The sequence below is a fragment of the Papaver somniferum genome, chromosome 2 (genome assembly GCF_003573695.1).
Source record: "Papaver somniferum cultivar HN1 chromosome 2, ASM357369v1, whole genome shotgun sequence".
Classification (NCBI taxonomy): domain Eukaryota; kingdom Viridiplantae; phylum Streptophyta; class Magnoliopsida; order Ranunculales; family Papaveraceae; genus Papaver; species Papaver somniferum.
This window is the reverse complement of record NC_039359.1, coordinates 65,691,645-65,745,294: the sequence shown is the minus strand read 5'-3', so window position 1 is coordinate 65,745,294 and position 53,650 is coordinate 65,691,645. Positions and strand designations below refer to the sequence as shown.

Sequence of the window (53,650 nt, the reverse complement as noted above, 5' to 3'; positions counted from 1 at the left end):
CTACTTAGCTGGGAGTACAGTAACAAGAGATGTGTCAATTTCTGAACACATCGAGACTGCAGCGATGGAGACCACGAAGTTATGGCATATGCGACTTGCACATCCAGGTGATAAGTCGTTACACTCTTTACTTCGTCAAGATTTATTGAAAGGTGCTATTTCCTACAAATTAGAGTTTTGTGAACATTGTGTGAAAGGCAAGAAAACAAGAACAAGCTTTGGCACAGCAATCCACAACACTAGTGGAGTTCCTGATTATGTTCACTCAGATGTTTGGGGTCCCTCCAAGAATGCATCATTGGGAGGGAAACATTGGTTCGTGTCTTTCATTGATGACTATTCTAGGCGAGTATGGGTTTACACCATGAGGCATAAGGATGAAGTCCTAGAAGTCTTTGTGAGATGAAAAAAGGCAATTGAGACTCAAACTGGCAGAAAGATCAAGGTACTACGTTCAGACAATGGCGGAGAGTACAAAAGTGATCCATTCTTGCAAGTACGTCAGGATGAGGGAATACAGAGGCATTTCACAGTTAAGAAGACACCGCAACAAAATGGGGTAGCTGAACGCATGAATCGTATTTTGATGGAGAAGGTACGATGTATGTTATCTAATGCTGGATTAGGTAAAGCGTTTTGGGCTGAGGCAGTTACATATGCGTGCTTCCTCATTAATAGGTTGCCATCAGCTGCATTAGAAGGTAAAACTCAGATGGAGAAGTGGTATGGTAAACCAGCTTATGACTATGACTCAATTAATATCTTTGGTTGCCCTGCTTGGTATCATGTTAGTGAAAACAAGCTTGATATCCGTGCTGTTAAAGGCATCTTTATGGGTGTGAAGAAAGGAGTGAAAGGGTTCAAAATTTGGAATCCAATAGAAAAGAATATAGTCATGAGTAGAGATGTTACATTTGATGAAGCGTCTATGGTAAAGTCTTGGGGTTCTCAGCAGGTGGAGAACAGAAGCACCAATACTAGTGAGCCTTTGCAGCAGGTGGAGATTGATGCAACTCCACTAATTCCAGCTAAGTATGTATTTGTTATGACTACTTCGGAAGGCGTGACGTCTACAAGGGAGGTAACTACTGAAGTTCCAAATGATAGTGACGATGTTTATGAAGAGGAACATGAAGCAGTGGAAGATAAAGAAGCTACGGTCACTGAGACCATAGCAACCAGCAAACCGAGAAGATCGGTCAGGAAACCTGGTTGGATGAATGATTTTATAGCTTATGCATTACCAGTTGTTGAAGAAGGTATTCCTAATACATATTTTGAAGCTATACACAGTGTAGAGCATCAAGAATGGGAAGATGCTATGCAGGATGAGATGGAGTCTCTTTACAAGAATGACACATGGATTCTTACGAAGCTTCCGAACGGTAAGAAGCACATTGGGTGCAAATGGGTATATGCTAAGAAAGAAGGATCTCAGATGAATCAAGTACGCTACAAGGCAAGGTTAGTTGCAAAAGGTTATGGCAAAAAGGAAGGGATTGACTACAATGAGGTGTTCTCTCCAGTTGTGAAACACTCATCAATCCGAATTTTGTTGGCCTTGGCAGCACAGTATGATTTAGACCTAGTTCAGCTAGATGTGAAGACGGCGTTCTTACATGGTGATCTAGAAGAGGAGATTTATATGACTAAGCCGAGTGGGTTTAAAGTTGCTGGAAGAGAAGATTGTGTATGCAAGTTGAAGAAATCGTTGTATGGGCTGAAACAGTCTCCAAGACAGTGGTATAAGCGATTTGATCAGTTTATGATTGACCAGACATACACAAGAAGTCACTATGACCATTGTGTATACTTCAAGAATCTACATGATGGGTATTTCATATATTTTCTGTTGTATGTAGATGATATGCTGATAGCATCGAATAACAAGAAAGAGATTGATAACTTGAAGAAAAAATTGTCAACTGAGTTCGAGATGAAAGATCTAGGAGAAGCTAAGAAGATTCTTGGCATGGAGATTCAACGTGACAGAAAGAAGGGTAAAGTTTGTTTGTCTCAAAATGCATACTTAAAGAAAGTGTTACAGAAATTTGGTATCTGCGAAGGAACTAAATCTGTAAGTACTCCCCTTGGTCCTCATTTTAAGTTGAGTTCTGATATGTCTCCCACTACTGAAGAAGAGCGTGAGTATATGGCCCAAGTCCCATATGATAGTGTTGTTGGTAGCTTGATGTATGCGATGGTATGTACAAGGCCGGATATTTCACATGGAGTAAGTATGATCAGCCGTTATATGCATAATCCTGGTAAAGGACATTGGAAAGCTGTGAAATGGATTTTGAGGTATCTTTATGGTACTGTTGATGTTGGCTTGGAGTTTGTGATGGAAGATGGGAACAATCAGCTGTGTGTTGGTTATGTGGATTCTGACTATGCTGGTGATTTGGACAAGAGGCGTTCAAATACAGGGTATGTATTTACCTTGGCTGGAGCACCGGTTAGTTGGAGATCGATTTTGCAGTCTACTGTGGATCTCTCAACTACTGAAGCGGAGTATATGGCAGTGACTGAAGCATTTAAGGAGGCTATATGGTTACAGGGTTTGCTAGATGACTTGGGTGTTGTGCAGGAACAACTGCCTGTGCATTGTGATAGTCGTAGTGCAATTTACTTGGCTAAGAATCAAGTGCATCATGCCAGAACCAAACATATAGATGTTCGATTTCACTTTGTTAAAGAAATTCTGGAAGAAGAAGACATTCTACTTGTGAAAATCGATACCAAAGACAATCCAGCTGGTATGTTAACGAAAGTAGTATCTGGGGTCAAGTTTCGTCATTGCTCGAAATTGATCCACATTCTTCCGGTTTGGTGATACCCTTTGGTGTAGAGGTTCTTAGGAACCTGGTGGAGGCCTTCTAGCAAGGCCATTGAGTGAACTACGGTCGGTTTGATTCCTTGCAGAGGATACGTAGGCAACCTATGGCGCAATCGACGTTGGAAGACGAAGGTAATTTTGTTATTGATCGTCTCATGCATGAATGCATGATCCGAGGTGGAGAATTGTTGAATAGGTCGGTGTATAAGAGTTTGGAGAAACTAAAACTCTCCAAGTCGGTGAGACTAATTTGGGATAAATCAAATTTTAGTCGGTCACCAAGTTAGATTAGGATTAAGAGTTAAGATCACTCTTAATTAGCTTTCTTGATCCTAAAGACTAGGAACTTATTAACTAAGTTATGGAACCCTAATCCCTACCTATGTGTATATAAATAGCCTAGTAGAGAACCTAGAAAGACACACCAAAAAATTCTTCTTTCTCTCTTAGGGTTTATATGTTTTCTCCCAAACGATAATATATAAATCTCTTGTTTTTCCCGAGGATTCAACCTCGTTAAATTCTTGTCTCTTTTATCTTCTTTAGTTTGTGTTCTTTGCAATATTTGGAGTACCATTGTGTAGCTGTGCAAATCGCTTCCGCAGGGTTTTAACGCAACAGAAGTATCCAAAACACAAAATTGGTCAATTAACCCAATAACGACAATTCCTGGGTGAAAAAGATATGTAAAAATTTGATATTGTTTAAATAGCTGAGAATGTAAAAATAGCCAGGATGTAAACAGTTTCATCCTACCCATTTTCAAATATTTTTTCTTATCCAGTTCCACCCTCGCTATTTTTTAGGTTTAAGCTAGGATGAATCCAAATTCATTCTTGCTATTTTTTTGTGTCCATTTCACCTATACTAATTTTTACTCGTCCATTAGAACCATGTATTAAAAATATTTGGGCAATTGACCCAATTTCTATATCCAAAATCATTTCTGTAACAATAATACTCAGTTAAGAGAGATTCTCTGAGAACAAATGATGCGCCAAACTTTCATATTTACCTAAACCAAGCTATTTTTAGAAGAAAACTAAATGGAAAATCGTTTCCCTTAAGGGTATTGTATCTTTTTATAATATAACATTCTCTGCATAACCGAAATGCAAAACCAAAAATGCTATACGATCCAAAAAACAAACAGCGATAACGACACAATAAATGAACCCCTATCAGTTTTTGGAGGCGAGACATCAATTTCCTAAATCTTTGAGACTCGTTTTTTCTCGGTATGTAAAGAATTGTTAGAATAAAATCTTTATGCAAATAAAATGACAACTAAAAATAAGATATTTATTTTTTTTTCTAAGAATCCGACCGTATAATTCATCTCTCTACAATCTAAATCATGTATCTAGGTGTTGGTGAAACCCATCTGAATCTAAACCTAAATGTTGATGTTGGGTTTAAATTATAGGAGGGGAGAATTGATAAATAGGGAGGTGAACACTTTCATTTCAAAAATAGTTAGTTTCTAAGTTTAGATCTAAATCCCAAAACGGGACCCACATTCATGCCTAATCAACGATTTTTAGAAAGAAAATTTTCCAAGTGTCTCTCTATGGCAGGAGGAGGCCCTACGTTTAAGTACCACCACCGGACTTCTCAATCTGTTTTTAGATATCAAGCCAAACATCTTCAAAGATAGGTGGTATGATCTGCGGCAATTGGTCAATCTTTTGGTGCTTAATATCAAAAGTAAGAATAAAGAATCCTAGTATACTGCTGATTCTCTGAACTAGGAACTCTTTGTCAGTCAAGATTCAAAAAATATATCATCAATTATTTAATTCCCAAAAATACAATTGCCAGTACACAAATTTTGTAATCTTTCGTGCAACATATCTCTATAAATTGCGGCATCTAATGAAGCAGAAGAAGCAATTAATCCCCAACCTCAATAATCTCCTCTTCATTCATCTTCTTTTGATCTTTGCACTGTTTTTGTAAAATGGAGGAGACTTTTTGGTTGGTAACTTGTGGAGTGGTAGTAGCATTTGCATTAGCAAAACTACTATTTGGCAAGAAATCATCTCTGTCCACAATGGAATGGCCAGCAGGTCCAAAGACGTTGCCCATAATTGGCAACCTTCATCAATTAGGAGGTGAAGCATTTCATGTTTGTTTGGCAAACTTGGCCAAAGTATATGGAGGTGTTTTTACCATATGGGTTGGAAGTTGGCGTCCGTTTATAGTCATAAGCGATGTCGATAAAGCTTGGGAAGTTCTTGTTAACAAATCTTCGGATTATTCAGCTAGAGACATGCCTGATATTACTAAAATCATATCGGCAAACTGGAAGAATATTTCTCATGGTGATTCTGGTCCGTTTTGGCATAATTTAAGAAAAGGTCTTCAAGGTGTTGCTTTAACCCCTTTTAATGTTGCGTCTCAATATCACCTGCAAGAAAGGGACATGCAGAATTTGATCAAATCCATGACAAAAAAGGCGTCCCAGAAAAATGGGATTTTGAAACCACTTGATTATGTCAAAGAAGAGACTGTTCGGTTACTAAGTCGACTTATCTTCGGTCAAGATTTCGTCGATGAGGATTTCGTTGTTGGTATGCATCAAGCACTGGACGAGTTAGTAAGTATAAGTGGGTATGCAAGTTTAGCTGATGCTTTTAAATTCTGTGAGAATCTACCAAGCCATAAGAAAACTGTCCGAGCAGTTCACGCTATCAAAATTCGGTTCGATAATTTGATTCGTCCGCATATCGTCTCAAATCCTCCGACAAACACTTACTTACATTTTCTTTTATCTCAAGATTTTAGTGAAGATGTTATAATCTCTGCCATTCTTGAAGTTTATGACTTAGGGGTTGACAGCACTGCATCCACAACAGTTTGGGCTCTTACGTTCCTTGTCCGCGAACAAAAGATTCAGGAAAAACTGTACCGCGAGATCAATAACGTAACCGGAGGGAAAAAACCGGTGAAAGTTGAAGATTTGAACAAATTGCCATATTTGCAAGCAGTGATGAAAGAAACAATGAGGATGAAACCAATAGCACCAATGGCGATTCCTCACAAGGCTTCAAAAGATACTTCCTTAATGGGTAAAAAGATCAACAAAGGTGCGGTGGTAATGGTAAATCTTTATGCTATTCATCATAACCCTGCCGTTTTCCCGGAACCGTATAAGTTCATGCCCGAGAGATTCCTAAAGGATGCTAATAGTGATGGAAGTTTGGGTGATATAAAGAAAATGGAAAGTTCATTGTTAGCATTCAGTGCCGGTATGCGAATCTGTGCTGGAATGGAGCTTGGTAAGCTACAACTAGCTTTCGGTCTTGCAAGTTTGGTGAATGAGTTCAAATGGGATTGCTTTGCTGAAGGGAAGTTGCCTGATCTTAGTGAAGAACACTGTTTCATTCTGTTGATGAAGAACCCACTTGAAGCCAAAATTACTCCTCGTATCCATTAATAATATATTTCCCATCCGACGTTGCTTCAAAATTTGGATTGCTGGCGTCAACTTTTAACACATGTGGGAGGTTGTAGCCCTTCCAAAGGTGTGATGGCTGGGGTTTATGCATGCATGATAAGTCGTAATCTCTTTTGAGTGAGTTGGTTTGAATAAACAAGGATATCAACTACTTTTTGTGCTTTCTTTTTTTATGTTTATCGTTTAGGACTTTTGTTTGTGCATGTATTTTGTACCCATCTACTTGCAACTACGGTCATTTTGTTCCATGACCCAAATCAATGCTGTGACTTTAAGTTTTGTTGGGTCTTTCATCTGAAATTCTATAGAGAATGATGTTGCTCCAGATTGAAGACAACCAAAATTTTCATTACCGAAGCCCTAACATACACTAAAGGGTTTAAACAGAAGCAAACAGCAAACTTATGAGAAATCGAAATGAAACATAGTAGAGTACCAAATTTATAACACACCGATACCTTACTAATTAATAACTGATGCCAGAAACTGGAGAAATATAGCAATAACAAGAACCAATAACATTTTCATTTTTGCATGTTTTTCTCCCTTCTAAAGCTTATTATACTTCTTCAGGATTCTCTTCTTAATTCCTCTATTCGACCATCTCTCCCAACATAAGTACCAGACTTAAGCGATACTAAGCTTTCAACATATCGCCCTTGAACCTAATGTTATGGATATTTAGTTCTATCCATAATCGTACATAAACAGACAATTATAACTCGTGAATAGGAGCTTACCATTCTCAAAAGACCATATCAACCTTAAAAATTATCGGTCCATCTTGATTCTCTCATGGGTAATGATATAGCGTCTAGTCCAAGATTCTTCAACTCCATAATCCAACATCTCCCAGACTGCAACATCATTGTAGAACTTCCCAAGTACACAAAGGCACCCATTTGACACTCCCAAACTCTCAATCGAACGTTTATTATAGATGATGCTACATTCTTCTGGTAATTGCACTTCTTTGAATCTTTCGTTACTGATCTCCTAAGCAACTATAACTTTAACATAGTTTTGGTCTACGGCTAACCAGTGAAGGTACCCGTCGAAAAGCACCCCAGATTCTCCAGTATAATATTTAAAAGGAAAAATATAGGGTACGGTTGGAACACATTTCCATGAATCTGATGCTGATGAATATACTTGAACTTTTGAATATCCATGACAGTCATCCCCAACTATCAACTTGTAATCGTCAGCGTGCTGATCATAACCTAAAGAACGTAGGCACTTACTATTTAATTTTTCGAGTATAAGTGTCACCCTGTATTCTCTGGTTGCGGGATTCAAAAGACAAAACATTGTCCTAGAACCAGTACCAAAAGGATATGTTATGCACACTAGACCATTACATGAACACCACAACCCAATAACATTATCAGCCAAGTTTAATAGATCATCTTCAATTACACTCACGGACGATGTTAATGAACTTATAGAGCGGATTATATTTTTTCCGCCGTAGTTTGTAAGCAAGAAATTGGGATTGTTTGTTTGAATAGCAAGATCAAGGTGCGATTTAACAAAATCAGGATTGAAATTATGGCAAGCCAACTCTTGCAAACACACTTACAAACTAAAACGGATTTGACTGGTACCTTCAAAAGGATATCAAGGTAGAGATCTTCTGGGATGCTTGCCATCTTTGTTGCTATTCCTCCTTATTTCTGATTAAGCTTATTTTTTTAGAGCGACAAGCAAAAATTTGGGGTTTCATCTGTTGCCCGTAATAATCTTTTATAGCAAAACCCATGTATGAAATGAAACGCCAACATGCATGCCGTTAATGAGGATGCGTTTCCAATGCTTCGTGTCTTCCCAATTTTCTTCTTTTGGAATTCGGATGGTTAGTCAACATTGAAAAGTGTCTCTTAAAAGTATCTGACATTCGTTCAATGCATGTTGGTTTGAGCGTCTGCTGACTCGTTTATAGACGCCTAGATAGGAGCGCACTCTCTCACAACATTATCCAAACTTTTCGTCTTCCGGGCCTTCCGGCTAAGGAATACGTCTCGAAAGTGAGTTTCTGGATCGGAGAACACATTGGCATTGAAATCCTGGGTAACACTATCCAATGTCTGTGCTGGTACGAATTATTTAATTTGGCTCAAATCAGCTGAGGTTATATATAAGAGTACACTCTGTACAGTACTGATAATTTGGCATAACCCTTCTACTAACCTCTTCATATAGTTCATTCAATTTACCCCTTTGATGGTAATTTCTTTTTGGCTTTTGTTAACTTGGCATAACCCTTCTACTAACCTCTTCATATAGTTCATTCAATTTACCCCTTTTATGATAATTTCTTTTTGACTTTTATTAACTTGTATGCCGGGATATATATTAGGAAAGAATAAAATAATATTTATTTGTTTTCGGTTGTGTAACCGTGTTTTGGTATTTGAAACTTCTTGAAAATCTAATTCTACTTTTTCCAAACCGGTTAATTCCATTGATACCCTTAAAAGTTTATACTCTTTTATGAGACAAGTTATTTTTGTGGACCCTATTTGAAATCTAGACGGACGTGATTTGATCTTTTCCTCTTCTTCCTCTTGTGTTTGTTCAAGAAGACTAATCGCAACACCGTTCATATCTAACCATGAAAAACTTAAACCAGTTTCAAATTCGATCAAATTAATAACATGATGCTTCCTGTGAAGCGTTAGAAGCAATATGTATTAAGCTTTATACATCTCTCTCTTTAACCTTGAGATTTATGAATACAAATTTTAGTTTACCACAAATCATATGAGGAGCCAATCCAAAAACATCCACAGATCATACGAGGGTCTCTCAACACCCATGTTAATTATAATCTCAATTTAAATTTTAAATCCATGTCGTTTTAGTATTTGGGTAAAAAAACAGAGCACCTCTTCATCTTAATATGAGAAATAGAACATGCACAAAAATATTTTGTTTTCTTAATTGGGGCAATGAATGATTTGTTGCTACTCTGATGTTTTAAGATTGGTAAAAATTTAATCTTTTTCAAAATAATTCAAAAAAGGAAAAGAAAAACCATTTGTGTATCTGTGGGGTTTTTGAGCTTCTTACTTATCTATCAATGGTAGAAGAGAAGATTTATAAAAATATTTAAATTATTCTGGAAAGATATGATTAGGGTCTTACGGTAACAAAAACGGAGAATAAGAAGATATAACAGAATGACAGAAAGCGAATAAGATGGAGAAAGAAAATTGTGTATGTAATTTTCTTAAGGGTATGAGTGGAACCTAATCTCGAATACGGAGAAGATTAAGTAATTACTGTTGTTACTGTTATTTAGCAACTGATTTCAATTTTCGATGTAACTAGAAGATGATTATACCCCTGTTAACTTATATGCGGATATACAAGTTAACATGACCTTTTCTTTTTAGTTTCGTACTGTCCCAAAGACCCAACCAATTAATTCAGACCTTATTTTCAACCTTAGTAAAGAAGCTTAATGTCTAGTTCAGTCGATATTGAAGAATGTGGAATATCCTTTGCGTCAACCTCTTGGTTAACACTGCTGCATCTCTACCAAGAAGCACTGTAAATAGAAAATTCAACGATTGGTTGTAAATGTGGTGGTATTGTGGAATTACCGACACAAGATTAATTTCAACACATGAAAGTCATCTATAGAGTAGTTTTATAGGAAGCCTATTATTGGGGCGTCACATTCCAATAGAGGGGCTTCACATGGATTCATAGTGATTAAAGAGTTGGCTAGGGGTTCCCTAAAGCAATAAAAAATGTCTTAAATACCTTCCATCAAATAAAAACATAATAATCGAACAAAACCTAACCTAATTCTATTTCAAAACAAATTAACTTCTACTTCTCTTCCTCGGATCTTCAACCTTAGAAAAAAACATGTTTACTCTTCTCCTTTCCTTCAAATGAAAATACTTCATCTTCGATTAACTTAATTATAATTTTCTATTAAAATCTATGTTAAAGATGGAGAAGAGAAAGAAGGAAGGCGCACAAAATTTGCACTGTTGAGATTTCTTTATTTCCAATAGTAATTCAACTACTGAATGTGTTACGGCTGGGTTTAAAGAACCTCCAACCGTAAATTTTAGATTTACATATTATCGGTTGGGTTTTTTTGACCGTAAGGACTCTACGGTTAGTTAAGATTGAGGAAAAACCTAACTGTAAATAATCCAGTATGTCCAAAATCTAAAAGATTTCTTACGATTAGGTTTAATATTGGAGAAACCAACCGTAGTTATTATACGGTTGGCTTCGACTAAGTTAAAAATTATTTGTTTTCAATTATGAACGAGCTATCTATTTTTAGAGATTTTTTTTGGTTGCCGGTTCTGTGGGTTTGATGTTTTTTGGGTTTTCAATTATGAAAGTTCTGTGGGTTTGAGTTTTGTTTTGTATTTCTTTTCATGTAAGTTGATGATCGGTCATGGAGAAGCTAGAGCTACAACCCGGATGCTTTATGATCGTCGTATACCGAAAACTCCTGCAGAATTTCAATCATGAAACACCCACCAAGTATCATGAGCTTCATGAACCCATCGTGATCTTGACGCCACTTATCATCTAGGAAGTCATAAGGATCCATGAGATGTTGTAGTTCAGGTAATACCTCCTTCTGAATATGAATTGGTAATTCTTCTAGATCGTTGGCGTTGTCAATATGATCTACGTACCTGTTGCCATCTGTAGTTGGTGGTGGCGAGCGAGTCGACAAGTTTTTGGAGGGTTACGTTGTACCTTGTGTTTTTCCATATCCCTTTATATATGTATAGTTATATCTATCTAATTTTTCTTTCTTAACTAATTTACAAGGTTCTTACCTGGAAGTTTTTAGTTTTCCTGATCATGAACTATGTATGTCTAGTGACAAGGAAAACTTTTACATCTGGTGACAATGTTGAAGGTTAAACCAAGATACTATGTGAAGCAAACAGACAAAGTTTATTTGTTTAGGAATGTCCGACAGTTTAATAAAGGAAACCGCCGATTAAGGAAGGTCCAGCCGTTTTGTAAAACAAACGACTGGGTAATGGGTAATTGGCTTAGAAAGGTCCATCCATTTTATAAAACAAACAGCTGGGTAACTTAATGTTTAAGAGTTTGAGTTTTTAGAATTGTCTTTGTTTAGAGTTTGATTTGTTAGGAAAGTTTTTTTCTTGAGAGTCAAGTTTGTTAAACTATAAATAGGTTGTTAAGCCATGAGATTATTTACATCAATAAAGCGAGTTTTTGTTTTGAGTAGTTGTGTGTTTCATTAAGTCTTTGATATCAGATTTTCTACATCTGGTATCAGAGAACTGGTATCAGATTCTCGGGCTGTGGGTATGAGTTGTTGAGATTAAGAAGATGACGAGTTTAAATTGAATCAAGGTACCGGTGTTTGAAGGTAAAAACTTTGAATACTGGAGGTTACAGATGGAGAATATTTTCATATATCAAGATGTGTGGGATATTCTGAAAGATGGTTATGATGAACCAGCAGTAGGAGCTGTTTTAACAGCATAACAACAAACTTCTTTAACAACAAACAGGAAGAATAACTCTAAAGAAACCTATATTCTTCATCAGGTATTCATGAGTCTCTCATGGATAGAGTTATCTATATTAAAGAAGCTAAAGAAGCATGGGATGGTTTGGTAAATTATTACAAAGGCTCTGACAAAGTTAAGAAGGTGAGATTACAAACTCTGAAGCGTAAATATGAACTTTTACAGATGGAATCATCAGAGACAATATCAGACTTCTTCTCAAAGACATTAAATCTTTTCAATGAGATGAAAGTTAATGGTGACACTATTGAAGATTCAACAATTGTTGAGAAGATTTTAAGAAGCTTACCTGAGATATTTGAAGCAAAAGAAACTATTATAGAAGAGTGTAACACTGCTGCAATTATGACTCTTAACGAGTTATTAGGTTCATTACAAGCTTATGAACAGATATTACTTGAAAAAACAGCTGTTGTAAAACCAATAGAAGAAGCTCTACAAAGTCAAGTCAAATGGACTAACAATGAAGGAAAGTCTAACTCTGGAGGAAGACCTAATAATGAAAATTATCAGGGAAGATATAATTTTGGAGGAAGGTCAAATAATGGAGATTATCATGGAATAAAACCAGTAGATAAAGCAAAACTTCAGTGTTACAATTGTGGATATTTTGGGCATTTTTATTTTGATTGTCCAAAGCCTAGACAGACAACAGAAAATAACTACAAAGCAAACTTCAAAGCTAACATAGCAGAAAGTCAAGAAGAAGAAGAAGGACAAAAAGCTGAAAACATGCTACTTGCTTGTCATACACCAGAAGAACAACCTCAACTTAAGTGGTACTTAGATACAGGTTGTAGTAATCATATGTGTGGTAGAAGAGACTTATTTGATAAGCTTGATGAGTCTGTGAGATCAACTGTGAAGTTTGGTAATAGCTCTACAATTCCTGTTATGGGAAAAGGAAGAATAGAAATTGTTCTTAAGAATGGTTCAAAGGCATACATTATGGATGTATTCTATGTACCTGGCTTACATCAGAATCTACTGAGTATGGGGCAGTTGTCAGAAAGAGGATACTCTATGAATATTTACAATGTTCCTGTGCAGAAGTTAAATCTAAATTACTTCCAGTGAAAAATGTCACAAGTCCCTGAAAAGTCTCTGACATACGTTTAATTCATGTTGGTTTTGAGTATATCCATCGACTCGTTTATAGAAGCCTTGAGAGGTGCGCACTCTCTAAATTGTTGACGCATTTAGGAAGACAACCTTTAGTAAAGAAGCCCAACCACAAATCCTGCTGCAACTCTCAACTTGCAAGTCATGTTAGCTCAACTCTCAACTCGCAAGCCCCTTTAACTCGAGCAAGACAGGAAAAGAATACTCAAAGTGCCGAAAAAAACATCTCCGAAAGAATGAAGTCCTACCTTATCATCGATAAACCACTCGGCTCAGAACATCACCAGCTGATTTAAGGAGAATGTGCAAGGGATAAGGCAAGAATCTTTTAATTGGAAAGATTTATGCCAACATCTCATCAAGGTGGATGAGTCATTAAGAAGATAATTAACTAATGATGTAGGAAATTTATTTTCATTCTAATTCATTTTAGATGGGCATTGCAGATACCCTGAATTAGTATTGTAAATTCTATATACTACTAATCTTTATAATTTCTTCCCTTCTTATAAAACAAAACTGTTTGTACCATGAGTAAAATTGTCTTATATATGACCAGAATATTATCTGGGCCACTATTAAGCTGCCATCAGCCTATCCAATGAAGTAGCTGCCAGCAAGTTTAGGGCTCCATGAAATCAATGGCAGGGCAATGGTCAAAGTCAACCGTCAGTCAGCTATCGAAGTCAATTTTCCAGTGGCGCTTCTAGGAATTCGGAAGGAGGCCAGCGTCGGTGACTAATGTCGGTGGCCAGCGCCGGCGGCTAATGTCGGCGGCCTATGCCGGAGGCCAATGTCGGATGACAATTTCGGATGCCAATGTCGGAGACCAATGCTGGAGGTCTACGCCGGCGGCCAATACCGCACTGCCAGCCAGTCTCTACCCATGCTGCCAGTTGTGCTGCCATAAAACATCCATCCATACTGCCACCCGTTGTGCCATTCAAGCAAATCTGCCAACATGAGAAATCAAAACAAGGAGGCATGCAGGGAAGACTAATGTCAGGAGGCATGCATGGAAAGTCAATAGGCATGCATGGAAGTTTCATGCAGACTTAATACAGTTTCACGCAGAATTAATGCATACAGTTTATGGCTAGGAGGCATGCAAGGCATGTCCAGGAAGCATACAGGGAAACTTAGTACATTTTATGACCAGTAGGCAATTAGGGGAAGACCCTGATTCGTAATTGTATAAATAGAAGGAAATGTAATTCTGATGTGGGGGGGGGGGGGGGGGGGGAGGGGGAAGAGCCCTAGAAGGAGAGAAAAAAATCATTGTAATTCAAATATCAATAACTTCACTCCCCAAGGGGATTCGTCCGTGGATGTAGGAAAACCATGCCGAACCACGTTAAATCCTTGTGTCTGTCATTCTTGATTGTTTCCAGTTATTAACCCTGTTTTCATCTACAACACTAGTTTAATCGTGTTCTGTGCCCAGAAATATTTTTGGGTAAAAACATTGGCGCTGACTAAGGGGATTACGAGAAAAGGAATCGTGTTTTTCCATTGAGAAAAGTAGTACAAAATGCTTCAAAATCGCGTCCGTGAAAAAGCAGTTTGAATGTCTTGAAAAATCACTGATGCATTCCAGTTGATCGTAACTGCTGCAGTCCAGTTGATCGTAACTGCTGCAATCCAGTTTGATCGCAAATATTGCAGACCAGCTGATCGCAGTTGCTGCATACCATATAATCGCAGATACTGCAGTCTAGTTGATCTCAACTGCTGCAGTCCAGAATCGTAGTTCGAGATTTGCAGAAACTATCACCTTCGGAAACCACTAAAACTGCATCACTACAAATACCGATGAAACCGCTCCCAGGACGTTCGGTCCATGGTAAAAGATAGAGTAAAAATATCATCAAAGTTGTTGCAGGATATTCGATCCGCAACATGATTGGGTCCAGTTTTGATTTCAATCGCTGCAGTCCATCTTATTGCAGCTGCTGCAGTCCAGTTAATCACAGTTACTGCAATCCAGTTGATCACAACTGCTGCAGTCCAGCTTCACAGTCGGAAGCCACCAAAATTGACTCACTGCAAAGATCGCTAAAACTATTGGAAGGATGTTCGATCCACAACATGTTCAAGTCCAAGTTTTCTCGCATCTCTATGCGCTTCCAAACCCCAGGGAAAACTTCCATAAAAGTATCACAAAATTTTCCTGAAAAGGACCACAAAGACTTCTCAAATAACCGTTATAGAAAACTGCTGCAGAAAGTTCAAGGAGAAAAAACAGTAACAGTTCCCAAAACTGTTGCAAAAAGTTCAAGGAGAAAAGACAACAGTTGACTAAACTGTTACACCAACTGTTGCAAGACGATAAAATACAACAGTTCACAAAACTGTTACAAAACGTTCGAGAGGAAAGATCACAGTTCGTGGAAACCGTGGCAAAAGTTTCAAATACAAAAAAAAAAAAATCAGGAGAAAGCCGGCGGCAAAATCCGGCGACCAATCATGTTCACCCACTTCAGCATTTCCGTTCACCCACGTCAAGTTCTATTCACCCATGTTAGCAGTTCGCTCACTCACATTAACCTCCTATCACCCACGTTTTAGAGTTTCGTTCACCCACGTCATAACTCGTTTACCCACTTTAGATGTGATCCTGCGCTTCGCGACATAAGTTACTTCAGTAGTCGTGGGATTCGTGCGCCCCACTCAGTTGTACTTTAGGAGCCAACTACACTTATTCTTGGGCTTGGAGGAAAATTTGATGAATTTCGGCTCGTTGTGATCGTATTTCAATATTCTACATCATGAAGGTAAAATTTCTGTAATTGGAGGAGAATATTTTTGGAGGAACTACATCATCAACATTTTTGGAGCGAGGTTGCTCACCGAGAAAAGCCATTAAAAATGGATCACGTCATTAACATCTTAATACCACATCGTCAACCTGGTACCACGTCAGCTAACTTCTTTCCATACAAGTTTCCACATTAGCAACTTGCCGCCATGTCAGTAGAAGTTGCACCACTTCTGCCCCGACAACAATCTATTCAACCCAACTTACTCCCCATGCAATTTTGTTTGTTCGATAACTTCTTTATCGTACGTCCGAATTGAGCGATTTTCGGCTTGTTGTGATCGCACGTAAATTTCCAACAACATGAGGGCGCAATTTCAACGTTTAAAGAAAAATTATTTTTTTAGATTGGAGCGGCACATCGAAGAGGGGTGCATATGAAGATTGATGTTGTGTCGATTTAAGTCCACAACATGAAAAGTTCGTGCTTGTTGTATAGATTTTCAAATCTCAAGACACTTATGTTCGGTGATGATCATAACTGCTACGGTCCATTTGATCGAGCTGCTGTAGTCCAGTTCCTCAGCAAATACTGCAGTACAGTTGATCGAACTGCTGCAGTCCTTTTTCGTAAAATTACTACAGTCCAGTTGATCGAGCTGCTATATTCCAGTTCCTCAGAAAATACTGAAGTCCAGTAGATCGAACTACCGCAGTCCAGTAGATCGAACTGCCGCAATCTTTTTTTGTATAGTTACTACAGTCTGGTTGATCGAAATGATGTAGTCCGGTTTTACCCAAAACTGTTTCAGTACAGTTTTCCACACAACTGCTTCAGTCCAATTTTACTTATAACTGTTACAGTTCAGCTGATCGCAGCTGCTGAAATTCATTTCCATGGAAACTGTCTTCAATACAGATTTGATATAACTGGTGAAATCCAGTCTGGCAGAAAATATAGTGGCTAAGTCGATCCAAGTCGAGACGATAAACCAACTGCACCAGAAAAGGCCGCTGTTACAGAGACGAGATGCTCGAACCGTCTTCTTCAGCATGACGTCATCATGAAGCTACCCCTCATTCACAAGAATAATATCGTCATTATTTTTCCTCATAAGTTCGCCAGCAGCAAGATCATCTCGATAAAGTCAATTGATTTTACAATTCGGAAGAGTTGTTACCTGGAACGTTTTTGGTAACACATTGTTCAACAAATCATACCACTGGGAAACAACAACATAGCCAGTTGACATTCTAACTGCCACATATACACAAAGTCGCAATACCACTTCTCATAAGGTACGAATAAAAATTAAATATTTTTTCATCATTTCATATAATCATGCATACTTTTGTTCACTGGGACACCTGCAATGTGGCGAGCGTTTTCATATACCAAGGCATGTGAAGATGCACACATCTCAATTATGTGTGAATCTGGAATAGTGGGATTGGCCCCCTGCGAAATTCAAGATAGCAGAAAATCGTTCAACCTCATTTCATGCGCGAGCAAGATGCAGAAAGGATGTGCACCCTTGTGCGAGCATTGAGCAGCATGAAAATCACTATCTTATGGGGGCGAGTTGCATATCGCTTCAACATGGATGACCATCACTTGGGGGCGAGATATGTAACACCTCATGGTCTTAAGTAGCTCTTTTGTGGCGAGCTGCGTAACACTCCATAAGATTGGGGGATAGTTACGTAACACCTAAATGCGATCCGAAATTCAACTTCTCGGAATCGAAACAAAAGGTAACCAAAACTTCTTAATCCTCCAACGAGTTACAGGATTAAAAGGGGGCGAGCATACACCCTAATATTTAGACGCAACTATTGCAATCAGTAACGTTAAACTGCTATAGTTAAGTTGATCGAGTTGTTGTAGTCTAGGATGCAGTCTAGTTTTGCTTATCAATACTACACTCATTTGGACGCAACTGATGCAGTCTGGTTTTATTTAACTGTTACACTCAAGTTTATCGAACTGTTTAAGTCCAGTCCCTCAGCAGCTGCTGCAGTCCAACTGTTCAAAGCTTCTGAATTCCAGATATGCTTGTCGCTCCTGCAGTCCAGGTTATCGCAGCTGCTGCCGTGCAGTGTTGCTCACTTATCTTGCAGTCCAGCTGACCACAGCTGCTGCAGTGCAGTCTTGCTCGTCGCTGCTGCAGTGCAGTCTTGTTCGACGCTGCTGCGGTCTTACTGATCGAGGCTATTACAGTCCATTATATCTCGTCGCTCCTGCAGTCCAGTTGATCGAAGCTGTTGCAGTCCGACTCTGCTCGTCGCTCCTGCAGTCCAGCTGATCGAAGCTGCTACAGTCCAGCATAGCTCGTCGCTGCTGCAGTCTATCTGATCGAAGCTACTGCAGTCTAGCATAGCTCGTCGCTCCTGCAGTCCAGCTGATCGAAGCTGCTGCAGTCTGGCTCTGCTCGTTGCTCCTGTAGTCCAGCTGATCGAAGCTGCTGCAGTCCAACATAGCTCGTTGCTGCTGCAGTATAGCTGATCGAAGCTACTGCAGTCCAGCACAACTCGTCACTCCTGCAGTCCATCTGATCGAAGCTGTTGCAGTCCATCTTTGGTCGTCCCTCCTGCAGTCCAGCTGATCGAAGCTGCTGCAGTCCAACATAGATCTTCGCTGCTGCAGTCCAGCTGATTGAAGCTACTGCAGTCCAGCATAGCTCGTCGCTCCTGCAGTACAGAGGATCGAAACTTCTGCAGTCCGGCTTTGCTCGTCGCTCCTGCAGTCCATCTGATCGAAGTTGCTGCAGTCCAGCATAGCTCGTCACTCCTACAGTTCAGCTGATCGAAGTTGTTGCATTCAGGCTCTGCTCGTCGCTCATGCAGTCCAGATGATCGAAGCCGCTGTAGTCCAGCATAGCTCGTCGCTACTGCAGTCCAGCTGATCGAAGCTACTGCAGTCCAACATAGCTCGTCGCTCCTGTAGTCCAGATGATCGAAGTTGCTGCAGTCCGGCTTTGCTCGTCGCTCCTGTAGTCCAGCTGATCGAAGTTATCGCAGTCCAGCATAGCTCGTCGCTGCTGCAGTCTAGCTGATCGAAGCTACTGCAGTCCAGCATAGCTCGTCACTCATGCAGTCTAACTGATCGAAGCTGCTGCAGTCCGGCTCTGCTCGTCGCTTCTGCAGTCCAGCTGACCGCAGTTGTTGCAGTGCAGTCTGCTCGTCGCTACTGCGGTCCAGCATAGCTCGTCGCTCCTGCAGTCCAGCTGATCGCAGCTGCTGCAGTGAAAATTTGATAGTCGCTCCTGCAGTCCAGCTGATCACAGCTGCCGCAGTACAACTTCACTCTTATTTTCTACAGTTCAGCCGATCGCAGCTACTGGAGTGAAGCATTGCCCAAAGCTGTACAATCCAGTTTTTCCCATTACTGCTGAAGGGCATATTAATATGGTTGTCTCCTTTTTGCTAATAGTTATGAATCTCATCCTGAAATTGATAACATTTCAGTACTAACAACTGCTGCTACCTAGTCTGGTTATACGCAACAACAACCGACACAGATTCCAGCTGAGTGACTTAGCTCGTCTTTTCCAACAACTGTTACCAGCCTAGTTATACGCAACTGGCACAGTTCAGTTTTACATCAACAACTACAACTCACTTTCAACACTCCGCTCCATTATCACGCTTCCGTTACAGACCATTTCAGTCTTCAGTCCAGTTTTTGCATACAACGATGGTTCATACTCAACTATTTCCCGCCGATCTTCCAGTCAAAATATCCTCACTTGGGGGCGACTTGGTTATGGTTTCCACAATCAACGAAGGAAACTTTCTTTATGCTTCAAAAAACAATAATTTACTCTTGGGGGCGTCTTGATTTCCTCAAACGACCAAGGAAGGTTGTCATTTACTCCAGACAACAATGATCTACACTTGAAGGCGAATTTTATCATTGTTTGTCAATACAAAATGAAAAACTAACTTCTTAACCCCACAACAAGTTGGAGGTTAAGAGGGGGCGATGTTTGTACCATGAGTAAAATTGCCTCATACTGGGCCAGAATGTTGCCTGGGCCACTATTAAGCTGCCACCAGCCTACCCACTGAAGTAGCTGCCCGCAAGTCCAAGGCTCCATGAATTAAATGCCAGGGCAATGGTCAAAGTCAACCGTCAGTCAGCTATCGAAGTCAAGTTGCCAGTCGCGCTTCTAGGAATTCGGAAGAAGGCCAACGCCGGAGGCCAGCACCGGTGGTCAACGTCGGCGGCCTACACCGCCGGCCAATACCGCATTACCAGCCAGTCTCTATCCATGTTGTCAGCTGTGCTTCCATACAACATCCATCCATACTGCCACCCGTTATGTCAGTCAAGCAAATATGCCAACAGGGCAAATCAATACAAGGATGGATGCATGGAAGATTAATGTCAGGAGGCATGCAGGTCAAGTCAATAGGCATGCTGGGAAGTTTCATGCAGACTTAACACAGTTTCATGCAGAATTAATGCATATATTTATGGCCAGGAGGCATGCAGGGAAACTTAATACATTTTATGACCAGGAGGCAATTAGGGGAAGACCCTGATTCGTAATTGTATAAATAGAGGGAAATGTAATTCTGATGTATGTGTGTGTGTGGGTGTGGGGGTGGGGGGGGGGGGGGGGGGGGAATCACTGTAATTCTAATATCAATAAAACTTCACTCCTCTTGGGGATTCGTCCGTGGATGTAGGCAAACCATGCCGAACCACGTTAAATCCGCGTGTCTGTTATTCTTGATTATTTCCAGTTATTAACCTTGTTTTCATCGACAACACCAGTTTAATCGTGTTCTGTTCCCAGAAGTATTTCTGGGTACAAACAGAAAAAAAAGGTTTAGATGGCATTGCTGAAACCCTTGCAAAGCATGTTTGAAGTGGGAATCAATGAGATTGAGTGAAGTCTAACTTAAAAATTGTTCGATAACATTCCAAAATGGCTTCTTTCGAAGATTGCTTCATCTACCAGTTCCTCCATATAACCTTTGACCCCATCAACTGTATTATAACTCCAGATCATATTTACAAGGGACACAAAAATTACTCAAAAATGCAAGTTCTGCCAACTGACATGAAAAATCGTCACATAGTTATAATGAAACGATTCTGCTCTTAAGCTCCGAAGTAGCACCAAAATATAAAATTTACTTGTAGCAAAACTAACTAGAACCGGTTCACGATCAACAATTAGAATTTTTTTTCCCTGCGCAAAAGTAAAATCACTTCAATTGCTTATCTCCATATAATAGTGACTATATGAGAACCGAAAGGGAAAGGGACATATTATAGTGCTATAATTCTACAGTTCACTAAAAACTGACGACATGAACTGGAGACGAGGAATACAACAATAACAAGGACGATAACGTATTCAATTTCACAAGTTTTTCTTCCTTCTACAGCTTATACTTTCTCAAGGTTCTCTTAACTCCTCTACTCGATCATCTCCCCGAAAATAAGTACCAGACTTGAGTGAAACCAAGCTTTCAAAATAACTCGCTCCGTCCATGAAGTAAATATCATGCTTACTATTTAGTCCTCTAACACTTCCATCTTCTGGATCATACAAAGCCAGAGTACCAGAACTCAAGAATAGAAACTTGCCATTCTTAAAAGACCACATCATGCGAAAATTATTGTCCATCATAATGATCTCATGAGTAATGATGTAACGCCTAGTCCAAGATTCTTCAACTCCATAATCCAGCATCTCCCAGAATTCAAGACGAGCGTCAGGACCAAAGTAATCTTTTTTAACAAGTACACAAAGCCGCCCTTCAGGCACTCCCAAACTCTCAAGAAAAATTGCCTGGCAACCGTGTTTCCAAGATTCGTTAGGTAGCTGCACTTCTTTGAACCTTTCATCGCTCACATCGAAAGACACTATAACTTTGGAAATGCTTTGGTTTAGAGCTAACCAATGAAGGTACCCATTAAAAAACACTCCAGATTCTGGAATATAACTTCTATAAGGAAAAGTATAAGGTATGCAGGTTGGAATGCTTTTCCATGAATCTGATGCTAATGAATATACTTGAATTGCCGAAATTTTATCGTAACTTTCATCACTAACTATCAACTTGTAATCGTCACTGTTGCAATCATAAGCTAAACCACATATGCACAACTCATCTGGGTCTTGGGGTACCACTATCATCTTGTATTCTCTGGTTGCAAGATTCAAAAGGCAATAATTATCCAAGAACCAGTAGTACCAAAATTGTATTGCAGGAACACCAGGCCATTGCATGAACCCCATAATCGCACAACCTTATCTGTTAAGTTTAATGGATCATCTCCGATCTCAGTCGTTGACGATGTTAATGAATCATAATTTATAGTACGGAATACATTATAATTCATGACCAAGAAATTGGGGTTGTTTCTTTGAATAGCAAGATCAAGATGCGATTTAACAAAATCAGGATCTGAAATTATGGCAAGCCAACTCTTGCAAAAACACTTGCAAACTAATTGATATTTGACTGGTACCTTTAGAAGGATATCATGGTAGAGCACTTGTGGAATGCTTGACATCTTTGCTGCAATTCTCTGATTCAGCTTCTTCTTTTAGAGTGACAGAGGAAAAAGTTGGGGTTTCATTTGTTGCAATTATCAAACATTTATAGCGAAACTCATGTATGAATTGAAACTCTATCCTGCAGGATACATCTCCCAACCAACTTTCTTCCCAATTTTCTTCTTTTGGAATTTGGATTGTTTAGTCAATACTGAAAAAATGTGGAACTCTCAGTCAAAATTGTACAACTCGTATGTATAAACATGTAGACCTTTATTGTGCAACTTGGGGATGGCTTTGTCCGCAAATATCTCAAAAATATGTGCCGCAAGCCCAGATACTTAATAGGATGTGCAATTCACTAACAACCAACACACCGTCCAGAATTTTCTTACCAGGAATCAAGTCACCTTGCAAGTGGTTGTGATGGTGTGCAACCACCTTGCAGGTATGACATCGGGGCCTCGGGCCATGGTAACGTACAATCAACGACAGTAGCATTGTTTAGCATCCCATTTAGCATGTTGGAAAAAAATAAAAAATGAAATAACTTAACAAAATCAGAAAATGGTTGGTGCATGATGATTTTGATTAACGAGTTAGATGATAATTTCGGAAAAGAATAAAGTAAACGACCAGGTAGATTTCTTAGACAGCTTTGGAGTTAAATGGGTTTTCGAGAAAACTGTAAAATCGAATTTATGAGAATGGTCGGTTAGGAAGAACAGGAATATGGTAAAAAGAATTTGGGGAATTTCACCTTTCGCAATCTGGTGGACAATTTGGAGAGAGCGTAATAACAGGGATTTTAACAATAAAAAGAGAAATATTGAGCAGCTGATTATAGCAGTCAAGTATACGCTTCATAATTGGTCTTTGGGTTCTAATTTTCTTGAAGGGATCTCTTTGAGTACTCTTATTTGTAATTGGAAGCTGTAATTGGGAACAATTAATGTGTTGAGTCTCCTTTGTAATTTTCTTAACCTTCATCTCTTTGATGAATGTGAACTTTTAATCAAATTTGTCCTTTTTTTGTTAAAATATAAAAAAAAACGACCAGGTAGGTTATTCATAAGAATATTACAATTAAAGGTGCAAAGTTTGACACGAGCTCAAGGAGATGTAAATGGACAAATCTGATCTGATATGCATATGGCTAGTGGTTGTTGTCATCTAGGACTAGTCCTAGGTGTTGGTAGGAACCACTGGAAATAATTGATGCACTATGCTTATATTTTAGTGCGCAATTTTTTTTTTTCAAGTTTCCAATCGTTAAAATATTTTGATTATCACTATAGTCCGCATGAAACCTTCATAACTGTTGGAAACATTCAAGTCAGTCTGAGAATTGTATATGAGGCCTGCCTCTTCTTTGGGAAAAAAAAAAGAGTTTCCAATCGTTGTTGTTCAGTATAAGATCTCTCGATGTTAAGACTTGCGAAATTGTGGAACTAGATCTGAAAACAGGGTCGAGGGGTTTATTTCTAGTCCACCACCTGAAAAAGTTACTCATGTAGATGGTCGTGAGATGGCTCCACCCCCTAAAGATTAGTACGAGGGGATTTTTGTTAGTGCTAGCTCCACCCCCTAAAGATTTGTGGATATGTGGCTACACGCACTCGACCCATCCTGGGATAGTTAAAAGAAAGCGAGAAATTGTCGTCGTAAAAGCAAAACAAAACTTTAATGAGAAATACGAGATCCATGCATGGCCAAGTGCCCACAAATCTCAATCTCTAGTGTCAGTGTGGCCACAAAGCCAATGAACTGATCTTTCGTTTATACTAAGGAAATGCATGAAATCACATGATTCACGTTTACCCAAATAGTATCTTCTTCTTTCTTCTCCGTTTTTCCCTTCACTAAATATATCCCATCTTTTTTTTGTTAAAAGTAAAGAAAAAGAAAGAAAATAAAAGTCTAGAGTACATGCAATTCTAAGAATTTATCATTTTAATAATCGATGGATCAAGTCATTCAAAATATCCACATGAATGGAGGCACTACAGAAACAAATTATTCTGCTAATTCATCGTTTCAGGTCGCTCTCTCTCACACAGAAACATTTGAAAATGGTTTTCGTACTTAATATGTGTTCGATAAGCTTTACGTTCATCTTTGTTGGAAATTCTCTTTTAGGTTCATATATTTGTGGTTACCTACAAATGTAGTGAGAAATATGATTATAAGATAATTAGGCCACCGAACGAATCGAGGGAGGATTCTATATATGGTGATTTTGTGTTAATGTGAAGCATGATTTTTTCTCCAATCTGACACAAAAAAGATTGGATTTGGTGTCCAAGGTTAGTCTTTTCCACTGAACAAATTGTCCCTCCCTTTTTGTCCAATTACTATAACTCCTTATATATCCTATTTTTTATGGGTATAATTGGCAACCAAACTTTAATTAACATATATCTAAAAATATGTGTCTTGGAATTTTACAAATTTTATCTCGTTGGATTGGTGTTAAAAAAATCTATGCAATAAGTACAAACAATACTAAACATGTTATCGAACTTGTACGATAGTACTTGTAGGAGTAAAATACCGCACACCTATTAGACATGCGATATAACGACCATAAGGACTGAGCGAAGACAACCGCGTACGGTATATTCAGAATGACGTCAGCTTAGTCACGAGAAAAGTGTGAAGAACCATGCGATATTATAGAGCACGTGCGAAAAGAATCAATGTAAGCGTGCGTTAATGACGCACGCCAGATCCGAAAATAAGGGCTTTATTAGCTATCATCCACTATGTAAATCCCTATATAAGGGACCGAGCGACCTTGTATTGGGACGGACCTTTTTGGAGAGTTTAGACATAGAATTTAGGAGAGAGAAAGATTGTTTGTTCTCCAAGTTAGAGTTTTCTGGTTATTTTGTATTCAAATTAAAGATCTAATAGATATTCTTATGAATTTTATGATGATTACTTGAATTGTTATATAGAATTCCTTAAGGGTGTGGTTGTAGGATTTCCTGCGACTACATTTTGGCGCTAGAAAATAGCTCGGAATGGTTAATCATGTTGCTGAATCTAATTGAAAAGCAAATCTGAGGAGATAGGTGATTCTTTGTTAAGAAGAGATTCCATACAGAAGGAAAATCTTATTTTAAGACGAAAGAAGCATAAAATTGTTAAATCAGCAAAAATGGACGAATTAATCGAACAACAACAAACAGCAAATCAGAGAATAAATCCAACAAAAGAACAATTATAAAAACCAAAAAGGTCCTAAAATAAGAGACGCACAAGTAGAAACGATCAAAATCATCAAAGCAAGAGCTAGTAGAAGGAAATTACGGTGTAACCTAACGAAAACAATGGTCAATGATTTTCATGAAGGAATCGCAGGGAAAATACACAAGCGAGATTTTGAAGGAAAGAAAATTATGACGCTAGAAAAGGTGTCTCCCTTGAAGGATTGGGAAAAGCAGAAGATAACATTTACAGCATAGGAGATACCGGAAGAAAACTTAAGGCACACAGATCCTTTGGTAGTTACAACAACTGCAGCACGAAAAGAAAAAAGTACGGAAGCGAAGTTTTCAGATGAATGGGCGATACATAGAACCTTGGTAGATACGGGTAGTTCGGTAGATATCTTATTCTACCATGCGTTTAAAGGAATGGGATACAAGGATGCGGATATGACTTGCTCAACTTATCACATTCATGTTTTTAATAAATCAACAACAAATCCAAAAGGAGAGATAACCGTACGAATACTGTTGGAAGAAATTGACACACAGGTGACATTGTGCGTGGTTGATGTGGAATCACCATACAATATGCTCTTGGGACGACCATGGATACATGCGATAAAATCCGTAGCATCGACTCTTCACCAATGTATAAGGTTCCCAATACCAAGCGGAATAGGTGAAATTTAAGGAGATACTAAGAGTGCGAAGATCTACAATCAGATAGATGTAAGGAACTATGAAGGACGCGCAAGGAAACGAAAAGATCGCTGGAGAAGAGCAAAAGAATTAAATAAGGAAGAAGAATTCAGAGTATACATGATAAGAGCACAAGAAGGAAAAAGAATACCAAGCGAAATTCCAGAAAAAGAGGGCGAATCGATGACAAAATAAAGGAGCCAACACCAATAGGATAACCAAGAGCAAATTTTACCGCAGCGGAGCAGACAAAAGAAATAAATGTTGGAACAAAAGAAGAACCAAAGATATTAAAAATTGGAACGGAGATGGGTGAAGAAGAAGAAGAGCGGACGATCAACATCTTACGTGAATGTAACGACATCTTCGCATGGAGCATGGAAGAAATGCCAGGAATAGATCCTTCTATTACGTGTCATAAGTTGGATATCAACAAGAATGCACGACAATTTAAACAGAGGATCCAAAAGATAGCAACAACATATCATCCTCAGTTAGAAGCAGAGCTTCAGAAGATGCTTGAGGCAGGCATTATAAGACCAGCAAAATACCCAGAGTGGATAGCAAATATGGTGGTGGTGCCGAAGTAGAATAATGGAATCAGGATTATCATCGACTTCAGTGACTTAAACAAGGCATGTCCAAAGGAAAACTTTTCATTTCTAGATATACCACATAAGGTTGAAGCGGCGTCAGGAAATGACAGGTTATCACTGATGGACGGATATAAAGGTTACAATCAAATTCCTCTGGCGGAAGAAGACCAAGAACATACTTCTTTTTTCGCACCTAGAGGATTATATTGCTACATGAAAATGCCTTTTGGTTTAAAAAATGCAGGTGCGACATACCAAAGAATGGTAAAAAAAGGTATTCGCAAAATGGATACATACAACATTAGAAGTATACGTTGATGACAAGTTAGTGAAAAATAAAAAAGCTGAAGATCATGTTGACAACTTGAGAGAAATATTTGAACAGACGCGTCTGCACGACCTCAAGATCCAGAGAAGTGCATTTTTGGAGTCGCATATGGAAAATTCTTAGGATATATTGTATCAAAAGAATGAATATAAGTTGACCCAGAAAGATACAAGCGGTTCGTGACATGCCAACACCTGCGACGGTGAAAGATGTACAAAAATTGAATGGACTCCTAGCTTCATTGGGGCGGTTTCTCTCGCGTTCATCAGATAAGTGCAAACATTTCTTCAACATCCTAAAGAAAGGGACCAAGTTCAAATGGACAGATGAATGTGACGAAGCGCTGCAAAATATAAATAACCACATAATGAATTTATCTATTCCACAGAAATCGGATTCAGGAGAAGAATTACTGATATATTTGGCGTCAACACCATGTGCATTAAGTGTTGTACTGCTAAGTTTGGACCAAGGAGTGGAAAAGCCGATATACTACATAAATAAAACATATAATGTCGCGGAGAAAAACTATTCGAAGATTGAAAAGCTGATCCTCGCATTGGTTTATGCAACACAAAAGATTCGTATCTATTTTCAAGCTTATAAGGTTAGAGTGTTAACAAAAGTACCAATTCAGTCAGTAATGAAAAATTCAAAAAGATCAGGAAGAATCGAAATATGGAATGCACAAGTAGGGCACTTTGAGATCAAATATGAAATATTATTTTCGCAAAAGTCGGAATTTATAGCAGATTTCTTGGCAGAATTCCCACTAGAAGAAGATGAAGGTGTGGGATGGATGTAGATGAAGAGCATGGGAATCCTAAAGACCTGTTGACAGATCATAGTAGATGGGAGATATTAGTAGATGGATCATCTAATTTAGAAGGAAATGGAATTGGAAAAAAATTTATCTCACCAACGGGAGCGAGAATGGCATACTCATTTAGGTTGGAGTTCGCGTCCACCAATAATGAAACCGAATATGAAGCGGTGGTGCACGCGCTGCAGTTGGCAATTGAAATGAAGTTAGAAGATGCGCGTCTAACTAGTGACTCACAATTAGTTATCCGCCAAATAGAAGGGACATATAGCACCAATGATCCATCCCTACATAAGTACATGAAACTTGTAGATGAGCTATCAACACAAATTCCAAAAATAAGTTGGAGACGCATATCAAGGAAAGATAATAGATTAGCAGATGCATTTGATTTTATTTCATCCATGATGGTAGATCCAACCGCAAGGTGTATAAAGATACATACACTCTTGTCACCTTATATCAAGAAGGAAGAAGAAGATGCAGATGTAATGATCGTAGAAACTGTAGAAGAAGAGCAAGCGAACAAAGCTACAGACTGGAGAACCCAATTACATTTATATTTGGAAAAGGGAGAAGTTCCAAGAAATAGATTGGAATCACATAAGTTAAAGAGTCGAGCGACAAACTACGAACTAAGAGATAGTGTATTATATCGAAGATCATTCAATGGACCATCGCTTAGATGCTTAACGCGTAAAGAATGGATGGAAATTTTGAAGGCATTACACTATGGGGATGCTGGGAACCATAGTGGAGGAAGATTTTTGGCATACAAAACAAAGATACAAGGATATTACTGGCCCTACATGCATGAAGACGCGAAACAAGTATCAAAGCGATGTGAAGAATGTCAACGTCATGGAAAGAAAATACATGTACCAGAAGCGGCGATGATCTCATTAACAAGTGTGTGGCCATTTGTAAAATGGGGCTTAGACATAGTAGGTCCATTTGTACCAGGAACAGAGCAAAGGAGATATTTAATAGTAGCAACAGATTATTTTACAAAGTGGGCATAGGTGAAAGCGGTGCATCATATTTGAGATAATGATATATTCACATTCATATTTAAGAACATCATTTGTAGATTCGGAATACCCGCACAAGTAGTTTCCGATAATGGAAAACAGTTTGAAGGATAAAATATAGAGATGCTACTTAATGCATTCAAAATACAAAGAGGAAAATCCACTCCTTTGTATCCCCATAGTAATGGAAAAGCAGAGGCAACTAATAAGACAATCACAGATATACTGAAAAAGAAGTTGGAAGGACACAACAAAGGGTGGTGCGAACAAGTGCATAATGCAATGTGGGAATACAGAACAACCAGAAGAGAAGCTATAGGAATGTCACCCTTTTGATTGACATATGGAGTTGAGGAGGTGTTACCAACTGAGGTCATCATTCCTACAACTAATAAAGAAGCATGGGAAAAAAATTTAAGTGTGGATTTGATCTTAACAAAACTTGATGATTTAGAAGAAAGTAGAGAAATTGCTTTACAACATATGGAAAATTACCAACAAAGGATAGCTCGAGAATATAACAAGCGCGTTAAAGTAAGATACTTTCATCCAGGAGAGCTAGTGTTGCGAGAAATACCTCCCTATCAGAAAGGAAATGATGGAAAGCTAGAAAAAAGATGGGATGGACCATACGTAATAAAGAGAATAGTTGGGAACGGAGCATATGAGTTGATGGACACTGAAGGGAAGAGTACTGGTCGCAAGCTTGAACATCCATGGAACAGATTATATTTAAATAAGTACTATCCATAAGTCATGTGGTAATGGTCGCACACATACAACAAGCAATCCGATGTAACTAAGGAAAAAGTGTGCGAAGTGGATGATGCGAATTTATAAAGATTCAAGAAAGATATATTATTCAAAAATATGAATATATTTGAAGATTTCGCTCTTTTAAACATAATTCTCAAAAAGGCAAAAATAAGACCTTATAATAAGACCTTAATAGAGGGCATCAGAAGTAAAGACTCCGATAGGGAGGCTAGGTATCCAATTGTGGCGTGCACCCTAGTTTGCATACATCAAGAGGCAATAGTAATACCTAACGCGCGTCACTATTGGAAAAACTTAGTTAGTATGGCTCAAGCGAAAGCTACATCGACCCTGGAGCTTGAGTCATGGAGATTTAGGGAGAAATAAAAGCCCATCCAGTCGAAAGATTAAGGTGATAAGATCTCTCCTAAGGAGTGAAGAAACTCGATCAAGGCGCCAAGGTACACGGTTGAGTCAAGAGTGCCTGGGGCGTCTGGAGCGTAACTGGCCGCTCCTGACAAGTCTTGACTATGATGCACTCGGTCCTAAGAAACCCCACTTAGGGTGCGGTCTTGTAACCATAAGCCATATCGATGGAGGGATAAGAGGCCGCGAAAACAACTGATTGTTGCATCACTGGATGGGAGGATCTCACCCTAACCCGGTAGGGGTAAGCCTCCTTGAAGGGGAAATCAGGGGGAATATAAGGACGACACCCTCCATTAAGGAGCTGAATTGGGTCAAAAGACGCAAATATCATGAGGCTTTTTACTCACGGAGGTATTAAGGCTTGTCGTATTTGCGCGGTAATTAAACCTGCAGAGGAAATAATACAAGATGATGATAAGGCAAGATCAATGGGTCATTGCATGAAAGTGTAAAGACCGCCTGCGATCTCATGGTATAGAAGAAATGCACTGGGCAAAATAAGACCTTTAATTAGAAAGGAAAAATAAGACCTCATGAGAAAATTAAATTTCGCATTAACATTGTTTTGCAGGGAAAATTAAGAAAAAGAAGCAAGACAAACAGAATCATTCACACATTTCTTGCAAGGAATATAACAAGAGGCAAGTGTGGGAATAAACATAAATAATATATTATCTTCCTTATCAAGAAATGAACGATAAAAATGGGGATATGTTTCAAGAACACCAAAATACACTTGTAAAGACATAGAAGAAAAAGCTAAGCATCATTGGAAGGCACATCTTGATCAACCGCAGAAGCTTCAGCTTTGATCTCGCTGTTAGGATCTTTGGAAAAACCTTCATTAGATCCATCCTTTTCAAGTTGATTTTCTTGAAAGGGAACTTCAAGATCTTCCTCCTCGTCGCTCACATGCTCATAATCACTGTTAGGATCGGGAAGTTGTTCGTCATCGCTTATATCAAGAGGTGGAACGGTCACCAAAGGAAGCGATCTTTCAAGAAGAATGTTGTTCACAAGAGTTTGAGCCTTAATATGAGCGTCACGGGCGACATCCTTCTCAACATTTCTTGTACCAATTTCCATGAAGCTTTGAAGATACGAGCATCTCCCCTCTGATCGATCACGAGAAGAAGTAAGAGCAGATGAGAATTTCGCACGTTCTTTGCGAGCCTTAGTCAGATCGGATCTCAACCGAGAGATGGTAGATTGATGCAGTTTCTCAGACTCTGCAAGAGCGAAGTTTTCAGAATCATAACCATAGCGAAGTTTTCATAAATCACGGATTTAAATAATAAAAGACAAGTAAATTGAGGCAGTCATCTCCATGTGACTACCTTCCCTCTGTGAAATGAGATATTGAGCTAACGCAAAACCACTATTCTTCATATTTTCCATAGCCTTATCACAATCATCATCAACTAAACCTTTAAGGCGAGACCGAATTTTCTTCCCATCTAGAGAGAGAGAAACCTTCTCTTTCATAAGGAAATCGTGAGACTCTTTTAACTGGGCGTGTTATTCTTGAAGTTGGTTGATCTTCACGGTCAAATTTATCTCACTTTGAATGATCTTTTCATTTTGAGTAGTCCATGTCTTGTTGATTCATCAAATTAATTCCTTAACGTACGAAGAGATTGATCTTGGTTATCACAAATTTTTTGGAGAACGAGATATTGATGCGAAAACATCGCTTCTTTCTTTAAGAAAGACCTCTTCTCAATGGACAGACTTTGATTCTCATCTGACAAAGTTTGATGTCTTAGGTCAGCACTAAACTACAATTTAGATGGATGAGAAATATGGGAACCCATTGTCTCACACTGTTGAGTTAAATGGACATTCTCATTTGTTAAATTTTCAATCTGGTCAAGAGAATATGAATGCTCGTTATGTAATTGGCTTATTTGGGTCAGCAACTTCTCATTATCAGCGCGAGCATCTTCAACGGAAAATTGAAAATCATACCTCTCCAAAACGCGCTTCTGGTTTAAATCTTAATGTGCGAACGAGGAAATTAAAAAAAATATGGAACAAAAAAGATAAATTACTTCTAAAGGGGCAATAAGAGTGAAGAGAATTGCAACTCTAATCTCTTGATTTTTTCTACAAATATTTTTGCATTCTAGAGTTACAGTTTGGAGTTCCCCTTTCAGCTTATTAACTTCTTTCTCTAAAGCAAGTTGTAGTGCATAATTATTAAACTTAAAATATCCCTCAGCCAAGATCATCTGGCGGTGAGATTCCTGAAAGGAAAACAATACAAGCGTGAATATGTAGTAAAATAATTTAAATAAAAAATATATATGGGCAAGAACATTTACCAAGAGACCAAGAGCGATATGGACGCTTGGGTCAATACGAGAGAAGATATCGCTCCTTGTTTCTTTGTTTGGCGGAAAACCGCATAATAACTTACTCAGAGCGTCACAGATGCGAAGCTTAAAGGGGTCAGTAATAGACGACTAAGCGGCATTGATAATATCAGATAAAGCTTGAGAAGCAGTATCTACTCCCTCTAAGACTCCCTTATCAACAAAAATGGACTCCAACAAAAGGGAGGCAAATTTAGAAGAAGAAGGAACAGAAGTAGAGGACGTGACACCCATAGACACAGTGGCAGTAATATTTTGTACAAGAGAAACATTTTCCACAGGAATGACGTTCTCCATAGAAGAGGGAATGTTCACAAACAATAGAACATCCACAAAGGTAGAGACAGTTTGATTCACTGGTGGTGCGGTTACAGTTGGAGAAGAAGAAACTTCCTTTACCGCATGATCAATTGACACATCTTCTTTAGCAGCGAAAACTTCATTTGGAGAAGCAGGTATATCCAAAGAAGCAGAGGCAATCAAGCCTTGTGTAGGAGTATCAATATTAAAGCGAGGAGAGACCTCGACTTCCTTACGGCCAAACTCAGGAATGATGAGACTCTTGTTGAGCGTGGGGGCTTTGGAACTCTTTTAATTTTCAAATTCTTACCACCAACCGTCTCGCACTCGGAATCCTGCGAATAACAACGCATATAAGAAACAGAGGCAACAACATTGTTTCATAAAAGAAAAAGTATTTCTTTCTCCTTTGTTATGCGATGATTTCCTCTTGAGAGACTCTTTGTCTTTCAAATTCGAAGAAGAATTAGGGTTGGGAATCGTAAATTTGGTATCGCCTATGGAAAAACTTTTGCTGAAAACAGAACCAGTATGGGAATTAATATAACAACAGATTTGTACTATGATTTTAACAAGAAGAAAGAAAAAATCAGTTTCAGCAGAGTCAGAAAGAAAGATAAGATCAGAAATCAAACCTTTGATGAGAATCCATAGAAATAGCAGCACAATCAAGTGTGAGATCTCAAAATATGAAGATGAAGTAATTTGAAGAAGATAAAGATTTGCAGAGGATTCATAGGAACGAGAAGGGAAGACGAAATAGAACATAAAAAATTATTTCTCTTCAATTTTGGTTAATAAATAGATGAAAAAGATGACCGGTTAAACTCAAACGTGCCGGTAAAAAGGAGATAAAACTAGCATGTGTAGACGGTTACACTGGAGTTACGGAGATATGTAGGTAGATAAGGATATGAAAAAGTGAACGGGTGCGGCAGAGTAGATTGGAGTTTCTCATATCGCTCCCTTTGTATCAAAAGAACGATATGAGAAGAGGCAAAATGTAGGAGTAAAATATCGCACACCTATTAGACATGCGAGATAACGACCATCAGGACTGAGCGAAGACAACCGCATACGGTATATCCAGAATGATGGAACAGATGACGTCAGCTTAGTCACGAGAAAAGTTTGAAGAACCATGCGATATTATAGAGCATGTGCGAAAAGAGTCAATGTAAGTGTGCGTCAACGACGCACGTCAGATCCGAAATTAAGGGCTTTATTAGCTGTCATCCCCTACGTAAATCCCTATATAAGGGACCGAGCGACCTTGTATTGGAAGGGATCTTTTTGGAGAGTTTAAACAAGGAATTTAGGAGAGAGAAAGATTGTTTATTCTCCAAGTTAGAGTTTTCTGGTTATTCTGTATTCAAATTAAAGATCTAATAGATATTCTTATGAATTTTATGATGATTACTTGAATTGTTATATAGAATTTCTTTAAGGGTGTGGTTATAGGATTTCCTGCAACTATAGTATTAGTGCAGCAACGCTAAAGCCAAGGAAGACTACTATAGGCATAGCAGAATTAGGTTGCTCTTCTGTACCTAACACGATGTTAGTCGTCTCTCATGTTTTGGACATTATTTACAACAAGCATTGTGAATCTGGCTTTGTAATGCTAGAGATTCTGGTGTTCCTTAATGATCTTCCAAGCAATGACTTTAACACCCTTTTCAAAAATGTGGGAAGTTTCTATGATGAACTTAAAAGGACCAAAATAGATGATTTTATGCTTTAGTTGGAATGCCTAGTACATTCTGTGGTCGATTGTTTCCCAGTGATACTCTTCATATCACTCATTCTTCGTACATCCTTCATTGGTTATCGCAAGTAACTAATGTTATATCATGTATCTAGCTAATTTAATTAATTTTTGATTATTACATATTTAAATTTCTTCAAACAGGTTCCAGGAGGGATTGAGAAGACTAACAAAGGAAACTTTTACATCACAAAATCAAGTCCTTCGTCAGTGATCGCAGCCTACTTAAACCAATTCAAGAAATATTTTAGGTTGTTTCTAGAGTGTCGCTCAGAGGAATCAACGGAAGAAGAATGGTGTTAATACTTTTCGGTAGGATCAGTTCAGATCCTACTAGTGAAGATTGTTGTTCTTTCTGGAAACTATTAGATCTGTCAGCCCATGACATGGTTTTACATGTAATATACATATATGTAGTTACATACATATGAAAACTGTCAGTGTGACAGTTAAACTCTCTGCTAAGGAGTATGCTTATAGTAGTTGTAAGAGTGCCTTTAGTAAATTCCTTGTTATTTGATTAATTATTAACTGGTTAGTTAGATGGCGACACGTGTGTCCCATCCGTTGGGTCTTAGATGAGTTTGATTATTGGGGATTTAATTTGTAAGAGAAGAATTTTTCTTGTCAGAAAAAGTCAATGAACAAAAACCGTGGCTGAGTTCTTGAGAACTAGATTTGGCCCGATCCAATTATGGATTTGAGATTTCTATCCATCTACTCTATCATTTTCATTTCTATTGATTGTTAATTGTTGTTTAATCACAATAATTGGCATCAGAGCCGTTCGTATCTACTCAAATTTCATCCAAATTTTTTTCCAATGACTATCAAATATGTGAATGATAAGTGGAAGCAAACACCGCTGGCATTGCTAATTTACAATCAAATTTCACTATCTTTTCATCAGATCTGACTTCGAAATTTGATTTGGTAATTATGATAAAGTTAGATTCACTTACAGACCAGCTAGTACTTCTCATACAGAACCTCAGGGAGATAATCGATTTTCAACTCAATATCACAATCACTATCAACATCATCGTCTACCTAAGTTAGATTTTCCAAGATTCGATTGAGAGAATCCTAGAGCCTGGATACGGAAGAGTGAAAGATATTTCGACTGTGATGTTGAGGAACACAAAAAAGTAAATATTGTTGCAATCTACCTAGAGGGTAAGGCTTGGTTTTTAAATTTTCAGGCCAATAGACATAGAATTACTTGGCAGGATTTAGCTATCCATCTCTGTGCACGTTTTGAAAACCCAGTTGAAGAAATTTTGTTAGTTGTTTTAATAAGTTGGTGCAAGCTTCATCTGTGGATGATTATTATGAATAATTTGAGTTGTTGAAAACTCTGATGCTGAAAATGAATCCATCTCTTAGTGAGGAATACTTTGTTATGAGATTTCTTAGTTGGTTGAAGGATGAGATTGGTAAATCTGTCTCAATGTTTCATCCAAAGACCTTAGCAGATGCATTTTCCTTATCCAGATTACAAGAACAAAAGTTTACTCTAACAGCAGCTACCACGAAACCCTTTACAAGGTCATTCAACAACTCCTTCAACATTAATGGACAATACTCATATAGCAACTTTCCACCTAAACCCATTTTGACTTCTCCGAAGTCTGCTCCTATCACTCCTAAATCATCCCCCACTCTTCCCCAAAAATCAAATCCCACATCCCCTTCAATTAAAAGACTCACCCCTGAGGAGATGAATAAAAGAAGAGCTCAAGGTTTATGTTATAATTGTGATGAGGTGTGTAAGGAAGGTCACTTTTGTAAAGGCAAACAAAATCTCTTCATGCTTCAAATGGACAATAATGACTTACCAGATACTGAAGAGGAAGGAGTTTTTGAGGAGACTACTAAATCTCCAGTTCACTCTGATGTTGAAATTTCCTTACATGCTCTTACAGGAGCTGCAACTGGTGACACAATTATAATTCTTGGTATTATCCATAACCAGAAAGTCTCCATTCTGATTGATACAGGCAGTACTACAAGCTTCATTGATAGTATTTTATCCAGTTCACTTCAATGCCGCATTATACCCACAGCTCCAATGCTAGTCACAGTTGCAAATGAAGAAAAGACAGTAAGTACTGGTATCTGCCGACAACTTACATGGAGCATGCAGGGACACCAATTCATGGAAAACCTTAGAGTCTTGCCATTAGGAGGCTATGACATTTTCCTTCGTGCAGATTGGCTGAGAACTTTAGGTGATGTCCTTTTTAACTTCTCCAAACTATCTATTTCCTTTAAGTACAAAGATAAGAGGATTACACTACAATGTACATCTCCAAAGTCTTCATTGCTTATGATGAGTAGTGAGGAAGTCAAGAAAGTTTTTGCAAATAATTCTCATGGCCTAGTGGGTCATCTATTTTCCATTTCTACACCTCTTACACCACCTACAACACCCCCTGAAGTACTTCCTCTACTTCAAGAGTTTACTGACATTTTTACAGAACCAACTAAACTACCTCCTCAGAGAAGTTTGGAACATACAATTCCATTACAGCCTAACTCCACCCCTGTCAATCAAAGATACTACAAATGTCCCTATATCCATAAAAGAGTAGTAGAACAGCTTATCAAGGAGATGCTAAACACTGGAATCATCCAGCCTAGTCATATCCCTTTTGCTTCACCTATTCTCTTAGTCAAAAAGAAAGACAACACATGGAGATTCTGTGTTGATTATAGAAAGTTAAACAACATCACAGTCAAAGAAAAATTTCCAATTCCTATTATTGAAGAATTATTGGATGAATTAAATGGAGCTACTATCTTCACAAGAATTGATTTGAGAGTTGGTTACCATCAAATCAGAGTACATATATCAGACATTTTTAAGTCAGCCTTCAGAACCCATCAAGGCCATTATGAGTTTAAAGTAATGCCATTTGGCCTTACTAATGCTCCAGCTACATTTCAATCTTTGATGAATGAGGTATTTCAGCCATTCTTGAGAAAGTTTGTTCTAGTCTTCTTTGATGACATACTCATTTACAGCCCTAATATGACTGCATTTGGAGCATCTCAGAATTGTACTTAGATTGCTGAGAGAACACCAACTTTTTGCTAAATTATCTAAATGATGCTTTGGACAATATTCATTGGAATACCTTGGTCACATTATTACAGTTGAAGGAGTTTTTGCAGATCCCAACAAGATTGCTTGCATGCAAAGTTGACCACTGCCTAAAAACATTAAGGAGCTCAGAGGCTTTCTTGGCCTCACCGGATACTATAGAAAAATTGTACAAGGCTATAGATTCATCAGTAAACCTCTGACCAACCTTTTTAATAAGAATTCTTTCCTCTGGACACCAGATGAAACACATGCTTTTGAGCAACTCAAAACAACAATGAGAAGTACTCCTGTCCTGGCTCTTCCAAACTTCACCAAGCTATTTGTTGTTGAAAGTGATGCTAGTGACCTCTTTGTTGGGGAAGTTTTACTTCAAGAAGGGAAACCCATAGATTTTTTCAGCAAACCTTTGGGCCCAAGAGCCAGAGCTCTTTCTATTTATGAAAAAGAGCTTCTAGCCATTGTTTTGGCTGTTCAGAGATGAAGACACTATTTACAGGGCACCAAATTTACTATTAAGACTGATCATCAAAGTCTAAAGTACTTTCTAGAGCAAAATCTTACTACTACTTTCCAACAGAAGTGGTTAATTAAACTCTTGTGGTTTGATTATGACATCCAATACAAGAAAAGAGCTGACAATGTGGTTGCAGATGCTCTTTCTAGAAGACCTCTTGAGGATATTACTTGTAATTCTATGCTTCTCTCAACACCAACTTGGGTCCAAGAAGTTCTTAACAACTACTTAAATAATGCCAAAGCTTCTAACCTCATCTCTCAACTTCTTCTCAGTTCTGATAGTGTACCCAATTACACATACAAAGAAGGAGTTCTCAGATACAAGACTAAACTCTACATTGGCATAGGATGTACTGTTAGACAAACACTCTTAACTTCTCTTCATGCTTCTGCCATTGGAGGGAACTCAGGAATTCAATATACTTCTGTCATATCTAGGAGTCATTTTTATTGGAAAGTCATAGAGATATAATTCAGCTGGTATCTCAATATGATGTATGTCAGAGGAACAAAAGTGACCATACCAACCATGCTGGCTTACTCCAACCACTTCCTATCCCTGACCATTCTTGGCAACATATTACCATGGATTTCATAGAGGGATTACCTGTTAGCAACAGAAAAAATGTTATTTTGGTGGTTGTGGACAGACTTACCAAGTATGCTCATTTCATAGCTCTCTCACATCTATACATAGCTTCATATGTTGCACATGCCTTCCTCAATCAAGTGTTCAAACTTCATGGGTTGCCCTCTTCAATTGTCTCAGACAGAGACAAGGTTTTTACTAGCAACTTCTGGCAAGACTTATTCAAGGCTTAAGGCACTGGCCTGCACTTGATTACAACCTATCATCCCCAGACAGATGGGAAAACTGAAAGAGTCAATGAATGTCTGGAGACTTATTTGAGATGCCTTACTGGACATAAGCCAAGTAAATGGAGTCATTGGTTGGACTTAAATGAGTGGTGGTACAATACTAGTTTCCATACTAGTTTAAGAATCTCTCCCTTCCAAGCACTCTATGGGTATGTTCCTCCTCATCTTGCTTTCCCATCTTTTTTTACTACTTCAGTTGCAACAGTAGAATCTTACCTAAAGGAGAGGGATTCACTACTAGATGTCCTCAAGGAATCTCTCCATCATGATCAAGAGAGGATGAAGTTTTATGCAGACAAATCTAGAAAGGATCGATCTTTTGATGTGGGATATTTAGTGTATCTGAAACTGCAACCATACATGCAAGCTTCTCTGTCTCTCAGAAAGAACTTTAATCTCTCATCCAAATTCTATGGCCCTTTTCCAGTGTTGCAGAGAGTGGGACAAGTTGCTTACAAATTACAGTTACCATCGCAAGCTCGCATTCATTCTGTGTTCCATGTACCCCAGCTAAAAAAGCACATTGGGCTTAAGGATACTCCATCTCCTACTCTACCAATTGTGGATCATGCAGGTGAAATCATAATGCTTCCTGAGAAGATCTTAAACTCCAGAACCATTTTGCAGGGCACCAGATTGATCAAACAATTGTTGATCCAATGGACTAATTCATCTCTTGAGAATGCAACCTGAGAAGATTTTTCCTCTGTCAGGGCTCATTATCCCAAGTTCATCCTTGAGAAGAAGGATGATTTTCAGGAGAGGGCAATGTCACAGTGTAACAGTTAAACTCTCTGCTAAGGAGTCTGCTTCTAGTATTTGTCAAAATGCCTTTAATAAATTCCTTGTTATCTTATTAATTATTAGCTGGTTAGTTAGATGGCGACACGTGTGTCCCATCCATTGGGTCTTAGATGAGTTTGATTATTGGGTATTTAATTTGTAGGAGAAGGATGTTATGTTCTCATAAAAAGTCAATGAACAAAAACCGTGGCTGAGTTCTTGAGAACCAGATTTGGCTCGGTCCAATTGTGGATTTGAGATATCTATCCATCTAATCTATCATTTTCATTTCTCTTGATTGTTAATTGTTGTTTAATCACAACACAAACATATAAAAAGCAAATATATAAGCATCGTTATGCGTATGTAACAAAAGATGTTGCATCACATTTATTTATATTTTAAGTTGAGTTCGGGGAATTTTTCTTACACACCTTTTCGATACAAAAAATAATGTTGCTCTATTAATTTTAATAGGATTCTTTTTTTTTTTAATAAAATTTTACTAGATTTTATTGTTCTAATTTTTCATATTTTATTTCTCAAAGGTTCTCGGTTTTCACCAAAAATCCGGAGGTTTAATTTTATCTAATATACTCTTGCTCTGTGTAACTGCCCTTGCTTTGATTTGGTGGGTGAAAGGGTTTGCTAATTTGGAATTAAGATTCTTTTTGTATAACTAATTTACTTATTAGGCGGTATAAACAAGACGGTTAATGTCACTTTCTTGAATTAAATTTAGATTAAAATAACTAAAATACACGCAACTTTCAAGCAGGGATCCATTGAGAGGAAAAGTTGAACTCATTAACTTTCCTAATTATTTTCCCTCCCCTGGAGAAGTAAAGCATGTAATTCAGAGTGAAGGTTCATTCACAGTTCATAAATTAGAGACATTTCATGTGAATTGGGATGGTAATGATCCTAAGAGCATCCACATTGGGCGAGTATAACCAAAAATTTGGGATGAGATCGTAACGCAGTGGGACGGAGTAAAGATTAAATCCCAGCCAAAGATCAAATCCCAGATCATATTTGGTCGCGACCAAATACCAAATCCTAATATAGTCGGGCGTAAATTTAAAGTACGCTTGTTGCTGGGCGGACACCCAACCATCCGCCCGTTCACTTACTCATCAGGCGGGCACCAAACCATCCACCCCATTCAAAATGAAATTCATCAGGCGGACACCCAATCATCCGTCCGTTCACATTTCGTCAGGCGGACACCAAACCATCCGCCCCATTCAAAATGAAATTCATCAGGCGGACACCCAACCATCCGCCCGTTCACTTACTCATCAGGCGGACACCAAACCATCCGCCCCATTCAAATTTCGGGCGTAAACCAATTTTACGCCCGTTTTCGTGCGGTGATTAATTTTACGCGCGACCAAATTTGATCTTCTCCCCATAACGTCACAGTACAGATTAAACTCATATTTAGTCTTTTTTTTTGGTCTTTGATCTTTGAGTTTAGTCGTACCATTGCAGTCGCTCTAAGGTGGCAAGCAAGCTAAGAAATAGTCATCACATAGTTAATAACTTCAGAGCAGCGTCATAACCCCAACTAGCGAGTCACTTTGGGGAAGAGATGATGGATAAATTGTTTGGTAGGTTCGAGGAGAGGATTGCAGAGTATGAAAAACCGAGTTCACCAACCTAGTTATCTCCTTGACCAAGTTTGAAAAAGATCCGATTCTGTAATATGATATAGTCTTTATACCATGGCTTCGCAATTCGTCCATACAGTATAAGATAAAGGATTGTGCGGGTCAATGTTCTGGCATGTGTGTTTCACAAGTTGTGTTGTTATTTTGAGAGTTGCGATTTGGGGTTCTTAAGAGCGTCCACAATGGTGCGAGTATAACTAAAGACCAAAGACTAAAAAAAAAGATTAAATTTGGGTTTAGTCCGTCCTGTGGCGTAGCGGGTGACGAGTAAATTTGATCGCGCGTTGATATAAAGTCCGCTTCATCGTCCAGCGTAGATAAAGATTACGCCTGGCATGGGACGTTGATAAAGATAACGCCTGGTATGGGGCGTGAACTATAGCAACGCCTGTGTGGGACGGAGATTATACGTTCACCCGGGTTCAAAAATTTAAAAAAAAAAAAAAAAAAATGGGGCGTTGATAAAGACAACGCCCCAAACAAATTTCCTAAAGTTTTAAAACTTTAGGCGTTGACTATATAAACGCCTCTCTTCAGGCGTTAAGAATATAAACGCCTGTTGCCCGCGTTAACTTTACGTACGCCCGACGGGGCGTACATTTAACCAACGCCCCATCCAGGCGTACATTTTACCAACGCCTGTTCGTTGGGCGTTAACTATACGAGTGCCTGATGAGTGGCGTAGACTATATCAACGTCCGTGGTGTAGGCGGAGATTATATAAACGCCTGACTATATTTTGGTTTGGTCTTGGTCGCCGACCAAATTTGGTCTGGTTTTTACTCTTTGATCAAATTTTGATCGATAGTCCATCCCACTGTGCCAGCCCACTGGACCAAATATTTGGGTTTACTCGTCCATTGCAGTTGCTCTAAGAGTTGTCTCTGACTAGTGCCAAATATATAGTAATGTTGTTTATGATAAAGTTTGAAAACACTGTATTCTATTTTATTAATGAAAGAACATGAAGATTTCAGAAAATGATCTTGATGATCAGATCTTGATTGTCTCACGGATAAAACACATATTACACTTTATATACGAGAATCTAATGTTCATAATTAAGAGTAAACTAATCTTTAACTTTCTTAACCAACCAATCATAGAAAAACACGTCAACAAACAATATAGCTAAGCAAATAGTGCATCTGGCAATAGTATAAAGCAGGTGTATCTAACAGATACAACAATTATCTGTTATTAGCCCCGGCAAGTTGACGTGGGAAGACTTTGGCAGCACCTTAAGAGTGTCTCTAAGTAAATCAAATCTTGGACCATCCAACCCCTTTGTAAAAATGTTATATGCTTGATCATTGGTAGAGATATAAGAAAACTACAAGCTACTAGCCTGAACAAGTTCCCTCACAAAGTTATAATCAATGGCAAAGAGTTTTATTCTTTAACGAAACACATGATTAGAAGAATGTGAGATGGCACTCAAGTTGTCACACTTAAGAGTAGGAGGCGCTGGAAAAAAAATACATGAAGATATATTACTAAGAAGCTTACACACCCAGAAAATCTTAGTAGCAGAATTTTCTAATATCCAAAACTCAGCCTCTGTAGAGGACCTTGAAACAGTTGGTTTTCTTTTATCATAGCTTAGAATTGGATTGGATCTAAAAAAAGATACAATAACCTCAAGTTCTTCTCATTTTGACTTGATCCTTTGTCCAGTCTGCATCACTGAATCCATGAACAACAGAAAGTCATTTATTGAACAAGATACCATAATTAATCCAAATTCCCTTTAATATACCTCAAAATTCCGTTGTTAACAATTAGGTGATATGCATGCAGTGAGATTTTGCATATGGCGATAGACTGGATTCACGATATAAATGATTTCAGGTCTACTCCATGTTAAATACCAACTAAAGATCTGACAAAAAATAGGATTAGAAAGTAACTCCCCCATATAACATTTCAGTTCGTAGTACATGAACTGGTGAGAGAAAAAAATTTCACCACCCGTATCAAATTTTTCAAGTATATCCAATGCAAATTTGGTCTGTGACAGATATAAACCATTTGAGTTTCTCTTGACTTTAGGACCCAAAAAAAATAGTAAAGAGGACCTAAGTATTTAAGAAAGAAATGACTCTGTAGTTGAGATATAATTTTCTGACAATAACTGCTAGAGTTTCTTGTAATAAGGATATATATATATCCTTATTACAAGAAACTCTAGCAGTTATTGTCAGAAAATTATAACCGCTAGAGTTTACATATGGCGAGATGCATGCAGTGAGATGCATGCAGTGAGATCCAAATTCCCTTTAATATACCTCAAAATTCCGTTGTTAACAATTAGGTGATATGCATGCAGTGAGATTTTGCATATGGCGATAGACTGGATTCACGATATAACTGATTTCAGGTCTACTCCATGTTAAATACCAACTAAAGATCTGTAAAAAAATAGGATTAGAAAGTAACTCCCCCATATAACATTTCAGTTCGTAGTACATGAACTGATGAGAGAAAAAAATTTCACCACCCGTATCAAAATTTTCAAGTATATCCAATGCAAATTTTGTCTGTGACAGATATAAACCATTTGAGTTTCTCTTGACTTCAGGACCCAAAAAAATAGTAAAGAGGACCTAAGTATTTAAGAAAGAAATGACTTTGTAGTTGAGATATAATTTTCTGACAATAACTGCTAGAGTTTCTTGTAATAAGGATATATATATATATAATATATATAATTATAATCCTAGTACCAGTCTTCTATACAAACAAAGAATAGACTGTTGTAGATAACTTGGAGCCATTAGAAACAAGCACATTGTGTAGCTTCTCATACCAGGCCCTGGGTGCTTGTTTGAGGACATAGAGAGATTTGTGGAGTTTACAAAGATGCTCAGGTCTCGCAAATCCTGGTGACTGAGGCATATAGACCTCTCCAGCTAAATCACCATGTAAGAAAGCATTGCTTACATCAAGATAAGAAATGGACCAGCTGTAGTTCACAACAACGAAAAGAATTATTCTGATAGTGGTAGGTGTATCTACATGCAAAAAATTTTTTAGAATAGTCTAAGATTTCCTGTTGATGAAACCCTTTGGCCACCAATCTGGCTTTGTATCTCCCAAACGAACAATCATGGTTATGTTTAACCTAAGTACCACTTTATACCCAACCACATTTTGAGAGGGATGAGGAGGAATATAAGACCAAGTGTTATTATCTTAAAGTGTAGTAAACTTATCAACTAAAGCAACTCCCTATTTTGAACATTTTTTATCCTGGCTAAAGAAAGTAGTTGTAGGTGGTGAAATGTTATCTTGCACGGATGCAGATAGAATGTGTTTGGTAGAATAAAGTTTAGGTTTGAAAATGTCATATTTACCTCTAGTAAACATGGTGTGGTTATGAACAGTTGGAGATGGTAATAAAGATGCGTATACAAGTGAAACATTAATATGAAAATAAGAAAGAGATGGTATCTCTGCAACAAATATGTCTTCACAAGAGCAAGAAGTATCGGGTGAAGTTGGAGCAGCTAGTGTGGCATCAAGAGAATAAGAAGTAGAAGTAGCTGCAGTAGGAAAAATAGAAACACCAGTAGAAAAAGCAGGTGAAAAAATGTCAAAAGTAAGATCACTGGAAGAATAACTGGTTTAAGTGGAAAAATATCTTCTTGAAATACCACATGTCAGAAGTAAAGACATTAAGATAATTATAACACTTGTGACTGCCGCTATAGCTAATGACAATACATGAGGTGCTTCCAGGTGCAAGTTTATATGCAACATATGTCCTAATCCATGGAAAGCACAAACGACCAAAAGTTCTCAGATAGATATAATCTGGAGTGTTATGAAAAAAAATTCAAATGGTGACTTGAACTAAAAATACCTATCTAGTGGGTAATATGTTAATAGTATAATTTGTAGTAGTGAAAGCCTCTACCGAAAATGAAGCAAAAATACCTGACTGAATGAGAAGAATTCTACCCACATCCACCAAATGCCTATGCTTAGATTATGCTACCCCATTTTGGTTTCTACCTAATACAAAATATCAAAACCTATTTTAGCATTATAATTATATTGATTTTTTTCATTTTTATGATAATAATCATGATGGTTGTTTTAAATTTATTAAGTTGTTTTCTTCGTATAAAATGATTTATTTAGGAAATTTTGTATATTTATTATTAACCATTATTATTAGATTATTCTAGATTTTTATTTTAACAATTGATCTAGGTAGTAATGTTTTTCTCTATTTATTAAGGAAATTATATTAATGCATATTAATTGAGTTTTGATTTGTGAATGTGAATTTATTGAATTAGATTATTAGTTATTGAAAATATTTTGGTGCTTGTACGCGGGTCTAATGTTTAGAAATGAATAATGAATATACAATCTCTCTGCTGCTGAAATGTCAGGCCTTTATGGCATCCCACCACTGGTGGCTACCCTGGGAAGACTGTTCGGGGAACAATAATGGTTTGTTTACCGGAATAAATCTGATAATTAGATTAAGAATCTAGAATTTTAGATTGAAGATTTTGAGTAAGAGAATATGTCAGGCCTTTATGGCATCCCACCACTGGTGGCTATCCTGGGAAGACTGTTCGGGGAAAAGTAATGGTTTGTTTACCGGAATAACTCTGACAATTAGATTAAGAATTATTTGAAGAAATGAAAAGAACATTGTTCGGGGAACAATATGGTATCTTTACCAGAATAACTGTGACAACTATATTAAAAATCATTTGAAGTAAGAAAAATAAGATTGTTCGAGGAATAATTGTGGTTTGTTTACCGGAATAACTATGACAACTAAAATTTGAGGTTGAAGATTTTGAGTAATAAATATTAAGTATTTGTGATTGATAATGGCATAAGTATCATTGCGTATTTTTATGCATGAATTTTATTATTGTAGCTACTGCATTTATTGTTTTTCGATGCACTCTATTATTTTTGGAAACTCTTACTGGGATGTGGTTTTCTCACCCCTTTTTCCTCCCTTTCCACATAGAATGAAGAAAGACTAGCCGTAAAATAAATTATTACGTATCACGGGGATTTGGTTATTGCGTTTAGGATTTTATCGAGCTGTTGGTTTGTTTCAATTTTATACTTTGATTTTGTCATTAGTATTTTATACTTTTTTTGTAATTTTAAAAGTAATATTACATCTCGTCTAAAATTTAGTTGAGTTTAAATTTAAGATTTTATTATTATCTTTCAAAATGTTTTAGAACGAAAAATCTGGTCCTACACGAGTGGCGGTTCGAAAATTTGGGCTTGCTAGCTGGATCGGACCCAACCCAAAAGGTCGAATCTGTGTCCGCTGGAAGTCCGAAAATCCGGGCTGTCACAGTTGGTATCAGAGCACGATTCCGATTTACTTTGACTGTGCGTATGGACTTACCAGTTTTTGAAAATTTGTTTTTAAAAAAAAATGTATGATGATTTTACTTTAAATATTCATTATTATTTTCGACTTTTAATCGTTGTGTTTTGATATCATTTTTATCTTGATTCGCCAGAGTTTCCTTTTTATTTTACATTCGCTTACTTTGGGATTGGGAAAAAAAATACATAACAAAGTATTAAAGTAAAAAAAAATTGCTTGCATTTGTGGATTTTAAAATAAAATATTTGACAAGCTAGATTTTGAAGGAAAAAGTAATAATAATTCTTTTTGATTTTGAAATTGAATTTCGGGACGAAATTCGTTTTTAAGGTGTTAATAGTGTAACACCTGATATATTTCTTGGTTTTGAAATTTCGGGACGAAATTCTTTTTAAGGAGCTAATAGTGTAACACCCAGTATTTTTGGTTTTGAATTTCGGGACGAAATTATTTTTAAGGTGTTAAAAGTGTAAAACCCCGTAATTTTATTACTATGATTTTCGCGCCTAAAACCCGTCCATATTATTCTATTCGGGTTTTTAATCTAAAACTTAATTTGTGAAAATAAATATTTAGTTTTGAGTATATTTGTGGTTGCCCAAAATAAAATAAAATAAAAAATAAAGACGATTTTTAATTGTGGTGAATGTGTGCATTGTGAGGTGTATATATATATATATCTTTGTTAAATTTTATGTCACTATTATTTATGTGTTTGAGGTGCATGTACTTTAATATTGGGGAGTGTTTAATAGTGGGGGGCATTTAAAATAGTGTGACCCTTATCAAAACTTGAGTGGTAAATAACAATTGACTAGAGTTTTGTTTAGAGCTGTCAACGGGGCAAGCTAGGGTCAACCCGGCCCTAGCTTGACAAGCCATAGACGGGTTAGGATCATCCCTAGCCCTAGAAATGTTCATGTACAAGCCCAAAACCCCAACCCTAACCCTAGACGGGTTGGCTCTGACGGGTTGCGGGTTGGCTTGTTTTACTAAGCAACACAAAATTAAAGTATTTCTGTTTACAAATAATTTAATTTTTCTGATGCTTAATGAATCAATTTATTCTGAATTTGATCGGTCTATTTTACTGGTATGGAATGTGAAGGGATTAATGAATCTAAAATAATACGAAGGATTTAATCACTAATTGTTATTTATTAATATGTATATAATAAGATTAAAATGTGTTTTTTATTTCTTAGGTGTGGGATGCTTTGATTTTATTGAGTGTAAATCTCAAGTTATTGGTTGGCATTCAAGAGTGAAGAAGATATAAATTTGAGATTGTTAAAAAATCTAAAATGATATCGGGGGAAAAATATTTTTGTGTTACACATCAACCCTAAAATTAGACATATGACTATATAAGCATATACTCACGGGTTGACGGGTAACCCGCGGGTTGATCCTAGCCCGGCTTGTTTTCTACTAGGGTTAGATATGCTAAACCTAACCCGGCTTGTTTAGCCAACGGGACAAGCGGAGCCGGGTTGAAACAAGCCAAGCTAGGTCCAACCCGCGGGCCGGGTTGAAAATTGACAGCTCTAGTTTTGTTTACCAAAACTGTGTATAGCAAAAGAAGAAAAAAATCAAAAGGAGGCGTCACTTTCATCTTCTCCAACTTTTCTTCTCTTTTGTCTCCTAACAAAAAAAAAACAAATCACTTTTACCCATCACTTTCATCTCTCTTTCCTTTACTTTATTTCTCTTTACCTCTTTTTAGATAATAAAAAGAAAACAAAAAGTAAAAGAAAACCTAAGCTATTAATCCTTCTTATTCTTGGAATTTGTGCATGCCTTGTTTGGATTTGGGTTGATTAGAGTTTGGGATTTTCTAAAAAGGTAGGGGGTTTCTACCTGATACAAAAATCAAAACCTATTTTAGCATTATAATTATATTGATTTTATTTTTATGATAATAATCATGATGGTTGTTTTAAATTTATTAAGTTTTTTTCTTCGTATAAAATGATTTATTTATAAAATTTTGTATATTTATTATTAACCATTATTATCAGATTATTCTAGATTTTTATTTTAAGAATTGATCCAGGTAGTAATGTTTTTCTCTATTTATTAAGGAAATTATATTAATACATATTAATTGAGTTTTGATTTGTGAGTGTGAATTTATTGAATTAGATTATTAGTCATTGAAATTTTTTTGGTGCTTGTACATGGGTCTAATGTTTAGAAATGAATAATGGATATACAATCTCTCTGCTGCTGAAATGCCAGGCCTTTATGGCATCCCACCACTGGTGGCTACCCTGGGAAGACTGTTCGGGGAACAATAATGGTTTGTTTACCAGAATAACTCTGACAATTAGATTAAGTATCTTAGATTGTGATTTTGAGTAAGAGAATATGTCAGGACTTTATGGCATCCCACCACTGGTGGCTACCCTGGGAAGACTGTTCGGGGAACAATAATGGTTTGTTTACCAGAATTACTCTGACAATTAGATTAAGAATTATTTGAAGAAATGAAAAGAAGACTGTTCTGGGAACAATATGGTTTGTTTACCGGAATAACTCTGACAACTATATTAAAAATCATTTAAAGGAAGAAAAATAAGATTGTTCGAGGAATAATTGTGATTTGTTTACCAGAATAACTATGACAACTAGAATTTGAGGTTGAAGATTTTGAGTAATAAATGTTAAGTATTTGTGATTGATAATGGCATAAGTATCATTGCGGATTTTTATGCATGCATTTTATTATTGTATCTACTGCATTTGTTGATTTTCGATGCACTTTATTATTTTTGAAAACTTCCTACTGGGTTTTGGTTTGCTCACCCCTTTTTCCTCCCTTTCCACAGAGAATGAAAAAAGACTAGCCATAAAAGAAATTATTACGTATCACGGGGTTTTGGGTATGGCGCTTAGGATTTTATCGAGCTGTTGGTTTGTTTCAATTTTATACTTTGATTTTGTCATTAGTATTTTATACTTTTTTTGTAATTTTAAAAGTAATATTACATCTCGTCTAAAATTTAGTTGAGTTTGAATTTAAGATTTTATTATTATCTTTCAAAATGTTTTTGAACAAAAAATCTGGTCCTACACGAGTGACGGTCCGGAAATTTGGGCTTGCTAGCTGGATCGGACCCGGCCCAAAAAGTCGAATTCGTGTCTGCTGGAAGTCCGAAAATCCGAGTTGTCACAAAGCCTCTACCCAAAATGAAGCAAAAATACCTGACTGAATGAGAAAAATTCTACCCACATCCACCAAATGTCTATGCTTAGATTCTGCTACCCCATTTTGTTCAGGGGTATGTGGACATGAAATCTCATGATCAATACTATTAGAAGACAGAAATGAAGCTAATTATTTGTTTGAAAATTCACTACCACCATCAGTCCTTATATATAACTAGAACGAGACATTGTAACTGAAGTTCTACCTATATCTTGAACCGCAAAAAGACTTTCTTGAAATTTATTATAAGAGAATAATCGCGCAGTATATTAACATAATATTTGTATCATGTTTTTGGATAATTGAAAATGCGGGGTCTAATAACCACACCCAACAATTCATTTAGCAATCTGAGAGGACTTACTCCAATATACTTTCTAGAGAATCAACTAGACAGTGAGACTCAATCTAGAGAAAAGTATATCAAAGAGTTTTATATCTCTAACTCTTAATTCAATCCGTAATCAGCAAATAGAAATCTGCGAGACCAATTGAATATGAGAAGGAGAGGGTACTCAAATATACCTCAAGCTAAAAAATTTCCTACCTATAAGTCCTTTCTCCGAAAGTTATTGTCTATGGACTGAGTCGAGACAATACAACTAATCGGTTCACACTTCGTGTGATCGTCTATGGATACGAGATCGATACAATACAATAACGAAGTATGTTACTTGATAAAAAGGTTCGGACTTAATCAAACACAATAGAATTCACTTAACAAGTAAAAAGGAATTAATGTTTGTGTAGTTTACTTTAATTATAATTAAACAATTATAATGCGGAAATATAAAGTAAATTACACAACAAGATTTTGTTAACGAGGAAACCACAAATGTATAAAAACCTCGGGACCTTGTCCAGAATTGAATACTCTCCGGATTAAGCCTCTACACAAAATTACACCTAACTTTGTATAATTGAGACCAAGCAACTAAACATATAGTTTACCTAGTTCCGTCTGTATTCCCACGCCTCCAACTTATAAATAAGTCACGTACTTGGAACAATTCCTTTGGCTCGTATTCCAAGCAGTAAAGGAGCAACAAATCTATTTTGTATCAACTCTCTTCAACCAAGTGATATGAGTCGGACAAAGTCTCTTTTGTTTATCTTAACATAAACTCCTTCATCAGGTCCTTAGATCTATCTTATGTACAATTACCGAAGTAATCGTTTAAGATGAAGCCAATCAACACTATTAATCCAAAGAATTTTATTGATCCCGATCTACTCAATTAATCAATCCAATCTATCACAAGGATAAATTGATTATTAATTGAATCTTATTTTATCGAAACAAATATTATGCACACCAAAGATTATGAACCCACAAATCATAAATCTTCAATGTCTTCTTCGTCTTCAAATCTTCTTAGATATTCAATAATAACCTGCACACAATCACTTGAATCTCTTGTGATCAATCACGTACAGAACGGAGTATGTTAACAATGGATTATCACAAGATCGTCTTTAGAACTAACAACAGTCTAAAGATCCCTATCGAAAATCTGAACTAGTTTGAGTGAATCTTATATCAGAAGAGTAGATTCTCAAGCATAAACAAACTAGGTGCAATCAAAGTTCAACCACAATCAAGTCAATGAAAACAAAAGATAAACCACGATTATCTAGTTTCCCACCAACGGTACACGCCAGAGCTTCTCAATCCCAAAAAATACTTTAAACTGAGCGGCCGTAAGATATTTCGCCTAATTAGGTTACTCTACTCTCCGAATAGGCGGCTACACCAGTAACAACATAACAAAGAGGAAGCTTGTTGTTACGAAGGATTAGTTTGCTAGAAAGGCGAACTTCAAGTATTAGACAGGGAAGTTTGGACACCAAGGAATTTCCAAAACCGAAAATATTCTCAATATATTCATTAAAGCACAAATTCGGTTTTCATAATTCCTGGAAATGCTCTTTCCAAAAATAATGATCGAAATATCTTGGAAAATCTCTAATTAGTAAATGCACATTACTAATTCTTATTTCCCTATAAAATGAAATTAATAACCTTAATTAAAAGATTCTTAACTTATTTATGTTTCGATCCTGGGATTCTCTTCCCTTAGCTATTAAGGAATAACTTTGAACAATTAAAGAAATAAACATTCAAAGCACGTTTTCAAAGTATGTCGACATCCTTACTTTGTAAGTTATCCTTCACACTTACAACCTTGAAACTGATTTGCCATACTTCCAAACAAGTTTAGAATTGGTTCATCTGACTTTCAAGAACTATGCGATTGATCAAATAACATTCAATCACAATCATGGGTTTAACAGTTCTACCAAAACAAGTTTCGGTTCTACCTTCCATGTGAGTATTGTGCATAGTCACACTAGCTTTCCAAAATTCGGTTGACTAGGTACTAGGATCGGTTCCCCACATATATATGGTATCTAACTTATATGTGTTGCACATGTCAATAGGATCGGTTCCTCTTTGCCTAAAAACGTGTTGCACATGTTCATAGGATCGGTTCCCTTTTCTGTTATAAACCTTGCTGCACCTCATACAAGGATCGGTTCTCCTTTGTGATGTATTGCACCTCTTACTAGGATCGGTTCCCCTTTCCCATATTTGGTCAGACATAAAATCACAAACCCGATCATACCATCTCAGGTGATTACTTAAGATCGGTTTCACTAATAAAAGTGATACCAATACATAAGTCAGGCCTTTGTGAATAGTTCTACCAAGAACACAACAAGTAGTGAACGATTATACGCAATCACACTTATTGGTTGTTCATAAGATGCAATGAATAACAAAACCAATAACGCCTGGCGATGTCTTATCGACAAAGTTTAATGGTTAATAAATAAACCTCGTATTGTATTCCTTAATACTATGTCTATCTAGAGTTCAAATATGCTTCGCTGTTTTGTTTTCAATATGAACGACTTGAAAGATACATTAGGGAATGAAACAGTTCAAGTCAAATATCACTAACCTCAAGTGGAAGGATGATTGTTGTCGTTGTAGATCCTTGCTTCTTCACATCTTCAAATCTTCGCAATATTTGTAATGGCTCATATCCTAATACTTTCAAGCTAACCTATACGAAGTTGACTCTAGTACATAATCAATCGACTCTTAACATGAGTTTTGATTCACTAAAATATGACAATAAAACTTGACATACCAACGCTTGGTGGGTTCAACCGAGCAATGGTATAACAAAATATAAGAGGAGTAACTTAAACGATACCAAAGACCAATGTTCAAGGATCAATCAATTTGAATCAACAACCAAAGGTTGGATTTCCCAATTGATCGATTCGACGCACAACCTGTGATATTTCAATTATATAACAAAATATAATGCGGAAAAGAAATAACACATACACCAGAATTTCGTTAACGAAGAAAACCGCAAATGCAGAAAAACCCCAGGACCTAGTCCAGTTTGAACACGATACTGTATTAAGCCGCTACAGACACTAGCCTACTACCAATGAACTTCGGACTGGAGTGTATTTTAACCCTAATCAATCTCACACTGATTCAA

The 53,650-nt window shown here is 37.4% G+C and overlaps 2 protein-coding genes across 2 annotated transcripts; one reads left to right on the top strand and one right to left on the bottom strand.

Moving 5' to 3' along the window:
• Window positions 1-4,714: 4,714 nt before the first annotated feature.
• Window positions 4,715-6,624, top strand: LOC113347886 (cheilanthifoline synthase). The gene has a single exon (XM_026591571.1). It carries the CDS (start codon window positions 4,800-4,802, stop codon window positions 6,276-6,278), a length of 1,479 nt encoding a protein of 492 aa, XP_026447356.1. The 5' UTR covers window positions 4,715-4,799; the 3' UTR covers window positions 6,279-6,624.
• A 14,521-nt stretch (window positions 6,625-21,145) lies between these two features.
• On the bottom strand, window positions 21,146-21,991 carry LOC113351258 (F-box/kelch-repeat protein At3g06240-like). Its single transcript, XM_026595276.1, has one exon. The coding sequence runs from the start codon at window positions 21,989-21,991 to the stop codon at window positions 21,146-21,148; it is 846 nt and encodes a 281-aa protein (XP_026451061.1).
• Between the last annotated feature and the right edge of the window lie 31,659 nt (window positions 21,992-53,650).

What these genes read in the sequence shown, in the direction of transcription:
- LOC113347886 (XM_026591571.1), top strand. Translation starts at nt 4,800, where the DNA reads ATGGAGGAGACTTTTTGGTTGGTAACTTGTGGAGTGGTAGTAGCATTT.
- LOC113351258 (XM_026595276.1), bottom strand. Translation starts at nt 21,991, where the DNA reads ATGGGGTTCATGCAATGGCCTGGTGTTCCTGCAATACAATTTTGGTAC.